A 71,357-nucleotide genomic window follows, 5' to 3' on the forward strand; every position below is an offset into this window, starting at 1 on the left:
TTCTGAGTCCACAGCAATAAAAATACTTCACAGTTTTATAGCAGTCAGTGGGTATTTCTGGTGTGCATCAGAGACGTGTGATTTTGAGATGACTTTTAATAATAAAACAAATATGTGGAGAAACAATGTGAGAACACAACTTCCTCTGCCCTGGCCTCTGAACTTCTTTCTTCCTCTTTGAAATTAAAAGCAATGCCATGGGGGATGCAGAAGGATGTTCTGGCTCATCTGTTCCCTGCCACGCTAGCTAAATGCGCAGGCAGACAGCTGCACCAATGGTATTATACTAGATTTTAAGATTACTGAATAATAAATTAAAACAAAATGGCAATGCCACTAGGTTCAAAAGTATTAAGTGTTCCAAGGAAAGATTAAGCACATCTATCTGTACTCAGCCCTTTCTCAAAGACAAATTATCTTCTGTGTGACTTGCACAGAAAGGAGTCCCACCTCTGAGAATTCTATAAATAATTCAGAAGTATGTTGCCATCTGCTGGAGAAAGTACATCTTTTATTAAACCAACCGATAAATGTGGGAAAGTGGGAGAGGTTTGAGACATCGAAAACTCTTTCTCAAAATCTGAAAAGAAACAGCAAACTTCTGGCTAAGGATAAATTGGGATACAAATGCTCCAAGCTTAATTTAATTATGCCAGTCAGTTAGACACATTAAGTGAAAACACTTAACTGGAAGAGGTGAGGGAATTAGAACGTTTCTGCCCATTTTTCCTTGTATTTGTACACTCATTTTAGCACTTAATGGGTTTCTCCCATGGAGTTTCCATGAGGGCAATTGGTGTTCTTGCTAAAGGACACCATGTTCCGCAGTGTGCGTGTAACACCAATATATTCTGGTAGTCCACTTGTGGGAAAATTCCTTCAGTTGTCAGAGAAGCTGTGGTAAGCTGGTCTGTGTTTATTTCTCTGGCATAAGACAGTTCCATCCAGCCCTTGCTGGTGCAGAAAGTTTGCTTCTGAAAATGAGCTTGGAGAGCATGGGAAGGTGATTAATAGTAGGTGGCAAGCTCCTTTCAAGCTTTGATCTTTTCCATTGCAAATTATGATTGTTTTATGGCTTCCCTTATAGGTTCCAGCCCAGGTTCTCCTAGGCAAACATTATACCCATGGGAAGACAACACTGAAACCTTCTTTTTTTACCATAGTAATAGAAGGCAATGCTGCCTGTGCTACCAGGGAAATGTCTCCATTCAAAGATCTCTTGACTGGGGGACAAAGGCATCTGCAGCATTTCCCTCAAAGCAGGTATAGGGGTGGCTGAGAGGTTGGCTGTATATTACATCTTTGTTGGTACCTTATGGATGTTGTTGCTTTGGGAGAAGTACATGTATTTGCCTATGGCTTTTATGAATAAGATTTAATTTTTCTGTTGACCACAGTTATGGAGTATTCTATAGATAGTGAGATTAAGTGATGACCAGTACCATGTCTGCAGTGAAAATCAGTAGGGAAGTCCAGGGTTTAATTAATGTCATAACTGTGTTTCTAGGTAATCTCTGGGTCAATTCAAGTCATTTAGATATCAGATGCATTTGTTGTGCCCTTCCCTCTTCCCAAAGCCACATCCTCCTGCCCTGTCTTCTGCACCAGCAGATCATGGATCATATGGTCATATGATGTGGGGCACTGAATAGCTCATTCTGCAAGCACACATGCACTAGTGCACACAGCATGGGCCGAGCAGGGCAGCCAGAAATGGCAGAGGGGATCTAATGGGAGCCCAGATTTACATGAGCTCAATCTCCTGGGAATCTGGGCCTCTCGTATAGTACACGTTTGTCCATGCCACTATCTAAAATCTGTTCCAAAAGGCAGTTGAAGAGGTTAGACGTTATACAGCATCTAAATGTTGACAGCCGTGTCCATAGCTTTGAGAAGATGTTAACCATTTAAGCTGAATCTATGGTGAGTGTGAGCACAGCCACAGAAACAAGACCAGAATTTGGTTTTCCAGTTGAAATGCATCATCAGAATTGCTCACTGAAATCTCTCCCATGGGTCATGAAGTTAATACTACTACTACACACAAAACGTAATCATTGTGATTCTTCACATACTCTTAGTGAATCAAAGAGCTGATAAATCCTCTGCCTGCAACCCATTTCCCTACTCTTTTCAGAATATCAAACCTGTGAATGCAGTGCTAGGGTACAGTTACTGCACATGTTTGTAAATTCAGTAATCACAGATGATACTGCAGACGGATGGAGCAGGTTTGTGGGCCCGAGTTAGCTTTGGGCTGAAGATTCATTTCCAAATAAGGTGAGGATCTGACTTCCAATTTAACCACACCAAACTAGGAGAAAGGTTTCTCATGAGGTATGTCGTAACTGGGGCTGGTATCTGCCAAAATGGGAAAGAAAATCTCTTCTACTTCTGGACCTGATCATGAAAAAAAGATTACAAAAATATGTCCTGATGTACACTTTGAATGGAAATACTCATTGTAGCTGAATGCTGAGAAATTTGTGCAGAAATATCAGGTTAACCTAATGTCCGGTTACATTTTGAGATGGTTTATTTTCCCCTTACCAAAAAAACCTTTCAGTTTCCTACTGCTAAAGGTGACTAAAAAGACAAAAGTAGAAGCATCATTGTTTAAGGCAATAGAGGAGACCTCACCTGAAATGGTTGCTACAGAAAAGGACGACTAGTTTGCACCAGGAAACTGGAGGAGAAAGTCAACACGATCTAGGTCTGGTAAATCTTGGGTTAGGTAAATCAGAATGAAATTAAAGCTCTGACTTAATTTTTGCAATGGAATTTAATGCCAAATGGGAGGATTATTTACTCTACATGACAGTGTTTGAGCATGAACAAATGGATTCAGACTACCCATGGCTTACGTTCGACTGGAAATCAGAGCTCAAAATCACACAGTCAGTATCTGAGGCAGGTACGGGCTGGAGCAGTTGCAGAAGAATACCCACGCTTTCAGACAAAGCTTGACAGGAATAGAGAAAGGGCTGTATGATGAGTGGGAGAATGGATCTGATAGTCCACTAAATCTCTTCCTACCTCATTTTCCTAAACCTAATGCAATTTGCGTGCACTTTCTGAGAAGCACAATGAGAACACTTGCTGTTCATGATGATAAGGATAATTGGAGAGCAAAGGAATGCGTTTTTGTTGTTTTGGCTTGGAGCTGCCACACAAAAATGGTAAGCAGCACAGGCTGGAGCTAGGTGTGGGCTCCTGCTGGTGTTTGCAAGCAGGTGGTTAGGAAGGGCCACCATATGCTCTGAACAGAGCAGGCAGAGGTGGCCCTGCAGAGGCATGCCACAGGAGTGTCTGGGAGCCCTGCAAGTGTGGGATCAGCGTGTCTGGCCCTGTAACATGGAGAAGGCCTGAGGCAGAGCACTCTGGTTAGGAGCCCTGGTTTATGGGGGCGGATTTCCAGAAGAAGGGCAGAGGAGGAGGAGACACAACTGTGTTAGTGTGTGCAAAGACCAGCCATGTGCTACTGCTGCTGCTGGTGCCAATCCCGGCCAGCTGATGTGCAAGTGGAGCTTGGATTGTTCTGCAATGGGTGTGTGCTGCAAGCTGTCCTGTACCGCGCAATAACGTTTCTGTTCCTGCCAGGGAGCATTGTGAATACTACATATATATAGTATATGATTTATGTACCATATATACACATATATGTTCTCATTTTATTTAAGATGAAGCCCAAAAGCATCGTATAAGAGATTAGTTTTTTGCTGATGCCATTACAAATGCTGCTAGCTTAAGCTACAGGGTAAATACCAATTGCTGGCATAACCAGAACAAGACGAAAACTCTTCTCTGATGCATTATTCCTTGATACAGAACTTGGGCCCGACGCGCTTCACCTGAAGAACTCACAGAGCAAACCCAGCCCAACTCAGGGACAGCCCTACCCTGGGCCTCCACATGCTTTGCTGCACTCATTGTTCGGCTAAAAGGAAAGACCGTGCTACAAAAAAGTCACAAGGTGTCTGTAAAGGAGTGTTTATGCACAGCCAGCTGCCAGCTGCAGCCATTTGATGTGTTTACAGCTGAAGGAAAGTAGGCTGGTACATTCATGTGGTGATTTACGAAACACATAGCCTGCAAACATCTCCCAGCTCCGACCACAAACCCATTAGAGACAGCAGCGACCCGCCCCGCCGCCATGTTGAGGCAGGAACACCCCGCCCCTCACGGCAGCCCCCACTCCGCGCCCGTGAGGGGCGGAGCCAAAGGCTACGGCGCAGGCGCAGAGCGCCACCGTGCAGCCACGTGACGCGGGTCAGGTGATCGTTGGCGGAAGCGGTCGGTGCCGGGTTGGGGGGTTGGGTGTTGTTGGGCGCCATGGCTTCCATTCTGGATGAGTACGAGGACTCCTTGTATCGTTCCGCCTCCGTGCAGCAGAGCCGCGCCAGCGTGGGCATCCCGCACTCCGGTAAGTGCTGGCAGTGCCTCCAGCCCTCCGGTCGGGCCGACCCCGGCTGATGGGCAGGCCCCAGCCCCGGCTGAGGACCGGGGAGCCAGAGGCCTGCTCCCACCCTTCTCTGTGTGGGGTGCTCTGGCAGGGAGAGGGGAGGCGAGGTGGCAGCCTGGGGCAGGGAGTAGGGTATGGCAGGCTGTGCTTTCAGTAAGTGTGCTTTCTGATATGTTGCTATCTTTGTGCTGCAGTGTTCAGCTGCCCCTTCTTTTGCTGTCACTTGCTGTATGAAATGTTTCAGCGCAGGGGATGCTGGCTTTCTGATGAAGCTCGAGGGTGATACAAGTAGTGTCAGCAAAATTTAGGGGCTGTTTGTCTGTGGGAGGGCTTCGTAAGGCCATACCCACGTGTGCCAGGAAGCAGTGTGTGGTAAAAACATGTGTGCGTGGAGTGCTATGCTTCTGTAGTCATGAATCATAACCGGTCCTCAGCACTGCTCAGTTCAGGGCTGTGGTAGCTGTCAGAGATCGTCTTGCTTCCTTTCTGGTCCTCAACAAGGAACCTGCCTGTTACAACCACAATATTCTGACTGTACACTTTTTGAGAGGGTGTGCAATCAACATAAGGTAAAGATGGGATGACCAATCAGTTATTTCTTTCCTATGTGAAAAAACAAGCAAATAGCAAATATTTTTCTTGATAAATCTGAGGTGAGCTCATTAGATTCAATAACAGTCTTCCATCATATGCCACCTCACAACATCACACTGAGTAGTGGGTGAGAAATGTTGGTTGTGTGAGAGGATTCTGTTCTACTTGGTATTGTCATGATGATGCCAGGTGCTGTGCAGCACTGGCATATGAGAGGTATGTGTTTAGAAACAGGCATGTTCTTTCAAGCCTTTTCCTCATACGTTGTAGCCCACTGTTAGCCTTTGGGGAAACTGGGTTGCAAGGTTTGTATATGTGTTGATAATTGATAAATTACCCTGCACTGTGTACTATAGAGAATAAATGCACAGACAGAATTATTCTGAGTCTACATGCTTAAGTAGGTACGTTCCTCTTGTTTGTTTTAATATGCGCTAAGTTACTTTGCTCTGTGTTATTACATAAAGAATGAGTGTCCTCAATAGGTGTTAAGCAAAACAGTGCTGGGACAACCTGTCAACAGAAAATACATTTCCAAGGACTCAGCTTTTCTTCTTGACTGCTGAAACACTCTCTTCAGTCATGACTGTCTCACAGTTGAGAAATCTGCCTGCTTGCTGACAAATGATTTTGGCAAAGGAAGTTGTGGAAGCTGCTAAGTTGCAAAGATGCAGTGTAGTAAGGATTTTAGTCATTCATAAATCAGACTACTGTGCTGATTTGGATCAAAACATGGACTGGTAGAAGCTATGGGCAAGCTGAAGTTTAAGTTAATTGACTTTGGAAGAAGTGTAAGTAAATAGTTAACTTCCTCAAAGCAGTCCTTAAGGTTAGGTTAGAAATTTTGGAAGAACTTACAATTTATTCCCTTGTTTCAGTTAGTTGTTCCTAGTGCTTGGGGACAGGTACTGTTTCTCAAAGCTGTACATTCTGTTGCAGACCTCAAGTACAGCTGCAGTGTAAACTTCAAGTACTCCAATTTCAGCATGGAAAGAGCTACTTCGATCTGATAGACATGACTGATGTTGGTGAACTTAAATCTTTGAACAGATTCAAAACTCTTAGGAAAAATGCAGGTTTTCCCAGAAATCGGGATGGGAAATACTGCAGTACAATTTCACCTGAACACGAAAGGGGTGTTGGGGTCAGAATGGAGGAAGGGGAATTTCTGAATGGAATATATGTTATACAACAGATATTTCTTCTGTATAGAGAATTGTAAGCTGGAGAAGTGCATCCTTGTCCTGTTATGGACACTAGTTAAAATCCTTATGTTAGTGATGGTGATGCTGTGGTTGTTGTCACTGTAATGGATATAGCCTTAAAATCAGTGCACTCTAGACTTCTTCACTATAATTGAATAAAAACCAACCAAACGGAATCCCTCAGAAGCCCTACCTCTTGCTGTCACTGTCCAACTTTTCCCTGATGCCAATCTGAAAAAAAACTCAAGACTACCTGAGTGAATGTGACTCAATGATCTTGTTTGTTTCCTGTTCCTTTCTTTATATCATAGAATGGTTTGAGTTGGAAGGGACCTTTAAGATCATCTAGTTCCAATCCCCTGCTATAGGCAGGGACACCTCCTTCTAGACCAGGTTACTCAAAGCCCCATCCAGCCTGGCCCTGAATGGTTCCAGGGAGGGGGCATTCACAGCCTCACTGGGCAACCTGTTCCAGTGTCTCACCACCCTCACAGTAAAGAATTTCTTCCTAATATATATTTCTTTCTTACTTACATATGTGTATAGGTTAGCTGTGACATGTGAATCTCAGCTTGGGAGCTTTGTCTACATGTTCTGAACCACTGTTCATAATGGCAAGTTTAAGCCATGGCATTGCAGCTTCTTAGTCTGAATTGAAGAACATGTGTTTTACATGGTGTTAGCAGGTGGCTTTCCACTAGCATGCTGACCTTTTCAACAGCAGCAAAGCTGAAATTAGAGTTTTTCAGGATAATCTGGGTGAGGCTATAGATATTGAATATGCTTTAGAGAAGTGCTGTTTGTCCTAGTCTAGAGTTTATTGGGCCTATGCTCTTCAGAATGAAAGAAGTCCGTTTCCCTGGGAGTCCTCAAACACTACTTGAGTTCCTCAAACTCAGGTTTATTTTCTCTGTTTACATCTTGCTTGGTAGCTAATTTGGCCATGAACGGCTTTAACTTGCCATAGCTCTGTTTTTTCTTTTAATCTCCCTGTCCAAACTAACTGCTGCATGGATCTGCTTGCTTTAGAAGTCCTTCACTTGCTCATGGAGCAAAGCAGATGAGTTAACCCCAATATATCAAGTCTGTCTGGCTTCCTAGCTTGAGATAGTGGGGGCAGACAGATCCTCTGCTGTTTTCTTTGTCAGGGGGTTATGTAAGACTTTTGTGTATGGGAAATGCAGTCAGTGGGAAAACTTGTCTCAAGGGACAGATATGGATGCAACTTTGTGATAAGATCTGTTTGTGAATATACAGATGTTCCAGGATTCTGCGATGATTATCTTCACTTGGCTTTAGTTTTATACGAACGCCTTTGTATTTTATGGTTCACTGCCATATCTGAGATCCTTTATAGTGTTTCACTTCATCGTAGGAGGCTCAGAAAGAGCAGTTGCACAGATCACATCATTCTATTTGTGAAGAAGGAAAAGTCCCATATTTTTGGGTTAGGAGGTCTATTAGTCTTTAGTGAGGATTGTATCTGTTGTACTAGTTCTCTGTACCCCCCTTGTCGTTATAGTTCTCCCTGTCTTTAAACATTCAGCTTGTTACCTGCTAATCTATGGCTAAGCCTTTGTTGTAGCCAGAGGAGCTAGTCTTGCCCATCTGCGCTGACGATCATGAGAATTTTTTAAAATAGCAGGTTTCTGAGCTGTTTATTAATAATTTATCTTTAACATATTTCTTCACAACTATGTAAGTTTTCTCAGGTCAGACCTTCTCCAATCTCTGCCTTTCCCAGGTAGATCTCCTCCATAAGTAATTCCTCACTCTGGATGTCGCATTTCCCAAGCTGCTGGGGACTCAGCTGACTAGCTGAATACTTAATCAGTTGCACAAGTTAACTTGTGCTGGTTGTATTCCTATTTTCAGTTCACTGATTTGGAAATTTTGCTTCGTTAGGCTGAAAATGTAATATGTGTCCCACAAAGTGGCCAGTTTGTATCAAACGCCAAGCCTCAACTCTAACCGTAACTTCATCAGACGTTTCTTAGAATTTGGACATAGTGCTCAGATCCTTTGGAAATCCAGCATAACCTGGCTGTATTGTAGGATTTGGTGTGAAAAAATAAACTGACTGAATATGTTTTGACTCAGCAAGCAGTTTATGCCAGGGCTGGAGCACTGATTTGGCAATTGCCAGGCCTTGGTTACTTTTCTAGATCTAGTAAGTATTTCACGTGCCTTCCAGCAACAGCTTGAAAATTGCTATTAGGATGATGTTGTGTCTGGAAACATACGCTGTATGGTAAAAGAGTCATTGTGAACTAGAACTATATTCCCTGCAGCAAATAATCTAGCAGGCATCTCTGTATATTGAAGCACATATACAGTGTGAGTACAAAACAAACAAGAAACCACACAGTACCACCACCACAAAAAAAAAAAACCTCAAAAAAAAGAAAACAACAAACAACAAAATAACATGACTTTGAAAATAGTTTTAGCTTATAAACAATGGATGTCAAGTGTGGTAGCTCATTCAATTCCAATATGGTAAAAGAAAGGAGATCACTATAGAATTAAAATGTATTCCCAAGTTACATGTATGGGAGCATGAAATCAGAGCCCTCTTTGTGTCCTATGTAATAGCAGCCATTCTTTTCTCTCTTGAATAAATTGCCACCCAAGAAAAACAAATTACTTGGTGATTCTGCTTTCATTTTCTGCTTTTTATGCCATTCATGTGACAGTTTTGCAGCTTCCCCTTGAATTCTTTGTGATGAGCTTGCAGTTCTGTGACAAGACAGTAAAGTGTATTACTACTTTTCAGTTACACATCCGTGTGAGTGCTGCTCTCAGTGTTGGTGTTCCATGGAGTAAACTCCATTTACAGTGAAGCCCAGAGCAGGCAATGGTCACTCTGTCTTTCTAGGCTAGATTCTGATGTTAGTTCTTATGGGGTTTTTTTGGCTTTGTTTTTTTGGTCTTGTTTAAGTACTCATATATAGATATTTTTTTTTTCCAGGATATGTAAATGCACGACTGGAGAAGGAAACACCAATATTTAACAAGCAAAGGATTGATTTTGCTCCTCCAGAGAAAATCAACAGCTTAGTGGTCTCCTCTAACCAGCTCTGTATGAGCCTTGGCAAAGACACCCTTCTCAGGTAATGCTGCTGGTGACCTGAAGTTATTGCTTGTTTTCATCTTTTTTTTTTTAAGTTGCTGGAGAACTTTTAATTAGAAAAATGATAAGCCGTGAACCTGCATATATTGAAAACAATAAGAAATGAATGTCATGTGAGCTTTGTTTGGCAGCATGCGTTCCTGTTTTGTCTTTGCAGGATTGATCTTGGGAAGCCAGATGAACCTAATCAGGTAGAGTTGGGACGCAAAGATGAAGCCAAAGTCTACAAGATGTTTTTGGATCACACAGGTGAGGTGATGGGCTGCTTGTATTTACAGATGATGGCTGGCAGCAGAGGCAACTGAATGTGCATACAAAGTACAGGCTCTGTGAATAGGGCAGACAGGTGGTTTTCATGGAATTCCTTTCTTTTGCTTTGTGGTATGTGTACACAAAAATGTTTTTTAAATGAACTGAAAAACATCTGCAGCTCATTGTAGCCTTGACTGACTGAAAAAACTAACAAACAAAACACAAACTTGAAAAGTGATTCTTATAAGTATCACTAGCTGACAGGGATAGGAGAGAGCTCTGGGAAATGTTTGTCCTTAGAACAGTTACTGAACTAGAAGAATACCTTTTCACTGAAGTATCTGAGATTAGCAGTTTTTGTTTGCAACATATGGACTACTGTTCTGATCCGTTATGGAAATCCCCTTTTCACGAATGCCTGGAAAAGCCCTGGATTAAGTATGTTGTTACCAGTGCTTATCTAATGTGAGGCTGAGAAGCCTCAGGAATTTGGCATGCTTAGGCTCAGTGTAAATTTGGTCTCTCCTTCTTGTGCCCCTCTCCTTTTGGCAGGCTCTCATCTCCTGATCGCTCTGAACACCAGTGAATGCCTTTACCTGAACAGAAGTGTTCAGAAAGTACGAGCGCTCTCCCGCTGGAAAGGCCACTTGATTGAAAGCGTGGGCTGGAACAAATTTCTTGGTACAGAGACCAACACCGGGCCTATCCTGGTGGGAACAGCCCAGGGGCAAATCTATGAAGCTGAAATATCTGTCAGCGAGGGAAGCCTCTTCAGCACTAATCCTGACCAGTACTTCCGACAGGTCTACACCCTGGAGGAGGAATCGGGATCTGCACCTGTCTGCTGTTTGGAGATTGAACGAGGGATAGAAGGGAAATTTTTTATTATAGCAACCACTCGAAAGAGACTTTTCCAGTTTGTCGGCAAAGTGCCTGAAGGTTCAGAGCAGCAAGGCTTCAGCTCCATTTTTGCCATGCATGCTGACCACTTGCCCAGCTTCAGGGAGTTTCCAGCCAACTTTGGTTTCAGTGAGATAGCCTTTTATACTCCAAAACTGCGCTCCAACCCACGCTCCTTTGCCTGGATGATGGGAAATGGTGTCTTATATGGTACATTGGATTATAGCCGTCCTGATTCAATTTTGAGTGATGAACGGGTCTGGGTTTATCCTTCTGATATTGACGTAGCTGGAAACAAGCCAATATCCATTGTGCTCACCCAGTTCCACTTTCTGTTGCTGCTGCCTGACCGGGTGATGGCTGTGTGCACACTGAATGAGCAGGTTGTTTTTCAAGATCTGTTCTTGGAGAAGTTTGGCACACTGACACGCATGATCAAAGATCCTATGGTCCAGCAGATCTGGATCCACACTGAGAAAGTAGTGTTCCGCTATCACGTCCAGCGGGAATCTAGAGATGTGTGGAAGATGTATATGAATATGAACAAATTTGATTTAGCCAAAGAATATTGTAAAGACCGTCCAGAGTGCCTAGATATTGTGCTGGCAAAGGAGGCGGAGCACTGCTTCCAGAACAAGAGGTATCTGGACAGTGCCAAGTGTTATGCACTGACCCAGAACTATTTTGAGGAAATTGCCCTTAAGTTCATTGAAGCCAAGCAAGAAGAGGCCCTGATGGAGTTTCTGATTAAGAAGTTAAATAACCTAAAGCATTCTGAGAAGACACAGACCACTCTGCTGACCACGTGGCTAACAGAGCTGTACCTGAACTGGCTAGGTATATTGGAAGGAGATCCCTCACAGCGGAATCTCTATTTGGATACCCGGGAGAAGTTTCGCACCTTCCTGAGCAGCCCTAAGAACAAAGACTGTCTGTTTAATAACCGGGCATCTATTTATGAGCTCTTGGCAAGCCATGGGGACACAGAGCACATGGTCTATTTTGCAGTCATCATGCAGGACTATGAGCGAGTAGTAGCTCACCACTGTCAGCATGATGAGTACGATGAAGCTCTGAATGTGCTGTCCCGGCACAGAGATGAGAAGCTGTTTTACAAGTTCTCTCCAGTCCTCATCCAGCATATTCCCAAGAAGGTAGTCGATGCTTGGATTTCTATGGGCTCCAGACTGGATGCCAGGAACCTTATTCCAGCCCTTGTTAACTATAGCCAGAGTGCCAGCACCCAGCAGATCAATGAAGCCATTAGATACATGGAGTTCTGTGTCTACCAGTTGGAGGAAACGCAGCAAGCTATTCACAACTACCTGTTGTCTCTCTATGCTTTGTGTCGGCCGGATTCATTGCTATCATATCTGGAACAAGCAGGAACCAACCCAAACAGGATCCACTATGACCTGAAGTATGCACTGCGCCTATGTGCAGAGCATGGGCACCATCATGCCTGTGTCCATATTTACAAAGTTATGGAATTATATGAGGAAGCTGTGGATCTTGCATTACAGGTACGTGTGTCTGTGCATGCATGCTGTGAGATATGGGAACATAGCTACTTCAAGTTATCTTGAACAACAAGGCATTGAGAAGAAATGGACACACGGTATTGGAGCTGTGCAGATAAGTATGGGAGGAAAGACTTCTAACTTACTTCTGAGCTTTCACAATTGTTTTAAGTAGACAACTTACTTTAACATCTCCCAGTTGAGAGTCGGGGCATGGGAGATAGAAATGAGAGTATGATCTGTCTTAATCCTAGTCTCTAACACAAAATAAAGTGTCTGCATTTATGCAAGGCTTGTATAGCTACTATTCAGGATTCTATTAACTTCCTATTCCTAGCTGTAGTAATTATCAGAAGAATGCCTTTGTTAGCTTAGTCTGACCTTTAGGGTGATGTTTGAGTTCTCTCCAGAGGCACTGCTATATCTTCATTGAAATGTGTGGCAAGCAAAGACAGCAGAACATAGATGTGCTCTTATTGTAGTTCTGGGCTTTATTCTCTGCTGCGTAGCAAGCAAATCTTCCATCTGGAGAAATGCTGGTTGAGAAGAGAGAAGGTGTTTGACATGTAAATAAGCAGCAGGCCAGTAGTGCAGCCCTAGTCAGTGAAATTGCAATAGGGGTTTTCTATAAACACCTCCTATTATGGAGGCATTGAATGGTGGATAAATGAAGAAGAAAGCTTAACTCAATTTCCTTGTCTGTTCACCTTCAAGGTGGATGTTGATCTTGCCAAGTCCTGTGCAGATCTCCCTGAAGATGATGAGGAACTCCGGAAGAAGCTGTGGTTGAAGATTGCTCGCCATGTCGTTCAGGAAGAGAAGGATGTCAAGAAGGCAATGGCTTGCCTTTCCAGCTGTGCCCTGCTGAAGATTGAAGATGTCCTGCCATTCTTTCCAGACTTTGTCACTATTGACCATTTTAAGGAGGCTATCTGTAACTCTCTGGAGGACTACAACAAGCACATTGAGGAGCTGAAAAGGGAGATGGAGGAAGCCACACAGAGTGCCAAGAGAATCCGAGAGGACATCCAGGAAATGAGAAATAAGTATGGCTCTGTTGAGCCTCAAGAAAAATGTGCTGCTTGTGACTTTCCTCTTCTAAACCGCCCATTTTACCTTTTCCTTTGTGGTCACATGTTTCATTATGACTGTCTTCTCCAAGCAGTTTTTCCAAACCTTCCTGCCTATAAGCAGGCAAAGCTGGAAGATCTTCAGAAGAAGCTAGCAGCTACCAGTCAGCCTTCCAAGGGCCACCATCGTCCCAAGGATGCAGATACTGCTAGTTTAGGGAAGGGGCAGCAGAGCCGGGAACAGATCAAAGCTGACATTGATGATATTGTGGCAGCTGAATGTGTGTACTGTGGTGAGCTGATGATCCGGTCCATTGACAAACCTTTTATTGATCCCCAGAAATATGAAGAGGAGATGCAAAGCTGGCTGTAGTTCTCCAAATCTGCAGCTGTTATGTACCAGAGAGGTTTTGTTCACAACTTGTAAAGCTTCTGTGGTGGAAGTAAAATCTCCAAAGATGGGAACGCAGTGGCTTCTGTGGAACTCTAAGGAAAGAGTAATGGGGTGTTGTTATCAGGATTATAGTGAACTAATCTTGAAAAAAGTGGAGATATAGCTATTGCTGTCTAAAAACTCAAAAAGTGATTAGAGCTGATCTACTGGATTTTTGTTTTAGCAGATGTTGGCTGTTTGCAGTTTTGAGGTTCTCAGAGTGAAACTAATGGAGTGCCTTGTTGCCCAGAAGGAATTGGGAACAGCCTGTGGTTTCTCTTCCCTGCTGCATGGTATCTGTTTTGGTGAAGACAAGCTTAAATTGGAGGCAGTGAGGAACACTAAACAGTGTAGTCTTCATTGATCATTTCCAATGCAAGAATTGCCTTCGGTTTCTTTTTTTGCTGAGTCTGTAGCCACATGCTGAGAGAACATGAAAGGAGAAGTGCTCTTGCATATATATTTTGTAAACATCTTGCTACACAAATACATGTTTCTGCACAATGTAGTGTAAGAATGTGTATAATTTTCAAGCAGATGTCTCGGTGTACACTTAAGTCATTTGACTGCAGTTCTCTTTCCCACAAACTTTATGGATGAGTCCATACATCTGAATTTTCTCTGGGGACTTTTCACTTTTTCTGATAATGCTTCTTTGTCTGTTTACACCTTCATCCCACTTCCACTTTGACTTCCTTTGTATAGTGGATCTTGTTTTCATCTCCACTTCAAACCGAAATTGATACATGCACTAGTAAGTTTTCAAGTGGTTCTTCAGACAAGTAGGAACACTGCCCAGTTGTATTGCTCTGCGCTGCTCCTCTTCAAACTGCCCTCTAGCACTGGAATGGAGATCTAGTCATAGATTTCCTCAAGGACAGACTACAGAAAACTCTTAACTGGTGAAAAATTTGCTTTCTTTTTTGAAGCCAGTGCTGGGTAACCAGCAGTATTCTGCCTTCTTGGCAGTATTTAGTGCTTTCTGGGAATGGCTGCAAGTCAGTGTTTCTGTCTATTGCACTAACTTGGAAAATTCTTCCCAGAATTGTCCACTGCACTGTGGGCAATGGAACAAAAAAAGTTCTCCAGTGGTTAGCCTGCGTTCCTTGTTTTACTACTGGAGAAATTGAAGTTTTAATGAAGTTCTGCTGGTTGTGGCTGAATTGCAAAATTAGCAGAATTGATCTATGTTAAAAGTGATGATTCTTGTAGTTAAGTCAAGAAAAAATATTGTTCTCTGAAAAGCTCTTTTTTCACAAGCCTATGCTTGTCTTGAGCGCTTGCCCCAGTCTGCAGGTCCCTTATCCTGTTCATAGGATTGTAGAACTAGGTCTTTCACTTCATTACAAAGGAATATAAGTTGGTTTCCTTGAGGAGCTGACTTAAGAATTTTGATAACCATCCATAGCTTCAGAAGACCATCATGCATTTGTTGGGAGCTTCAGCCTCAAATGAGTGAATTTCATCTATGTGAAGCAAGTAATAAAAAGCAGAGCTGAAGTGAGAAGACCTGAGGTGGCTATTTTTATGACTTTTCATAGAAACAGTAATAGCAGCTTATCTTGATGGAGAGAGTAACTTAAAGTTACTTATTTTCCTTGGAACGTTCTTAATATTTGTTTCACCTCTTTACTTTTTGGTGTTACAGCATGCTTTCCTGGTATATTAAAAGTATTAGCCTTACATTCCTTTCCTGTTAGTGCAGCAGATTTGTTATAGTGTTAGATAAATGCTTCTGTTTTATCTCTGACATGGAAAAATATTTTTTGCTTTCAGACCGTTCTGGGGAGGATCTGGTCTGTAAAATTAAAACTCACAAGTCTCTGCCTGAGATGGCTTAGTAGGGGGAAGTACCTCAAAAACCCACTGATTTCAGTTTTAGATATTCATACATCTCAGTTAACAAAACTAAAACTACATTATTTTTTTAATGGCCAGTATGCTGTATTCTCTGAGGGCTCTAGGCTTGTGCAGTAGATATGTATACCACAAATACTCCCTCACCACTGTTAACTGAAAATCTTTTAAGTTATTTGCTGTTGAGGCTGTGGAAATCGTTACCACCTGAAAAGACTCCAACAGTGGTTAAATGACTAGTAGAGGATGCTATATAAAGATACCTTCTGAGCTTTCCTTACATTGTCACATACTTCAAGACTTTTGGTAAATTCTCACTTGTGCTTCATGGCAACTTTGCAATACCACTCACTGAAAATAAGATGTTTTTTGGGAAGGGCAGAAGGAAGCAAAGTGTTCACTGTTCTCCAATAAATCCAGTCTGCAAGATCTCTTCCTCTGTGCTTTCAGAATAACAGTTTTATCTTTTCTCCTTGTAATTTCAGCACATTTATGGTTTTTGAAGTTCTTTGTATTTATTTATTTTTGTTAAACTGTGAATGAACTATATACAGGCTGTTACAAATGACGTGTTCTTGAGCCTTATTCTTGTCTGTGCAAATAATCTCTGCTGTTCAATACAGGCAGAGAACAGCATAACCAAAAGGGTGGATGGGAGCCTAAGACCTGTATAACCAGAATAAGCTTATGTTGCTAGACTTATGCTGAAGAAATTTAGGCCTTACCTGCACAGCTAAAGCAAACTTGTGCCTGTTATCTTGCCTCAGTATCAAGCAAGTGACTGAGGAAATGCTGCAAGTCATAGGAGACAACAGCAAATGTGTATTATGGGACAACTTGTGGAGAATTTCCGATGCACTTGCTGTTGACTTATCTGGTCAGAAACACATCAGTAAAATTCTGGGAGCTGTGTGGGTTGTCTCATTACTAAAAATAAATGACTGGGCTGGAAATTTAGTAAGGCAGGTTCTTAACAAACCACTAGATGTCATTGCTGTCCATTTAAATACTCAGGCTTGCTGCAGACAAGCTAAAGCTGGAAAACAATATTACAAAACAGTGAGGAAGTTATTCAGGTTTCCAGTGCCTTTTGTGTCAGGAAGGAGGAGACAGGCCTGTGAGGTATTTTCTGGAGGCAAAGATGCTAAAAAGAGTTATATCTAACTAAAAGAAATCTATTTCACAGATCACTTTCAGGTTTTGAGTATCACAAGCTGTTTTACTCTGTTAAATGGCATTTTTGTTATACTCTTGTTTAATTTCATTCCAGTGTAAGTTCCTCCGGAGACTATCCCACTTGGTCTCTTGAAGTGACACCTGCTGGCCTTGGATCTGGCCATTGCCTCTGCTACTTGTCCTAGCAGCAGATATGGTGGAAGGGAATGCAAGGCAGCTCCTTCATTGCTAGAGTTTGCCTATGGTATCTTTGTTAAAAGCACCAGTAGAGCTGAGTGTGCTGCAATACGACCGAGACACTGAGCTGTGTGACCAGAAATGTTAGTGTTGTTTACTTTTGTGTCTGAGTTACGGGGTCATCATCTCAATAGGGGAGTAGGAACATCCTATATGCCATCAAAATTAGATGCCATTTGATTCAGAAGTCATCTGTTAACATTTAGTTCTTTGAAAGGCACATTCTAATTAAGTATGATGCCCTGTCACTGTCAGCGTATAGACTATGTTTACAAGTGCAAATACTTACTTCTAGTGAGAGTTAATGGGAATACTTTCCATTAGGTTCTTGTATCACTTAATTCAACAATCCTGTACTGATCTGTGGGAAGATAGACTGGAAATGGGCTTCTTTCTTGCACTGGGTGTGATGAGCTGAAATTTGAGGTTTGAAATATCCAGGGCTTATGGATTTAGAGGTTTTATTCTAATGATTTTTTTTTCAGTTGGACTCAATCTTTTTCTTCAGAATAGATGGAGTACCATGCAGTTCACTGCAGGGAGTCTGGTGTTTATGACAGAACCTTAAGGCATCCTCAGAGCAGGGAGATGCTGGCTAGAATCTTCTGTTCCACCTCTTGTACACCGAGGTGGGAGGAATGTCCTGGATATTAGAGGGAATGGTGATACAGTTTGGTTCAGCTGTATTTATCTGTCTGACTTCGGAGAAATCTGATTGGAACTGCGGGAATTAATGGATCTTCATACTGAAGTCCTGAAGAAAAAGCTCATTTCCTTTTCAATAGGAGCATCAACATTTTAGTAAATTTGAAGAGCTTGTAACATTAAAAGGAAATATTACAGGAATACTTTTTATTTGCAGTGGGTTTGGGTCTCTGATCATGCCCCAGACAGACTTCATACTTCAGGAGCCTTTGTATCCTTACTGTGATGTTGGAGACTCATAATGTTCCCCCCATGAGCAACCTGACCTGCAGCTGCTTTCAGGTGGAGGAAAGGGTAAGAGTTGAAACAAATTTTAGATCTACCAGTTGAAACTGGTTGGGTTGGAGAGAAAGAAGGACTGAGCTGAGTGTTTCTTTGTAATGCCTGGAGGTGTTGGGAGAAAGCTTGTTTGGATAACGTTGGTTGCTTAGGAACAAGGAAGGTACCAGAGCACTGTAACATTGCTCATATAGCTGACTAGAAATCCTCCTCCTCTTCCTCCTGAAGAGGATTTGATACAGCCTTTTGTTTGTTAAACAGTTTGTTTGCTTCATTTATAATACAATAGTACTGGTAGAGGCATCTGCAATAAAAAATGCCCAGAGAATGTGAATCGCAGCCTACCCCTCATCTTGTGTTTTATATTGAATTGTTCTTTGTAGGTAGCAGCTAATATGAAAAGGATTGACAACTGGTTTGGTATCCAAAAGCAGGAGTTCTCCACTTAGTGCATTTGAAGTCCATGTGCTGGTCACTTGAAATGGGATGTGCTCTTTGGATCACAGCCTGAACTTGAAGGCTGTTGGACTCTGCTTAAGCAGACATCTCTGTTTTCCAATTAGTTACTCAACAGTCTTTTCTCATCTCTTTGCATGTACATACTGAATAGGTTTTCTAATAAATAAATAAATGTTTGCTGTAGAACTGGGATCAAAAACATTTTCTTATCTATAGGTTTTCTGTTGTTTTTGTTTCTTCTTTTATGGCATACAAAGTGCACAATGTGGTTTTCTTTGAGAGTGGATCTAGCGTTTTTCAATCTCTAATGTTTCACCTTTGTCCCTTTTTTCACACAGAGGTGTGCGTATATTGGGCCAGTACCTGTGGATTAATTAGGAATGTTACAAAGAGGAACGTGAAGGTTGCTGTATTAGTTTTTTAGGACTTCTCCCTACAGACAAGGTTGTGACAATTATTAGAATCTGCTGTTTTTTGATACCTGCTGTTTTTCATCCATACAAACATTTCTGTTAAGAGCCAGCAAAAGCCTATGAAGATATGGGTAGTCAGAATTTTTTGGTGTTTGGCTAATTAACACAGGCCTAGCAAAATATTCTTCCAGTTTTCCTCATAGTGGCTATCATTCAGCTCTGCATTAATATGTATAGCCTATCTGTCGGTAAAATTAAATAATCCTCCAAGCATAGCTGAACAGTATGTTGCCATCCTTGGTAATGGGGCCACTAACAGCTCATGCTGTTTCGGAAGACAGCACGGGATGTTGCTGGGGCAGGAGGAAACTGGTACTCATGGCTTACACTCCTCAGTGTCCCAATTCTTTGTTTAATGCTTGCCTGTGTGACACAGCATGACTGTCTCATAGTGACATCTGCATTTGTGTTGCGGTGGTACATTCTGCTGAGCAGCCCTTTTTGGGAGAAAAGCACTTCCTTATGTTCTACAGTCTGTTTCAAACACTTGCCTGCTTTCCCAGTTAATGAGACTGCAGTGACTAGAACCGTGTCATCTTTCTGCTGTTCCTCTGGAAGGCAGTTTATGGTAATCCTGCATATGTGCTTCAAGGACTTGCAGTGGTAGGGATTCCAAAGCAAAATAAAAAATAGTGTCACAGGAAATGTCTAATGACAGTGGAAAATTCGGAAACCTATTCCATAATAAGCAGAGTTTGTTTTCATTCTGTTATAAATTCTTAGCAAGAAAGTAAGAATAAACTGTAAAGTAACTTTTCTTTCATCTCAGACTTCTCTAAGATGATGACAGTGCCCCATGTATTCTTACAGAGGAGGGACCTGGAAGGTGGTAAATTCATGGAATTGAGGGAATTCGGTATTATGTTTCTGCAGCTTAGAGTTACAGGGAGTTGCTCAGTTAATGCTGTGGTACCTGAGCCAAAAAGTAAAGGCGTGGATTATTTGCCTGCCAGGCATCATGTCCTGCCTGGGTTGTGCTCCTAAGAAAACCAACCACTTGGGAATTTCATGCTGAACTTAAGGTGAAATGAGGAAGAGGGAAGAGTTTCTGCACACAACACAGGTTTTATTGTCAGTCTTCCTTCGACACATCTGCATAATGCCAGGCCAGAACAAGCTTTCTAGATGTTCTCCATAAGTCAAAAACTATTTGTAGGTAGGGCTTTGGGCAGAATTTCAAAGTGCTTCCTCCTAATGTCATTCTTCAACAGCTGGAATGCTTCTGGAGCTGGCTGCCTTCTTATAAGGCCCTAAATCAGCAGCGATGGCAGAGCCATTTCTTCACAGTGCCTACGTGATGTGCGTTTTTTATTCATTCTTCTGGGCAGACACCAGCTCAGAGCCACCTCTTTCTCCAGCTTGCTTCTTTGACCTCTGCTCTAGCAGAGTACTTTTTGATTCTGACATAAATACAGGATGGGCTAACAGGAACTGGACAGTAAAAACTCCCTGATATACAGGTTGAAAAATAAAGGAAGGGAGTTGCACTGAGAGGGTAACCAGTGCCCTGCTGGCTTTCAGGCTTCAGAAGGATGAAATGTGCAAGATGGGTCAAAACTGTGCCAGAGTAGTAGTTACTGCCTAACTGTTGTCAGCCGGACAATTAAGCATCATGTCTTTAGTGCCACTTCTCTCTTGCCCCGGGTGCCTGTTCAGAGCTAAGCAGTGCAGTAAGAGGATGGACATTTAAATAAAGTTTGAGACTAAAATCTAAAGATGGCTCATGGTAGCGTCATAATGTTGAGGAGCTGAGTTAGGATTTCTGCATTTCCTTAGTCCATTTCCAGTACCACAAATGAGAGCTGAAAAAGATTTGGCTTTTCACCATTACCCCGTCTTTCTGACTAATACCGTTTAATGAGTATGGGAGGTTCAAGGTGGCCGGAGAAAGTAATCCTTCCATTGACAAACAGCTATCTGATCTTATACTGGAGGGACTGAGTTCTGCTTCCCCCTTTACAGATGGGACTACACAATATCCCAACCTCAAAACAAACTGCAGACAAACGCACATACAAAAAAAGCAGCACGCCAAGTCTGTCTCTTTACCAGCTCTGTTTCCGTTAACTCTCGGAAGTTTTTAAGGCATAAAAGCTGGTTTATAATATATACTGAATTCTTGGTTTTTGATGGCAGTTCAGATAAGTAGCCTAGAAGGTTATTGTGTATGAATCCCCACTCTCTGTGGCAATGTAAATGCAAATGAACCAGCATGTTGCAGGCTGCATCTGTTACACGGAGGCTGCACAACATCCTCGGAGTGCTGAATTGATATTGGAAAAGCAAAAAGAAAAAGTTGTTGGATTTGACTAAGTGGGGATGTTGCTCTCTGCCATGATATGTAATTCAATATAAATCAAGGCACCCCTTTCCTTTAATAGCTGGTAGACAATAAGATCTATGTATCCTGGGAGTATGTATTTAAAATCAGCTTTCTTTTGCAGTCCTCCCTCTTTTTAGTTGCTTTGGATAGTAAAGTTTCACTTTTTAGTCACAGCAGCCTGGGTATTGGATTGCTGTAGGATGATGTTTTTCTGTCATAGCCTAGTTAACATCTTAGCTTGGGTGTTGGTGCTCCTCTCCCATGTTCAGGTGCTTAATACAGTCCTTATCGCCCCAACACAGTTACTTTGGATCCTAGCCCAGCATGCATGGGCACTGGCAACATTTGGATATTTATAGGGATTTCGACTTCCTTCTTTTCTTTGGGCCACTTTCTTACTATAAGAATTTGTTGTTCCTTCCATGCTGCAATGGATGTGACACTCCCAGGGTGGTGTCTGGGCAATAGATGTTGCGTATGCGCCTTCCCAGCTGCTGGGGCCAGTGCAAGCAGGAGGGTAGGACACAGCAGTGGCACGCAAGGCATAGTTGAAAAAACAATAAAAAAAATCATTGCCTCTTTTGCCTCCTTCCATCTATTTTGGCAGATGACTTAGGCTTATCCATTTATTGTATCACTGTTGGACTGGAACATCTTGAAACCTTGAGAACTGTTACAATGTGATTAGAGACAGCCAAATGCTGACAGTTTTTCCAGTTGAAATTGTTCTCTCTGTCTATATGGAGTGGTAGAAGAGCTGATGCTATGGAACAGATCTTTCAAATAGTACAGTGCTGTTTTTATATTGATTCATTCTTTGAAAAGTGAATTGATAAAGTCTAATTCTTGTGGAAGTCTTTACATTTATTGCTGAAACTTTCATCTCATACTCTCTGGGTGCTCCCAGTGGAGAAGGGGCAGCAGCTGTGATATTTCTTGACAGCTCCTATATGTGCAGACTTGCTCAAAGTGTTTGCTGATGGACCGGCTGGTTGATGAAGGGAAAGCAAGCAGCAAATTCCCCTTTGCTCTCCTTTGGTGGAGGTGCTGGCTGTGTTCCTCTGTTCCACTCAGCAGTTGTTTCCCTCAGAATTTTCAGGAATCTGGTAAATTTGAAGCTTTGTCTCTTTTTGAAATTCAGTTCAGATCTGTCAACTTGTCTCTGTTGAGAGCTCAGTATCAGTAAGTGTGACTTTAAAAAGCTTAATTTATTTTGGAAGCTGGATAATAATGAGAATATTGTGTCTAAGTTGCCGTGATCAAGACTAGGAAGGACCACATGAAATGGAGCAGCACCCTGAATGCCTGACTGGGGAAGACAGCCTGCAGAAGCTATATTTTGAGCAATTCTTCTCAGAGGGCACTAAGAGATGGAACTGGGAACCATTACTTGAAAGCATCTGTAGCATCCTCTGCTTCTCATTAACAGATGGTTCCAAGGGGTGAGCGTGGCAATGCAAACTCATGCATGTTTGTGCTTGCTCTGCTCTGTGCCTCTCCTGGCAGTGCTCACTGGCGTAATCTGTTGGAAATTAACCTTTTGCTTAAGGTATCGTTACAGAGGCTGCTGTAATTTGTCCTGCTGCCTGTGATAAATCTTTCTCCCTCCTTGTTCTTCCAAAGGAAGGAATTCTGTCAGAGTGGCAGAGAAATGCTGGGTGTAGGGTGTCACACTTGTGACAGGCAAACTTTCTTCTCATGCTATAAGTTTGTATGTGCTTTCATTGCCAGGATTGTCCCCACAATCCTCTACCCCAATTACCCATTGATTAGGGCTCCTCTGGTAATCTGCCAGATGCAGGTTTGTTACCAACAGATGGCAGAAAGCATTTGAGGTAATGAGAGAAAGGATAACGATTGCTGATCTGCATAATAATCAGCTTGTGAACAGGTTTCATAGTTTTTTCTGAATTTCCACTGGCTTAAAGATCACACTGATGGACAACCAGGCACCTTCTCTTCAGTTAAAGAAATAGTAATGAAAGAATCTGTTTCTTCTGGCTGGTCACAGTTAATATTTCCGAAGATGCACATACTCGCCACCAAAGACAGACTGAGGTTTTACCCAGAGAGTGAGATTGTACCCAGAGTGCTAGGAATGAACTTCTATGATCAAGACCTCTTACCAACTGATGTGGCCAAAAATACTTTTCATTCAGCTCTTTGCTTTTTTTTTTTTAAACTTCCCCACGAGCTAGAGACCAGTTTCACCTTTGCACTGTCCATTGCTTAGTCTGAATAACGACTTTCCATTTCCATATGTTTTGAGGTTCCTCAATGCAGTTCTGCTGCTTTGCACATTGAGAGAGGCACCATTACCTCTTACAGTCTAAATCTGAACAATTCTGGAATCCTTGCAGGAAGAAGTCTTCTCTGATGAAATCCAGAGTAGTGTTACTGGAGCTGTCTACCTCACAACTCACTGATTTCCTTTGCTACACAAAACATGTGGTATGAATTTCTACTCTTTATCTGAAAACTGCGTGCATTTGGACTCCATCTCTTAGTAATTCGCCAGATATGAAACAAGCTATCTTGTCTTTGTGCCATTCACTGTGAATTTTGGTGTAGGATTTGAGGTAATGAATTCAGAGCTGTGCCGTCCTCCATTTATTCCCCAACTAGGCTGGTAGACACAAGTTTCGATCCAGCTCTCTTACTTTCATGAAGTCCCTTCCATGGCTCAAGATCTAGATGGATTTTTTTGAAATTTGGTGATTTGGACGTGATTCCACTGAATGGTAAATGCAGACAATCTCCCTGAGAATCCTTTTTACCCTGCGTGCTGCCAGTACATCAGCCAGTTCTCTGGAACAATGTTGTTTATCACAGGCTCAACTGTATGATGTGCAGCCGTGCGCTTGTGGCTAGTAACTTGAGTGTCTAAACCTTGCAAGGCAATTGCTGTTTACTCCTGTGTAGTTGCAACTGTATAATGTGTTGGAAAGGGAGAAGTTTTATTTTTGAGCTTATCCAGTGAGAAATATGCACAAGGATTTGCTATTCAGTCTTGATGCTGTGCTACAGACATTGCTGTTGGTTGTAGGATTTTCTCGTCCTTAGCCTGGTTTCTAAGGAAACAGGGCCTGGGCATCTGAGCTTGAGAATGTTTGTTGTAACAAGTTCCTTGTATTTTTCAGAGAAGGTCTAGGTCTGTTCTCCTAACTTAGTATCAGTACAGCATTATAGGCTTCCCTTTCAGATGCTGAGATACTCACGTTGTGTTTATTTTCTGATGAGAGAATGGCTTAACCATTTTCTACATTAGATGGATGTTTTCTAAGGAAAGCTGGGAGTGTTTAGCCATTCTGTTGAACAGGTGAGCCCTGATTAAGTTGGGTCTTGCCCAGAAGCCTTGCAAGGAAGGAGAGTGTGAGGCAGAGATTTCAGGTGCATCTGAGTGAGTTGGCATTCATTTCTTCTTGCTTATGGACAGTACCAGTGGGCGACAGAGCTGAGAAAGAATGTGTAAGGAGAGAAGAGATGGGGAGGGGAAAGGAGGATGAATTCCATCTCTTGGTGGTGGTGAGCTTTTAGTTTGCTGTATCTCAGGCTACTGACAGTTTGGATATGTAAAGATGATCTGTATTCCTAAAGCACGATCTCTTTTGGTGGAAACAAAAATAATGACAAAGGGGAGTCAACTGTGAGACTGTGTGTATCCTGACAGCAGCATGCTGGGTGGAGAACAGACTTCTTGGAACTGATAGAAGTGTAAGTAAAAACAAGTGGGTTTTTTTTTTTTTTTCAGTTTTAATTTTTCCTAAGGAGCACTGTCTGTTACTATTTATTTCTTTGCTGCTACCCAGAGACTTGCCTGGTGTTAAGTGAAAAAGCAGACTTCAAGGTGCAGTATTACTGTGGGGCTTATGATCCTTTGCAATGGGGATTTGAGCATAGGTGGCTGCCATTTCTACATGTTTGCATGTCTGTCTGACCCTTATCTGCACATGGAATGCTGCTAAACTCTTGTTTGCTGCTGATATTGTGGCAAGGCATTGGTGCTCGGCACTCTGCAGAAATAAGTCCCTTGATGTTTGGGTTTGTCTGTTTGTCCAGTACACCTGCTTCTACTTTCTTCTTTTCCTTCTTCTGTGGAATCCCTCAGCAATGCCACTTTCAAGGCTTCAGAGAGTCAAACTGCAGCAAAGCATTGCCAGTGACTTCACAGAAAACACTGGCTGGCACATGGCATCTCTCTTTCCTGGTAACACTTATCAGAGAGCGCTCAGCCTATTCATTAGCACACACAACACCAGCACTGTGTGGTACTTCAAAGAGGGAATTGAAACTCTGACAGTCCTACTGAGATACTTCATTGCCTTCGGCTTGAGGCCCTTTCTTTCTGGTGAAGATGCCTGGCTTCATAGGGGCAGGTTGCTTTATTTACAGATGGCACACTTTTAATTTATCTTCAGAGAGACTCTTTCATAGCAACCTCAGCTCTAGAGTGCATCTGATTGTTTTCTGTGTAACATGTGGATAATTCTGAGGGGACTGGGTACTTCTGTAGGCTTATCTTTCCCTACTGTAGAGTCATTTTGAGTTGGAAGGGACTCTTAAAGGCCATCTGGTCCAACTGCCCTGCAATGAACAGGGATGCCCATAGATAGATCAGGTGCTCAGAGCCCCATCCAGCCTGATCTTGGGTGTCTCCAGGGATGGGGCACCTGCCACCTCTCTGGGCAACCTGTTCCGGTGCCTCACCACCATTACTGTAGAAAACTTCTTCCTTATATCCAGTCTCGGTTTAATAAGAGAGCAATGCAAGGGAGTACCGCAGCCTCAAGCGGTGTGAGTTGTTGGGTCTCCTACAAAGCATTCCTCCCCCTGTACATGAGCCCTGTGTGGGCAGTGGTGAAGCAGGACACATCACAAGCCTTGCTGTGCTTGGGAGCTCTAGATAAGTGCTAAGAGCTGCAGAACAGGATGATTCTTGTGCACAGGCAGCAGATTAAGCTGAGGTGCCTGAACAGATTACTGTCCCCAGCTGTTCTTTCCCTGCCCAAAGTTGTTGCCCTGCAGCTGTGTTGGCTGGGAGGATCTGAGGAGATGAGAAAATCAATGTTCGGACTCTTAGAGGTCCATTTTTAATCTCTTCTTGAGTCTGCCTGATCTGTGCTAAGTAGGGAAAGAGGATCTGGTAGTGAGCAACACCTTGATAGTTTACAGGAGATACCCCACCACACACTGTGAAGTTAACTTTGATACATGAGGGTGGTGGAGGAGCTGCCCTGCCACTTCACCAGCTAATCCCACAGTGGGGTTGTTGCTCCCCACTCACTGCTTAATAATTAGCGCAGTCTGATCTGCATAGGAGAAATGCCACAATTCCAGTTCTTGTTCAGTGATGCCCTGCTTCCTCCTTCCAGTTACAGGTCTGACCAAAGGAAAGTCTAGGAGTATATTTTAACTGAGCATTAATGTTTGTTTGTTTCCTCCTCATTGTTTCTTAGAAGGACTGCATGTAGCCAACACCCTTTTCTCAAAACTGATGAAAACCAAACCCAAATAAATTATCCCATGATTAGTTGATCTTTACTTAATGCTTTTTTCTACATATTCGAAGAATATGTAGTACATCTTCCTCGTTCTGATGGTTGCCTACTCTGTGACCTCAGAGTCACAAAACGCACTGACAAAATGGGAAGTGGGATACCTGTGGCAGATGGCTGTGTGGCTATTTCAGGCACTCAGAGGAAATGCGAATGAAAGACTTGCTTATTTCTGATTCAGAAAAAGCTCTATCACTGTGCGTAGGAAGGGAAAAGGGAAAGGAAGTCTCCAAAAAGAGCGTGTTGGAGGTTTTCTGTCCTCTGCCTGGATTGATGCCAGAGCCTGTGATGGAATGAGTGCTCTGACAGATTGAAGTTCATAAAATCATGGAACCACCAAGGTTGGAAAGGACCTCCAAGGTCATCTAGTCCAACCATAAAGTTAGGTAATGCAGATACATGAGACCCCCAGTTGTGCATGAGGAAGCCAGGAAATCAGACTGTTGCCACTCTAGGGACGAAAGTGCTCTTTCCTGAATGTTCCACTGATACTATCGTATTCCAGTCCTTCTACCTTGCTGTGAGCAGCTGTGCCCTTGGTGGTTTCCTGCTGCCTGCTGCCCTCATTTCCAGGAACTGAGGAATGCTTTAAAGGCTGCAATCTGGGGGCAGCTCACCTGTTCGGTTTTTAATAGATTAATGTTACTGCTGCACTATTAGATCTATGTCATTCTTGCACCGTGATCAAGATGTACTGCGCTCTCTGAAACTTGTTACTTATGAAAGTAGTGCTGCAGTGGCTACCTAGAGCTGTGAGAGATGGTAGCAGTGAAAACACATCTTGCTTTGTCTGTACAGCCACAGTGTGAGGAGATGCAGTTGTGACCCAAGCATGGAGGGATGCTGCACAGTCACAGCTCAGCCATGTGACAGCACATGCAGCACGTGGAGATGCCATGGGGCTCTCTCACTGAGTTGGTATGTGGGGTCCACTGTCCTCCTAAACTCATGCCTGTCTCTGTGTAACTGATGTTCTCTGCCTTCTGCAAGAGGAAAAGTTAATGCTGTTCCTTAATGAAAGCAGTGCCATTTTTTTCCTGACGTGTTCTTGCCAAATGCTGTATCTGAAAAGAATCTTTATTGTGTGCAAATTTTCTTCTGCAGCTTGCGAGCTAATTGGTCCCCTGTGGGTCAAGGGGAGAGTGCCAGGAAAGGGAAGAATTAAGTTCTGCCTCCTCAAGACCAATCCTGAAACACAAGTGATTGCATGCTGGAAAGCGTTTCTGTACATTTCTGAGAATTATGAATGTAATCCAATGCAGCTGTTGTGCTAGCATGCCCATTCCACTCCTCAGGCACTGGATTTGGCCTCTGTTTGGGCTGTTGTGCATTTTGAAGACCTGTAGAGGAAACCTCCGCACTTGATTGCACGAAATGTTTTGGCTTGCAGTGAGATCCCACATAGCCCAGCACTCAGCAGTAGTAGTCATTGCCTCTTGTGCTGTAGGGGACTATGTTAAAATGGGCCAAGGTGGAGGCACTTGGGCTTGGGTGCTTGGCCAGGCTCAGGGGCTAGTCACCACACCACCACAGCATCACCCTGTCTCACTGGGGACAGTCTGGAGCCAAGTGGTGCTCTGCCTGCTGTAGGCTTTGCCCTGAATGAGATTGATTTGCAAAAAGCAATAAGAGTGTAGGAAGAGAGGACAAAAAACAATCTGGTGCAAGCAGAAATAATCTGTGTGTTATTGGGCTAGGATGCATTTGCCACAGTTCTTTGGGAATTTATTTTTCCCTTTCTTAAAAGAGAGGAAAGGGGAGAAATTTCAACTGTTTAATTTAGTCGTGTTTTTAAAATTAAGGTTTTCTCTCTTTTAACTGCTTTTCCAACCCCCACTGTAACAATTCAAGCTGCTCACAAAGCTTACAGGCTCCTCTACCTCTCCAGCCCTGATTTTTCAGCAATGGAGAAATCTATAGTTCTGGCCCCGTGGCACTTTTATAGGCAGTGGGGATGTTAATGCCAGAATCTTGGCGCCTTTCCAACCAGAGTAATTGCATTCTGCCGACCTGAAATTCTTCCTGCTTCCACACAAGGTCATTTTAGGCCCTGACAGAGCAGGGGCTGCAGCCTTGCGCCCTGCTCTGCTATCCCCTCCAGGCTCCGTGCTCGCTGCAAGGTGCCCAGTGCTCTGTAAAAACAGAGCAAAGGAAATGGATCTGAGCAAATCCCCTGAACTGCTGTCGTCAGGTTTTGAAGTGTGACCCGCTATCCCACATCCTTTGATAACTCAAGGCTGGTGTATTTTTAGCAGACAGTGGCTCTTTTCTTGTTCTCCCTCCGATCTCTTTTGGAGCCACTGTGGCACAGCTAATTCATGGAGGAAATTACATTTATTACTTTTCTTAGCAAATGCACCCTCTCTACAGTGCCGTTTTGTGCAGTGTAGGGCAGATGCAAGTCAGGCAGCCCATTTTCCTAATTTCATTTGGAAGGATCAAGAGACACCATGCTGGTCTCGCAGGCTGGGGGCTCGTTGAGAAAGAAAAGGCGCAGCAGGCTCCCGCATCGATGGAATCTATGGCATTGCCCCAAATGTTGGTTGTCCAAAAAAAAACCTCAAGGACAAAGTGTATCCTTCCAAAAACAAAACAAACTACCCCAACAAAACCAACCCAGCCTTTGTGACAGCCATGGCTGGGAGAAAGGGAGCTGGAGTTGGGAATGTAACGCAGCCGTTCTGAGGTAGGTCTGCTTGTGCTGCCTTTGCCTTCCTGTGCTGTGGGGCAGAGCTGACAAACTCTTGACCAGGGAGCCCTGATACTCAAGCAGCTCTTTTTGCATGTGGTGTCTGCTCAGCCTCTGCGACCGTGTGTGGACCTACACTTCCATGCCCTTAAGCCCCAGGTCTTTGAGCATTCATTCTTTACAGTGCCTCTGTACTATAGCCTTCCTCTTATGCTCAATCTCTCTTTGATGTCCCAGCTTGTAGGTTTTTTAAAATGACACAACCTAGAGAGGATTTGGGGGAATAAAATATGTAGGAGAGACCTGCCAGTTCTGAAACTGTTTTTCTCGTCAAAGCTGGAGTTGCCCTCAGCTAAGCTTTCTGTTTTCCTTTTGCCGTCTTCCTCCTTTCATTTTTGTTTGATTGTTTTTCTTAGCAAAGAGGTGCTAGGCAGAGGCACAGCAATCACGCCTGACATATTATACCTTACAAACCAAGGTGATTTAGGCATCCATCAGCGCAGTCTTTCAAGCTCTCTGAATCCAGCCGTGCTATCCAAACAAATGTTACAGGACTTGGGCTCAGACTTGTCATTCTCTTTTGAAAGCGATAGAAAGTGAACCCTCGTTTGGAACAAACAGTTCCTTCCCTGCACCCCATCTCTGCCCCAGGTGAATTCAGTGCTTACACGTGGAGAGTCAGGAAAAGAAAGTGCAATTAAGTTTCTAGTTTAACCAGACCTTTTCACAACTCTGTGAAGATTTAGTCTTGGCAGAGGATGAGGTTAGGCTGAGCGCTGTCTCTTGAAATGTAGAAGTGCTGGGACACAGTCAGGTCTGTGAGTGGCAGTGGAACTGCATGCAGAAGGAAGCATGTGTGTTCTGGATGCATGTAGCCACGTCCATGTGCCTAGACGTGCTGTGTGTTTCTGCAGCACTCTGTGTACTGGCACATGAGGGAAAGGCCTGCTGTTTCCAAAGCGGTTTGCCATTTGGGGTGCGCTTCCACGCAGAGTGCCTCATCAGAAAGAGCCCTGGGGGCACCAAATGGCAGTCACCTTGCAGACGGTGTGTGGGGCACCCGTGGGCAGGCCCAGCACCGCTTGCTGAAGGGCCTCCGGCTTCTGGGAGCTGCCGTGCCAGTGCTGACGCCAGTGCTGCACCCATGCTGAATGTTAAGAGCAGCCTCCAGGCTGGGCCTGAGGCCAGATCTGCCTCCGGTCCGCGCTCGGGCCTGGGCTGAGGGTGAAGTATGAGCACATTCAGGAGAGTGCCTTGAATGAGCTCTGTGTGTTTGCTCGCTCTCAGGCAGATCGCTGCATGCCGGCCTGCCCATCTGCTCTCGTGGCAGTGGCACATGACTGACAGGCTCACAGAGCACCCCAGGCTCCTGTCTCACTTGTCACCTGCCACAGGGCAGCTGGGATTTGAGCTGCATCATGCCAGGGGATCAGCCCAGCTCCCCTCCTCCCCTGGTTCGCTCTGCTCAGGTGTGCGGTTTGGCAGCCGTGCCCTGTTGGGAAATGCCTTTACTGCTTCCCGAGGCAGGTTCCTCCTCATCACCTCAGAGGGCCTGGGTGGGACCGGCCCCGTTGTACTGAGCTGCATCCAGGCATGCAATAGTGTAGCACAAGGAAGGCTGCGTGTTCTGCGCATGCAGAGAAACCTTCTTCAGACCCCGTGTAAAGTTTCTCAGCTACCCAGCAGAAAGTTTTCTTGTGCAGAGCTCAGCAGAGAAGTATAAGTAACAGAAAATTTACCAATAAGATGCATGAACTGGAAAATCTGTCTGTCAGCCAATTGTGCTCTGGCATGATCTTGAGGTACTGCATCAGCAAATTGTGAAATGAGGGTTTGTTTTTTTCTGTAAAATTCAGTTTACTCCAAAGAAATAGGCAAATGTGCATCTGGCCACAATTAGATTGTTGAGACAGCAACAAAGTAGAGACTTGGGATTTTTTTTTTTTTAATTGTTTAGGCTCAGGCATGATCACTTGTTTAGATTCCTAGCCTCTCTTTAATTATTATTATTATTTTATTTTGAACTTTTAATGCAGTAGAAGCAGCCCAAACTTGCAGAGTTATCAGTGTTCACAGTAAACTGGCATGGCACAGCATCGCACTGGAGCAGGATGGGTCCAGAAGCAGTTGCTGTGCTATGATTTAAAGCCCCCCTCCAACACAAGCACATTGGTGCTTGGGGCTGAGTTTGGTTTTAAGACCCTGTCCTGCAGATATCCCCAGGCTTTTCTTAGTGATGGATTTGCTGTGAGAAAAGGGAAACCATGGAGGCTGCAGTGAGAGCATGTGAAATTCAGACCTGAGCAACATAGGGCTTAAAGGAATTCTCAGGGCAGTTAATCCCTCCTGCAAAGCAAATAGCACCAGGCAGGTTGGCAGGGGCTAGCGTATGACTGCCTGAAATAGTCCCCTGCAACCCTGGGGTGCACCTTCACCCCTGTCTCATGCCTAAGCTGAAGATTTGTCCCTCGCAGATGAGGATCCAAGGAACTCCTGTGCCCTGCAGGGATTTTCTGAAGGACTGCAAATGAGGGGATACAACAGAAAGAACTGCAGATGTTAGGATACATCTCCTGTAATACTACATGAGGTAAATAGCATCATTTGAAAAAAAAACATCATTACAGCTTTTCTATTTTCTATGCCATGCTCGGATAAAATTCACTGGGAAGACCCTCTGCTTTCTGGATCACTCTGGTGCAAAGGACAGAAGGTGTTAAAGCAGCATCAGAATGACTCACAGGATCTGGGTGATACAACAGATTCGGGGGAAGTTCCATGGAACTGGGAGTGCTGCAGAAGCTGTGAGGAAGATTGCCACCCGCCCGGCAGTGGTGAGGCCAGCAGTGCTCCTGCACCTGGTACAACCAGACAGATGCTTTGGATGGGCTGCTTCCTTCTCCCCAGACATCTCTCGGGCTGCCGGCACTCCCTGGCAGGCAGCTCTGCAGACTCATTGCATTTTTGGCAGGCCTGCTTCCCAGAAAAGTGTGGATTAGGGGATCAGAGCCAAGAAGGTGTACCAAATGGTGCTGCTGTAGATTGGGCAAATTCTTCATGTGAAAAAGTGATTTATAAGAAAAAAAAAGTGAATATCTTAAACTGTTAAAAAGCAATGAGCAAAAAACATCTTGGCTATATTTAAGCAGAGAAAAGAGGCCAGAAGCCTGGCCTGGCCTGGCAAGGGAAGGTACCAAACTTGCAGGGAGGAACCAGACACTTAAACTCCAGCGGGCTGCAATCCCTGTTACAACAGACAACCACAAGCTGGTGGACAGGGCTCAGACATAGTTCCTCCCACAACAGCTGCTGCTTGAGCTGGCCACCAGTGAAGGATGGGCCAAGAGCTTCCACACACACCAAAAAACTAGGCACTTCCACTCTGTGCAATTCATCTTGTGCCAAACCAGAGGAATGAAGGGAAATTTTAATGCATATGCCAAAACACAGTAAGCCCACAATTCTGCATGACACCCTTCTGCCACAATATGTTTGTAAACTGTTTCCAGATTACAAACAGAGCTGCTTAGTGGTGTTCATTAATAGTTTAGCCTAAGGAGTTGGGTGTCTGCACAGGGAGTTCGGCAGAATTCAGGAAGCTGAATTCAGGGTGCAAACCTAGAAATTCCCGAATGTCCACATCTGGAACAGGCTGCGTTGGCCCCCAGCTGCATTGCCAGAAGAGCCCAGGTACAGGTCTGCCCACCTATCTGCTTTCCCTGGGCCAATGTGCCTCATCTTGGCCTATTAGCTGCGGCCTGAGCAATTTTGCTGGAGCCTTCTCTCACTCTTGGCCTATATATAATCTATAATTCAGACTATACTGTGCTCATGTGGCATGGGGGCATCACTGTGCACATACCTGTTGAGTCTGTCATTGTGTTTGAGGGTGCAGACCAGCATTTCACAGCACCTGGATGAGAACTCAAGACCACTTGGGAAGTAAATACGGCAGTGGTGACATAGGAGAAGTGATTTTAAATTCTTGCAAACAAAGGTACCTTTTGTGACCATGACCCTTCCTTCTGCTATACCAGCACCGTGGCAGTAACAACCTGGGAGTCTGAAATCAGTTTTCAAACCCTTGACCTCTTAGTGTGAAAAAGCAGCAGCAGCAGGAGGAGGTGGCTTCGCTGGGGATAAAGCTCTTATCCACAAACTCTTTTTATATCACACTAGGGACAAAGATTGCCATAAATCCATGGGAAGTACCTATATTCTGTGACCATTCAACTACCAAGTGGGATGCATGCCAAGAAGGTGGACATGTGAGGTAACTGGGCTCTGAGAAGTTTGCCGTAAATTCACATGTATTACAACTAGACAGAAACTATTCAAGCAGGCACTATTACATTCATGTTTATCTGGATCAAAATGGTCCAGAGAGCAGGGAAGTCTCACTTCTGGGTAGGAAGTGGTGTAATTATGGTATTGCAACACTATCATATTGCTGCTCTGAGACCCTGCTTTCCTTAAGGGGTTTTGAGAGTCAGAAGAACAAAGTAAATATTTTTAAATGTCAGTAGTTGACAGCTGATCGTAGCAAGGGCTCCAGGAATCACCTTCTTCAATGCATGAAAGAGACAAGCTCAGTAACAGCCTCTGGCATCTTCCCTGTCTGCAGCTCTGTGGCAGTGAACATGCTGGGTTTGGTTGGAAGACATCAGAGCCTTGGGAGCTCCTTGCAGTCTGCCCTTCCCTTCCTCACTCTTTTTTTTTTTTTTCCCATTTCTCCCCCCTCTGTTCCCCAGTTAAATATTTCAGTGTATGACAGGGAAATCTGCTAAACAAGGTAGGCCTCAGTGATCTGCACTAGGACAGGGTCATTTCTGCCTCTGATGACTTTGGTGCTGGGCTGGATGATGCCATGGCAGCACAGATGTCTGCTTTGACCTGGCATCTCCTAGCACTTCTCCCTCGGCCTCCATGAAGTATGTGGAGGCAGAGAGCTGTCTGTTTTATTGTGCCCTAGCTGCTGTAGATTGTGGAGAAGGACACGCTGACCATCCAAGGAGAGGTCATGGCTTCCATCCACTACATCCTGCCTCCTTGAGTGCCAGAAGCCCTTCAGCTCTTCCATGACACTACAGCAGCATGGTCACCTGCCAGCCTGCCTGCAGTCCCTGCTGCCAGACCTTACATGTCCCCAGCCTGCTGTACTTGCTGCCAAATACATCCCATCACCAAATACACCATGAGAACTGTCATCTGCATCCAGCTGTTTGCATCTAGCTTTCCATGGGGTCCACGGGCTCTTCTCTCACTTTGGCTTCTCCTAGCAGCAGCAAGGGTTCTTCAAACTTAAACTGCCCCAGCTGTTGTTCTTTCTTGTCCTTTCCCTCCAGGTCTTCAAATGACCCCAAACATCTGGAGCACCCGGCACACTCAGCTCAGTGAAGGAGCACTGCGCTGGCTGGTCTGTCCCTGGCTTCGTGCTGCTTGCGGAGCACAGGGCCAGGCTGCTGAATGGCTTGGGCCTGCCACGCAGGCGGTATCTCCCCCTCCCTACCCCCAGGCAGCCCCAGATGCCAGGGTCGGCAAGTGAGGGCACCACGAGGGGACCCGCCAGCTCTGCCACTGCAGCTGCTCCCTCTGTTGCTGGCAGCTGGGCTTGAATATTCATGGCAACAAAAGATTAGCACTGTGTGCGCTTGGCACTGGAGGCAGATAAACTTTCTTGAGGTGCCGGTGGCTCTGTTCTCATCCCATTCAAAGAGTTCACTCCCTCTCCCTCGCTCCTCTTGTCTGCTTCATTGACCAGCTGATTCCCTCGCTGTATAAATGGCCTCTGTTGGGAGAGAGGAGTGAGCAGCTTGATTAAGCATTCAGCAAAGTGGTTCAGACTCCAGACAAACTAACACAGATCTTGCCAACACTTGCACGCGGTTGGCACAGAGGAAAGCAAGGAAAAAAGCTCATTTATAAGTGGGTGAAATTTAGTAAGGCATCATATGGACTTATGAGCTGCTGTCCCCAGCACAAGTGATTTAGGCATTTAAGAGCATCGTCACTCTGACTTCAGTGAGATTTAAGTTGCTGAATGTCTAAAGAACTTTTGAGAAGGAGACTTAGACCTTTCAGTTACTTAGAAACTTTTCAGTTTCACCTCACACCATTGCTGACTGGTTTAAAATACTGTCTGGCACTTCTCCCCCCCCCTGCTCCAAACTGGCCTTAAAATCCCAGAATCAAAATGAAAAAGTGGAATTGAGGATTGTTATCTAAGTATTGCTGCTGGTCAGAAGTGGAAGAGTAGAAGTCAGTTGCTCTCCTACTTTTGCCACTGTCATTTTTGGGGGAAATAGCCTGGAGTCATGGTGCATTTCTAATGCTGACACAGTGGCAGCATGGGATGGCTGATAGTAGTGAAAACTGCCTTAGATGAAGGGATGGCAGTAGACAAATAAAGTGCCTGAAGTGCATCCTCCCAGAGCAGCCAGGATACAACACCCCAAGGAGCATCTCCAGCAGGACGCTGAGGAGTGGCTCCAACACTGAAGTCAGAGGGCTCCGGTGGATGAGCCGTGTTCGTGCTCTGAAGAACTGGCTTGGCACCACAAAACGCAGCCTTGTGCTGTTAGTGAGGGCAGAGGAGTTTTCTAGATCTTCCCCAGGACTACACATAATGAGTCTTTGGGGACTCAGCAGTAAATGAATGCCACAAAAGGCTGCCTGACAGGTTCTGCTCAGAGTAGCCAAATAATTATCTTGCTTTGGCAAACCACACAGGTCTTCAAGTCAGGATAGTATTAATAGTTTATTATTTGCTGCTGTGTGGGAAATAGGAATAATTTTGAGTTTTCAATAATTTGCTAGTAAATTACCTTCTGATGCCAAAAGCAAGGCTGCTGCATTGCTAACCATTCTCCAAGGATGACACTGTGGAAAGAAAAGAGCTTAGGGGCATGGCCACCTGCTCCTTCTCCATCTGACACTGCTGCAGTCGCAGGCTGCCCGGATTTGGCTTGACAGGTCTCTTGTGAGGACAACTGAAACAACCTCATTAGAAAAGTAAAACTGTTCAGAAATGAAAGGTAAAATTTGCTTCTGCCATATTCATGAGTCTGTTGGGAAAATGGATCCCCACTGCGCATGAAGCTGTGTCATGAGGCTGGTGCCACCCAGGAGCCCCCAGTGTCTTGCTGTGATGTAAAATGGCCAGCTGCCTAAGGGAAGAATTGGCCACTTAACACTAACATTTTCCTTTGAAGCCCTGGCAAAGGAAGCCCTGGCAGTGCTGGGCACCCCCTGGGCTGCTCTGTGGCTGCCATAGGCTGGGAGGATGGATCAGGCGTCTCAGCTACATGTCACTCTCTTGCTTTGAGAGCTCACTTGAGAAGATGACTCAACATTGTACTGTTGTCATCACTCGTTCACCATCTGGGTGTGCATTGGGGTTTACCCTCTGCCAGTTTCCCTGGAAGAATGGAAGCAAGAAGAAACATTCCCTTGGCAGCACAGGGCAGCTGCAGCTTTTCCCCAGAGAGCAGCCCCTGGGGCAGCCCTGTCTCGTTCCTAGACATAATGGCAATGTGAGGGAGTGATTCATGCCGAGAGCAAGGACAGCTCAGCCTGACTCACCCTGCAGGAAGAACTGGCGCAGGATGTTAGGCCTTCACCTGCTGTTCTTACTTAAAACAATCTAGCAGGTAAATCCTTTCCTAATCTGGACCGAGTGTCTGGGAAGGTCCCTAACTATTTATTCATCAGCATGAGAAGTGCCTATATAGTAGCCAGGTGCAAGCCTTCACCCTGCGCTGTGAAAGATATGTGATGGCCACAGGGACATGGTCACAGGGCAGAGCCAAGATTTGGGACTGCTGGACCCTGAGCAGCTCATTCCTCAGAACCAGGCCTGCTGCTGGACCCTTTACACAGTGGCCACCATTTACAATCAAGATGCTCCAAAGGATTGATGGCTAGCAGATGCTACAATCAGTGTAACATTTAGTAGGACCCAAACCCAGGTCTCATAGTGTTACTACCTTCTTTTCTCTACATATAGCGCCTAGAGGCTGAGCCAGGGACCCTGAAGGTGCCTTCTGGCCAAGAGCCGTGCTGGCAGCCACAGCCAGCACCCTGACCCCACTGCTGCCAGCTGCCTGGACTGCAGCTGGAGAAGTTCCAGCACATCCTTGTGACATGGGGATCCTCACACAGCAGGACAGACACAGCAAAAATGTCTTTATTCAGCATTGGAGTAGAATTTTCCAAGAAAATGCACCACCTAAGTCAGCAACAGAGAAACCAGCTAGTCCACAGAAATGGTCTGGGTTGTAAAATAAATAAATGAATCAAAACAAATCTTCTTGTTATGTGCATGAAGATTGCAGAGATAAGAGTCTCTGAGTACAACAGGAAACTCTGAGCTGGCAACAAACCTTCTATAAGGAATCTTGGAAGAGCTTTAAAGAGTCAGAGTGTTGGGACAGGGAGGGGAAATGAGTAACAAACAGGAACCCTGCACACAAACAACTGCCTTCTGCAGGCCTGTGACACTGGCTTTTCTCATGCAGCGCAGGGGGGCAAGGATGCTTCATTCTTAAACTTTCACCTTTGACAACAAGCAGGCCAAGCAGCAGTGCTATGTACCAAACCTTGGAGTTTTACAGATGTTCTCCCATCATCCTTCCTGTTTCTCTTCCACAAATCAATTGCTATCTATCTGTTGGCACACCAGCATACACACATACATCCATACTTGTGGATTTTGGGACTCAGCTTTCTCAGGGGCAGGCACAGAGCTTTCCTGGTGACACTGATTGGCACAAGCACTTCTGTCCTTTTGGGACAGAGACTCCAAGGAACGTGTATAGAGAATGTGACAGGATTGCGGTGTAAGGTTAGATGTTGTCTCTTCGGTTGGAACATAGCTGGGGGAGGGAGAGAGGAGCTCTGGTGCTGTGCACTGGGGTCCACAGTGCAGGAACAGGTTGGCAGAACTAAAGCCTCCCTTGGCTGCAACTCCATGCCATGTGCCAGCCCCCATCATAAAACACATGTTTACTCCTGAAGCTGAAGTTTAAGGAGAGGAAAATCCAGATGTAGCTGTCTTTCCTGGCTTTCTAATGACAACGGCAATGATTAAGTCCGAAAGAATTTCTAAAAATATAGAGAAGTAATGAGTTTACATGTTGCAGTTTAGTGCTGTGCATGCTTTTGGCTGAATTTTTTTATAAAAGAAAAGAATTCAAAAAGAGAAGCCAGGTGCTATTGTCAGTCTTGTTGCACACCAGTTTTAAGCCTTAACATGAAGACTCTCAGGGCTGGAGCTGCAGAACACAGGCAGCAGACCTTGCGAAGGAAAATGTGGGGATCCAACCGACAGATGCCACCCCACATTTTTCCAGGCTTTTTAAAATACATATCCAAAATATAGATGGACTCTTTCCAGTGAAGAAGTAAGATTTCCTCCAAGCGATGAGGGGAGCCAGTGAACACAAGCGAAGTTTTTACTTTATGGTTTGTCACAGAAGTGTACGTGCACATCTCCCACCAGCAGCACCTTGGGATGATGCGTCACCCCAGCCAGTCATCCGGGCTGCCGGGGCTGTGGGATGGGGTCAGGAACTGACATCTTCATAGTGCTGAGAATGCTTTGCAGCCACAGGAACATTTCCGAGTTGGTAAGTGACTAAAGACCAAAAGAACGGAAGCAGGCTGGGACAAATGAAGTCTTCATTAGTATCTCAGAGGAGAGCCTGTCATTGTAGGACCTCCGAGGAGCAGAACATGGGACATCTGTGTGTGTACCGCTTGGCGAGCTGTCAGCGCAACATGTTAACACATTTGTAAGGGCTGCCCTCAGATGAACCATCAGGAGGTCAAGTGATTAATAGGTTGATCCATCAAAACTGTTAAGTTTCCTAAAAGTGTGACAGAGAGGACTCATTGCTTACGGTACGAGGAGCATTCCAATAGCTGTTTTTCGTTAAAGACATCTGTGACTTAGAACTGTTTGGTTTTGCAGTTGTGCCTTAAATAAACGAAACACTGCATTTGTATACCCAACACATGTTTCCTTGACGGGGGTCGCTTGCAAAGCAAAACACGTTGCCCTGTGCCAGATGCAGCTGATAGGTACCACTTCGCAGCCTGGAGCTTTCATCTCCACTGAGGACATTGTGACCTGCAGAGACTTTGGGTTCCTTCATACGGTGTTGCTTTTCCATGCCAAGGTGCTACGTTGCTTTTACAGCACATGTGGACCCCAGGCATTTGGGAAATTGCCTTTTGGCAGCCATATTTATAATGTACAAATACTGCGGAAGAATTTCTCCCTCCCTATCCACAGTGTCACATACATGCTTTGGGGTTGCACCTCTTTCTCCAGCTGTTGGGCGAATCAAATCAAATCAAAAGAGTAATTACCTGTAAATTCTCCGTCAGCAAAAGAATCAATTTTTTGAAACTTGTCAGCAGCGTAGGAGTGATCGTGGAATTACAACTGTGGCAAGGAAGTGAGATGGGGCAGTGGTTAAAGACCAATTTACCCTGAGCAACTTGAATTCAGCAGCCTGCTGAGTGGCCTAGAGGTCATCGGACATGAGAGCTGCCTTCCACATGGGCTGACTGAACAAAACCTGTTCAGCATCCCCACAGAGAGGCCCTTGCAGCCTGATTCCTGCTGAAGGAGAGCAGGAGAGTTGTGGAGCCCTGTTTGTGGTTCAGAAAGGGCTGGCACTTACAAGAAGTTGTGTCACGCTCTGCTGCGTTCAGGGAAACTCTTGTTTAGGGTAGGAGGTTGGGACCCTCCAGGCTTTGTTATAGCAGGGCCTCTATGTACACGCTTCAGGAGTATACAGACTGCACAGAAGAATGTTGATCCATTGCTCAGGTCAAAAGGGGAGCAGTAGTAGCAGACAGAATAAATTACTTGTAGAACTGGGGCAGGACATGGATGGGAAGCTGTTCTCCAATATGGGAAGATGTTTTTACTGAAATAGATGACGCTGCCTTGGATTTTCAATTACCAGCAAGCTAGTCAATTTCCTCAGCAGATGGGATGTCTCAATTCATGATCATTTTTGTTACACCAATATTCAAACCCCACTTAGTGCTCTTTTGGTGAATCATGTTTGTAAACTGTACAGTGCAGCTATTCAGATATTGGGCAAGGTCCCCTTGGTTTTTTTATGCTGGGAGTCTGGAATCTATTTAAACAATCTGAAATGTTCAAGAAGAGACTATTTTATAACATGCAGATCCTGATAATATCTTTCTGGGTCATCTGCCATCATTTGTACCTCCCTGGAAGTGCCCTTAGGGCACGGAGTAAAAAGTTCCTGGTGACAAGCACAGATGGAGAGGTACCACGTGTGCTAGTTGCAGCATGTTTTCGTGTTGTTATTCTGAGTCAGAAGGTGTTTATGCAGCTCTCTCCAAACACATGTGAGCAGTCCCTTTCTGTGTTTTCGGCTGACTGAAAACAATGTAAATAGGATAGTCATGACATCAGGACTGCTTGAGAGGAGGAGAGCCTCTGTGATGGTTTGGCAATCCTATCCCACAATCACTGCTGTGCTAACCAGGTTCTTGCTCTCTGCAACCTCATCAGGGGGTAAATAAAGTGAGTTTATGGCTGCTCATAAAGGGCCCCGTCGTGATGCTCTCACCCAGCGTCCTTCCCATGGATCTGCTCTGGCCCAACAGCTAGTTACTAAGCACGCACCTCACAAACAGAGCGGTGACTGTTTAAAATATAAGGGTCTGATTCACAGCAGACAGAGGAGAAAACCCACCAGTCAGGGGCTCAAAGTAAACCAAGCAGGCTGTGCTTTCCTGAGTCGGCAGACAGCTTGGAACAATGGCTCTGAGAAGTGCGTCCTGCCTTCATTCATCGCACCAGGAGCCTTGCCACCCAGTTCCACAGAAACAATGTGAACAGCCATTTTCAGGGTCTCACTGCTGATTATTTTAGCAGACAGGATGGGGACAGGGTAGGAATGAGACCCGTATGGGAAGTGGGAATTGCATGGTAGGAAGTAGGGAGACAACATAGAAAAAAATCAGGGAAGGGGGAAAGAAACAAAGACAGGAGGGGGTGAAAGAATAAACCCTCAAGGGCAGACATGATGGTGATAATAAGGTACTCGCTCTTTATCTCCGAGTGTCACTGGGCGCAGCGTGGCAGGAACAGAGCTAACAGGATGAAGATAACTGCACCATTTCTTCCTCACTGCATATCTCAGTTGTCTGCTGTGTAGCATTTGGGGGAATTGTTCTCTGGCTGGAGGAGTCAAGCTGTCCCTTTGGCAAATCGCAGTCTGTGGGCTGTGAGAAGATGGCTCCTTTCAACCAGGCCAACTCCAGCCACCAGCGTGGCCCTGGATTCTGCCACAGACCAGCACTGACAGAGGGGTTTACCCATTGCTGTTCTTTTGGGATGGAGGAACCACCTCCTGGAGGTATCCCTCCACAGGGAGCCAGACTCCCCGCCAGTCTGTGGGGAGGCCAGTCTCATCCAATGGATGGGTAGGAAGGAGTGGTGTGCTCCACGCTGGATGTGCCTGCACCACTCAGGACCAGCAGGGTTTTCTCACCAGGCCCTCGGCTGTGTCACCTGAGCGTGGAATACAGGAGAGATGACTGATCTCTGCAGAGTGAGCTCCAGCTGTTCCTGTGGATAGAAGGCCAGGCTGTGTCAGAAGCGGTGGGGCTGACAGCCCACCGCTATTACACAATGGGGAAGCGTCCTTGGCACCACCAACAGCAGGATGTTTACTACCAGGGATTTGCAGAAACTATCAGAAAGGGTTGCGATAAGTGGATCTGATACATTTTACAACCCTTGAGGGCCTTTTCCTTAATTGGCCATGTGACTTATCAACCTGTTATTGTCCTCTACTGCTTTCCACATATTGATGGCACTGACCTTCAAAAGCCCATGGCCTAACATGTTGAATTACATTATTATTGTGTGTGGAAAGGTAGCAGAATTCTAGGTCAGAGATGGGGAGTACGTGTGAATGCGGCAGGAGCACAGGCTGCAGACCATGCCCAGGTACCAGTTGGTGTAGACCAGGTTTGCAGGGGGATCCATGAGGCACTGCTGCTGCAGCTGCTGCATGCCCAGAGAAACAGCTGCTTTGCATTCCTCTGAACCACATGAGGACGAGCTCCTGCTGAACCCTACAGCACAACAAAAGCCGTACCTCATTCGGTCACACTGCACTCTTGCAAAATGCAATACTATCATCTCTGCTTTAGAGTGGGAAATGGGAAAGATGCTTAATAAATAAGATTGCAGATAATCTTAATGGATAAGTTTGCAGAGTATACCAATGGCAGAAGAAAACACAGCAGTCTCCTAAAGCCCTGCTCTTTCTGTTTGAGGTGAGGCATCATCCTGGGATCTTCTTCCTTACAGAGTTTTCCTTTGGTTTCTCACCACCACTGCAATAAACACTGACCTCAGAGGCTCTTCCCCTCCCACTCACAATCATATACAGCTGAGGATGCTTCATTGTATGGGAAAATGGGACATGGAAGTGGTTAATGTGCCAGTCCTGCTGCAGCTGCTGCATGAAATGCAAACAAGGGTCAGGTCAGCAGCCGCTCTCCATGCACTTCCAGCAAGACATCCAGTTTCCACTCAAACTCAAATGATTCTGTGATTCTATTCTCTGTTCATTGCAGGGGAGTTGGACTAGATGACATATTAGGGTCCCTTCCAACTTAACTGGTTCTATGATTCTATGTACCCTTCATATTAAGGCTAAATGTGGACTGGATTCATCAAACCCAGAAGATGCTGGCTAGAAGTACAAGGTAGAGAGGCATTCACCCTGGGATCCCACAGCTAGAGAAGTTCCCTCTGGAATCGAGGAGCCAGGAGCTGGTTTGTATTGCCTGTGCACGAGGCATTGCAAATTCTAGATACTGAGATTTCTAACAGGTCAGAAATTGAAACAAGACAGAGCACTGGTCTTTACTCCGGATAGAATGCAAGGTAAGTATTGACACCAATCTCCTTCAGACAAGCTCGGTTCCGCCCAGCTGCACAGCCCAACTCTCTCCTTTCGATTTCCTTGGTGGCGATGCCACGCGGGGCGGGAGACCCCACCGTTGTGCTGGAGACGATGCTTGCTGGCTGGCAGCAAAACACAGCGACCGAAGGCAAGCAGAACCGCGCAGCAGAGGAAGGCGGCCCGGCTCTCGCCCGCTTCCCCCGGCAGCCCCGGGCCGCTCCCGTTCCCCTCCGCTAGGTGGGGGCCGAGGGCCGAGGCCGGGGCCAGGCGGTCCCTCCTGCCGCTGCGGGGCGGGGAGGCTGCGGGGCCGGGGAGATGCGGGGGTGCGCCGGGGCAGTGGCGAAGCCCGGCGGGACGGTGGGTGCCGGGCGTCCCCGAGGAGGCACCGGCTGACCTGGTGCGGAGTCAGCGCGGGGCCAAACGTGACTGAGCGCCTCCTCAGGAAGCGGTGGGAGCCTGCGGACGGCCGGCGGCCAGCACCGTCCCCAGGTTTCAGCCTTTCCCTAGGAAATGGAGCCTGGGATTCCCAGGCCCTTCCCCAGGGAGTGCAGCTGGGGCTGGTGGAGGCACCGGGGCTGTTGGTGCCCGGAGCCCGGCTGCCCGCAGAGGCCTCCAGGACCAGGGCAGGGCTCTGCTCCTCACTGCTTCCCAGTTGGGTTATTGCATTGCTGTGAGCTCGGCAGTCCCGTGACATCCACAAGAGGATGAGAGCACCTGAAGAGAGTAGGTTTGGCCAAAGCATCTGGGCAGATATGACCCTAAGCCATTGCCCCCCGAAAAGCAGCCCTTCTGCCTCTGCCGTTAGCGGGTGACACGGAGCGGAAGGATCCTCCCTAAATGAAAACGAATGGGATGGCATCCAAAGGCAGTGCGGTCAGTGATGTCTTGCAAAACTTTGACCGCTGAGACATGCAATTCCTCAGCTTTTGCCAAAGAGATCAAAGCTGATAAATCAGGAAGTGTCAGTTTTGGAAAAGGCGGCTTTGCAAAAGTTGTGTACAACCTGATAGTCCAGCTCTGCTCAGCAGACAGCACACGTATCCCTTGCAGCATCCAGAGGCGTGCGCTTGGTGGGGGCTGGCCTAGGGCACGTGAAGCAGGCCTCAGGCAGGAGCCCCAAACATACGTCTTGCAAGGCTGAGTGCCAGCACACCGCCTGTGAACTCTGCACAGAGCAATGCTCATTCCGCTTCTACCAGATGCCCACAGGCTCGCAAGGACCAGCCTGAAGCAGCAGTCCCACTGAGAAAGCTCTATTTTTACAGCAGTGATGTGACAGTGCCACTTCTTCTGGAAGTGCCGGAGAAATTCCTCTCGCCAGCCTCATCCACCTGTGTGTGACAATAATAGCCGATGAGTCAGGTCAGCGGGGCTTTGCAACACTTCCATCCCTCGCATTGAGTCACCGGCCGGGATGGGATGGGCCCAGCTGGGAAAGTAACGTGCAGGATGTGTCTCAAGCACAGAGCCAAAGCAGCAGGTCCTTTGGTACACCTGCCTGTGCAACCAAAGGCTAACGGGGATGGCTACATGCAATCCAGGCTGGCTGCAGGGCCTCAGGCCATGTCTGAACCATCACACTGCCCTATGCAGGCTCAGGGTGCTGAGTAAATGGATTCCTTGATCTGAAACTGAGTTTTCAGGAAAACTCTTAGGGTGAATTTGTGTTTGCTCACAGACTTCTTGTTTTCCCCTGTACAAGCATTGTCTTAGGGCAGTAGTGGGGGTGTACGTGTCCTAAGGGTGCGTTTCTTTATCATAATGCATTTGGAGCACATTAATGCTTTTTTAACTTGCACTTACATTGTGTAACTTCACTTTAACTTTTTCCTCTAGAAATTTTACAGTGGAAAAATGCACTTCAGCATCATGTGATGTAAGTGTAACAATTAATTCAGACATCCACTCTGCAAAGGAAAGCAGAAATTCTTCCTAGCATGTAGAAATTACGTGCTCAAGTCTGTTTTCACTTACTCTGAAGTCAGTCAGGAATGGCACCAATGAGTTTCATCTGGGGGGAATTAGTGATGGAGAACGCGTCCTGAATGTCCATGTGCATAAGCTGCTGTCTCAGAATGTCCTCAGATAACCCATCCTCTTGGACAATGACAGCGTGGTCAATGAAGAGCTGGGAGAGACTGTGGGGTGCTGCCGCAGCCTGCTTGCTCTGGGTACCCACACTTTTCTGATGAACCTGAGCAGAGCCATGGCCATCACCGCAGTGACTTCGTTGTAGCCATCCCCATAGGCAGCACAGTGTGGTGTGTTACACTGACACGGGCTCCGGGGAGCATTTTGATTGTGTAAGGCTTCTCTGACTGTTACCTCACTTCCCACTCTGAGTCCTGAATCGAGGAACTGGAGTTCAAGACTTGGCACTTCTGTCTTGCTCATCCAGCCTCCTGGAAAAGGCGTCACTGGGGATGCAACAGGAAGAGCTGCAACAGCTGAGCCAAGGGTGGCATTTACGAGCCCCTCTCACACGAAGCCCCATCTGCCTCGCTGCACGGGGAATAAAAACCATCTCCATCTTTAAGAGACAGGAAGTGGTCAGGGACCTCTTACAGTTCCTCGAGCAAATATGTGCTTTTTCTGCCTTTTTTTGTTTTTGTGGTTGTCCTTTGTTTATGTGATTACTTTTTTAAAACAAATGGTTTCTATTCTGGATTAATTTGCATTTTAGGCTGCATTTTGGGATTGATTGTTATTTTGTTTGGATCTGACACAGACCTTCCATTCCAAGTGCCTCTGGGGTTAACAACTTGAGGCAGCTCCCATTTAGTCTGAATTGGGCTGAACTGCAATGTAAACTTTGGGCAGGCCAGCTTGCTTCCCAGATGTTTCTGACCATGGTTTTTCAGACGATCCCACTTCCCAAAATCATCTGGGGGATATTCTCAGTGTGGCAACATGGCCAGGAACTTGGATGTAATCCCCTTACATCTCAAAGGGCAGCAGATGCCCTCCCGGCATTTTTTATCAGCCATAACCCAATCTCTGTGCACTATCTATCCTAATTGCTCATAACTAGCATACCACAAGCAAGGATCAGCTCTTTGCTTATAGGAGCAGCATGTCTCATTTCATGGCAGCAGCAGGAGAGGCTGGCTGCCTATGCTACATTTGCTATCTCCATGTTGGCAAATAGCCGCCCTTGCTTCTCAGAGCAAGCCAAGGAAAAAAAACCCTTTTCCCCAGCTTCTCCCAGAATTTTCCTTGAAATTATGAGGGACAGATTTTGGGTTTCCCTCTTGGCAGGGTTGTGCTTCAGCACTGATGAGTCTCAAGTAGCAGTTAGAGGTTAGCTTTACAATGGCTATTCCTAAGCAGATTTATTATCTTTTTTCCCCTGCCACAGCCCCCCAACACAGGCAGTCTTGCAGATGCCTTGTGCCTAGGGCCAGTGCAGCCTGCCATGCCCTTTGCAGGAGCCAATTACAGCCCACGTCTCTGGGATTGGAGAGGAGTTCATAGTTACAAACTGAAGGTAAGATGGATTTGGGGAGAAAGGTTCTCAAATTCTGCACCATTACCATAGACAGAATAAAGGATACAATTTAGATCATGAGCTGAAGGTACCTCAGTAGCCTGTTTTGCTGGAGGCATCTTTGTGTCATCTCCCTCTGAACAGAGGAGACCAGGCATCAGGTCTGCTGGGAGCCTTGTCCAGCTTCTTCCTCAGGATGGGACTCTGGGCTTGTCTCTGCTGTCTCCCAAAACACAGAGGAAGGGAGGTGATGCTTTCCTTCCCCACCACTGTCACACAGAGCAGAGATATCAAAGGAACTTTTTCCAGACCCTACGGCTATTCTTCCTCCCTAGCCTGTGTCACTCCCACCTAACCTTGCAGTAAGTCCTCTGAGCCCTTCCATGATGTGTTAGATTTTCTTCCTGGCAGCTCCTCACGGGAGCTCTCTGGCTCAGCACGGCCCCATGCTACGTCCCCAGCATGGGCAGTGGGGCCAGGGCAGGTTCACTTTCAAGCTCTGACTACTTTACAGGACGAGCAGATGCAAAACATTGCCATTGCTTTTGCAGCCACTTTGCATCGCTAGAGATGTGGAGCTGTGGGATTAGGCTGCAGAAGTAAAAGCCTTGGTATTAGGTGTGTTTTCATGCCCAAACCTTGCTTTCTCCAAATAAACAAACCATGAATTTGCTTCAAATTAATGTTTCTTATCTCTTAGTTTGCTTCAGCTTGCTCTAGCTTATTCACATATTTCAGTGTCCTGCTGCCTCTCTGAGCCCAAGGCAAAGGAGCAGAATGATCTGACAGGAGCTGCTTTAATAGCCCCAGCCTGACTTGGAAGTATCAGAAATCTTGCAAAAGAGTTGTGATATTTCCAGTTCATTAACAAACCAGAGTGGCTTGGAGACCTTCCATTGGGCACTTTGAACAAACACGACCAGGCTCAGCGGCTCTCCATGGCCAAATCACAGTTTGGCATGCTGCCAGTGTACACTGCTTGGGAGCCCAGCCAGCATCATCAATGTTCAGGTGTTGCAAGCAGAAACAAAGTTCACAGGCACACAGTGAAGGAACCAGAGAGCTCATTAGAAACCTCAGCATAACGTCAGCTGATTTCATGATGATGGGCACAAAGGTCACAACCTGTCGGTCACCAGAAAGATGCCTGTTCTGCCTTTTGAAGGGTGGCACAGGTCCTGTCTCTTCCCACCAGCAGCTGTACCTGAGGCTAAAGTGCACCAGGGAGATACAGGCAGCAGAGGAGCAGCCTCCACTGGCCAAGCCTCCTTCCAGGAAGCAAGTGCTTTTCCTTCAAATGCTCAGGCCATTTTTTTTTCCTTCCTTTTTTATAGTAATGGTGTTAAAGTGCAGCCATCCTCAGCAAAGTTCTTTTGTGTGTAAATAGGCCTTGCCTGATTCAATCCCTGCATGCGTTCAGAGCCAGATCTGCTACCTGCAGTGGCAAAAACACAAACTGCTCTCTTGCTCCTCTGGTCTTTGCATGCACAACCACATGGAGCCTCGGCTCTTTTTTCCCCTGAGCTTCACCAGCAAGAACCAGGCATGGCATGAACTTGGCAGATACCGTCTCACATGAGAAGTGGATGGTCCCTGCCTCCCTTTAGCCAACATGCTGGATGTCTTTAGACTGGGACCTTGTCTAAACATCAGGACTGCAGCTCTGGAGCTGAGCACCGTAAAGATGCCCCACAGTGCAGCACTGAGGTGCTTGGCCAGCTGATGGCTGGTGCCCTTCAAAATTCCAACCACTCAAATTGGAGATTCACTTATTCAAAACTGGGGAGTGGGGAAAGAAGAAGAAATGGGACGCTTGTAGCGCTGCACTCATAGCAGAGGTGCTGCCTTGAGGAGCACGGCCTCCCACACTTCTCTGCGGGCTGGAAGAGCAGCGGGTGCTTCCCATTGTCTGTGTGGACAGGCATGTTTGTGTTTGTCCCCTCCATGTCAGGATGGGCCGGAGGCACGCTCCGCTCCCCACCCCCTCCACTCATATCCTGTTTTCCCCGTGAAGGAAATCTGGGCAAGCAGGACGGAAGAGCAGCAGGGTTCCCAGCCATGGTGGCAGAGCTGGGGAGTGCAGGCAGGGCACTGGGACGCACACCTGCACCACCAGGCAGGTGCCATCCCTGCAGCGCACAATGCCCTGACACCACTGCACCAAGTACCCTATGGTTTCACCACCAGGCTTCACATGTGTGGAGAGTGTTGGGATACCAGTGGTGGCCATGGGACATGGGAAATGACACAGACAGGAGAAAGTCCAAAGAGTGGGCTTTGCCCCAGTTAGATGGACTTTCCTCAACCCTATCCTCCACACGGCTGATCTCTTCCCAACACCACTTGGCCATAAAAGTGATAAATGCTGGGGCAGAAATCACAGAAATCTTATTACTGTGTGACAGGAATTAGTGGAGAAGAGCATTGTTGTGAATCGGGAGAAGATAGCACACTCATCATTGTGTCGTCATGTGGGCTGGGAAGCAAACCCCTCGCAGGGTGCAAAGCAGGGGACAGAGGCAACACTGCCTTCCAGGGGAGAGTTTAGAGTTCAGAACAAAGCAAATCAGGCGGGGTCAGGCCACGCCTTTCAGTGAGCCTTCCCAGTTCTCCATGTCCCCTGTGGCCATGCCTGTTTGGGGTGAGCTTCCCTCAAGCCACAAAAACTGACCCGTGAGCCTGGTGCTGCCGCTCCTTGCAGGAAGCACAAGGCTGAGGCAACCCTCCTGTGCGCTGCCCAGGTCTCTGCACAGCAGAGAGGCTCGGAGCTTGCAGCCACCACAGGTTGTAATCAGATACTGTGGGAACCCTCTGGAAATAGGAATTTAGGGGCATGTGCTGGGGATGTTGTGAGGTAGCCTGGCATTTGAGCTTACGGACTGGGAGGTTAGCAGAAGCTGACAAAGGAGACAGATTTAAATAACCCCCTTCTCCGTAAACATGTCCTCCTTTAGAAGGACACTGATTGTTGTATGGTACATGCTGGTAACCTTGCACTTGACTAGGAGTGTAATGGAGAAGCCCAGAGAAAACAGTAGGGGGATAAGCATAGAACAGGCAATGTGAAAATCTGCTGCGGGAATCTAGAGGAAGCATGATGTGAGTGATAATTGGGCATGGGATGAGGCAGCAGGACATGTCAGCTAGGTGGTGACAGCAAATGTTGACTTCCAACATGGAACAGAACAAAAATGACCCATCCAAGAGGGAAAGCAAAGCAGAACTGTGAGCCCGGGAGGAGCTGTTGCCCTCACTCAGCTCTCAGCACAGGCATCAGAGGCCTCAGGAAGAGGGAAAGTTTTTGAGGTGGAAAATGGAGACAATGAAACTATGGGGGGAAGGTGAGATGGTGGCTGGAGTCTTTCACAAGATGGTTATTAAAGAAGCCTGTCTGATGATCGCTGGAGTCTCGTGGGATCTAGGGATGCTGCAGTCATGGCAGAAGGAGGATCTGGTCCGCTCACCACTGAGCTGTGCATGGGTGTGAGATGAGAGAGTGCCTGAGGGGAGAGTGGATCAACCCATCAGGCCTGATGATCTCAGCCAGGTCAGAAGAAAGAGCAGGAAAACCCACATTGAGGAAAATGAATGGAAACATCCAGTTCACTGCCTTTTGAGACTGGATTTTTTTTTAGCTTTACCACTTCATGTGCACAGCTCAAATCCTCAGCTGCTGTGAACGTGTGAACCATGAGCCACAATTAAACAAGAGAGCCGGAAGCACTGTCTATAAGTTAGCTAAATAAGTTCATGGCAATGAGACACCGGTTGTGGAAATTCACAGATAGGTTTAGCTGTAAGCCAAGGAGACAAAGCTCTTCATTTCAAAAGGATGACATCTTGGTCACAGTTTGGGGATGCTTGGGGTTCAAATGGTTTGATTTCCAAAGGTTTATTTTACTCTTCAGTATGATGAAATGTCCCTAATCACCATATCCCCACCCCCAGCCACTCTGCCTGTCTGCATAGAAAAAGGTCTGGGATGCTGCACCAGACGAGTGTGCAGGAAGAGGGCTCTTCCACTCAGGAAGGGTATTTTTATAAACAGGAAGTGTATTCTCCTATCAGATTTACTTCTACATCAAGTCCTGGTTTAGGTGGAACTGTCTGATCAAGGAGAAGAAAACAAGAAGCTCATTCACAGGATGGCCAAACAAGTCAGCACATGAAAAACACACATTGGCCCATTTCTCTTCTCAGTCCTGATTTCAGAGGGGCAGTTGTTTCACCAAGTGAATTGAGTTGAGCTGAGCACAGTAACAAAAATCAGAAAAACCCTACAGTTTGTAAAGGATATGGCAGTAATAATAGTAACAGCATAATGATCCACTGACTTCTATGAGATTGTTCCTGGTAAGTATCCGAAGGAATTTGCAGGACTGTGGCCTGATGAGCTAACAACCAATGCACGAGTATGTCCATCCCTGGCCATGAGATTGTCTCCTCTAATCTCTTGCTCTGTCCTCCCCTTGACAACTTCTGCCTTATTCAGCCGATAGACTGTGGCTTAACCTGTTCTTGATTTTGTTTTCAACTTCTGTTTTGGAAAAGTGACTTGTTGAATGCACAATGCAATGGAAGTAAGTATCTAAATGAGGCGTAACTCTACCCCTGATACAGATGCATATTGCATCAGCCAGTTGTATATGGATGGCTCCTATGTGTTGCAGATTGGTGGTGGCTGCCACGGCTGTGGCCATGCTGTAGCCGGCTCTTTTAGCCGGGGGTGAGTGCTAGCTTGTCAGCGCACTTCCAAGCCATACATTGGATGAAATTCCATGTGTGTTTAGGCCATATCCTCACCCATCTCAGAACCAGTGAAGTCCATGGAGCTGTGCTGGATAACACTTGTCAGAAATGCAGGGACTTTAATTTGCGCCTATCAGCAGAGCTGCAGGGGAGTCTGACATTCTGGGACTCATGCATTTTGAAAAGCATCTACATGTCTTACAAAACAATGTGAAAGTACCCTCACTGAAACAAAATTCACATATTTACATACTTAAACCCCAGCTTTGCATACCCATCCCCAACTTCGCATACCCATGTTCCTTTCTACTACAGCAATGGTGTCTTGCTTGTCCCAAACTTCAAATTTAAGGTCTTCATCTCAAAGACAGAGCATTTTACTCAGCACTGCAACACCCAGGAGAGACAGTATTAAGAGATTAGGGGAGCAGCTCAGAGCACCATCAAGCGAATTTTTGCCATACAATTATTTTTTCCTCAGTCTGGAGTGCATCACTGGCAGGGCTGAACGTGCTCAGCACAAGATCAGCAGTCAGAGACCGAAGTCATGGCTTGAAGCAGTGATTGAGCACCTGGTGAGAAGGCAGGGCCAACCCAGGGGAGATCAGGTGCAAGCAATGCCCCTAAGTGACCAGCAGGGTGGAGCCGGGATCCAACCCTTCCCAGACCTCATTTAAGGGTTGGCAGTAGAGGCGAGGGTTTTTTGCTGGTGGTCTCTGTGTATCTGAGATGTTTTGAAGGTAAGCAGCTTCTTTCCTTTATTTCTGTGCCCACAGCTGTTGCATTTGAGAAAATCCTTGCTTGCTGTAGCCTGGGACCTTGCTGTTCTGCTGTCGTTGCTGTGCTTTCCATCCCATTACACAGGGGAAATAACATCCTGATTCTGCAGCCTGCTCCTGGATGAGGTGACATTTCTTCAAGCCAGATCACCTAGAAAACACAACCTATCTTCTTCCAATCCTTGGACTTCACTCTCCTAGTTGCAGCTCTTGTGTCACACCAGCATTCAAGGGCTCTAATCCCTGGGTCTGATGCAGAAGAGGGACCAGCTGCATCTCCCTGCTCTTTTACTTTCCCTTTCCCGCCTGCTCCCTCCCTCACCATGTCAGGGCAATATGCACGGAGCCTGATATCCTATTGCACCAGTGGATCTGGGAATAGATAGCTGGAGGAGCTTACACCCACAATACATCTCAGGGACCAGCTTTCACTGAAGAAGCAGATTGCATTTAAAGGTGAGATGTTCTCTCCTGGTCTGCAACATGCATAATGCATAGCACAGCCTCCATGAGCTGTTATCAGAGGTTAGGCCATTTACAGCACTGATGCTGCTATGAAATGCTCTTCTGCAGGGATATTTCCCACATCCAAGGCTTTTATCTGCATAGCATTTGAAGACTTGTAGTTTGTGGTTGAAATCTTCTCTGTGAGAGTTGGTAGTCTCTGGTAGTTCAACCTCCTCTTCTTCAGCTGGCATTTGTCATTAAATAAACAGTGTGCTTCCTCTTTCAGCTAGATTAGTACAAATCGAGAACAATTCCGGCTCAGTGTCAGCTTAAAACAGAAACTGAAGGTCTGGGATACTCTTTATTTGTGAGGAGAAGCTCATAGAAGAGCAAGGTGCCAGATTAGTGACCCAGGGGACCACAAGTTTTATTCAAAGATGGCCTAATTCCCAGCAAAGTGCTAGTGCCCAGTTTCCTCCTCAGCAGCCCTGCTTCTCCAAGAGGCTCCCTGCCAGGAGGAAACACTCATCTCCTGCACGTAGGTAGGACAGCAGGCACAAGCAGTGCTGCAAAGCTTTCCAGAGCAGGTGCAACAGGAGCTGGGCACTCAGGAAGCTCACAGCCTTGACAAGGGGAGAGCTCAGAGATCCCTAGCCCATGGGTACCTGTGACCTCTGCCACCATCTGCAGCCAAGAAACTGGTTCCTGCCCTGTGGCCACCCCTCCAGCAGGAGGTGGACAGAGGTCACTGTGTGCCTTTCACAGCTCTCCCCAAAAAGGGACATGAAAAGGGGAAATAATAACAACAAAGGATGTTGCTGGTTCTACACGCTTATTATTAGCAGAGGAAGGACTGGGATTAATCACTCCTGCTGAAGCAGCTGTAAAGGATGGAAGTAGCTGATCAAAGTGGACTTTGTTATTCCCAGTGTATCATTCTGCTGAGCAATGAGAACTAGCACGGGGCACTGGAGCTTCAAAAGGGCTTTAATGACTCCAAGGCTTAACCAAGGACGCTGCTGGAGCTAATCGAGAAGGAAATCCAGGGCAAGGTGGAAATGATGGAAATGAGTGCTTTGGTCCGAGGAATTTTTCCACATCTTTCATTTCCTAATTCCATACCTTTGAGGTAATAAAATTTACAGCGATGGAAAAAAAAAGTGGGACAATGGGAAATGTTCCTCTATGGACTGGGCTACGTGTGGCTGGGCTGCACCTGATTGCTGCGCTTGTGGCAGGGGGGACAGAGGGCACAAGGAGCCACTCCATCCAGCCCTGTTGAGATCTGACAAAACCATGGTCCCTCCACCTCCTCCTGTCCCAGGATGCCCCCTCCTATTGCTGGGCAGTTGACGAGTACCATGGAGGCTGGGACAGGCCCCCTTTCCTCCTTGCTGACTGAATGGATGTACAGCAACTGCCTTCTGCATCCTTGAGTGTACAGCCCTAGAATGGCCCTTTTGTCAATGGCAGGGACAAGAAGCCGCCCTGTGCTGCTGCTGGAGTGAGCCATGAATGAGTACAGAGAACCTCTGAGCAACGGCTGGGAATTAGCCATGGGGAGCATGACTTGCCTGCACTGCAGCCGGTGGAGCTCTGCCTTACAAAAGAACAGCCACATGTCTGCAGGAGAGCTCTCACCCTAATTTGGAAAAGAAATACACACTTTAAGGGGCAGCTTTGTTAGCAACACATCCACCATGTCACTCTCTTCTCACTTCCTTCGTTTCTTCCTTCCTTGTTTCTGTTTATAGAGCAAATAGATCCAAAAGAGCATTTCCTACTCAGCAGCACTAGCATCTCTGAGACAGTCAAGGACGTGTTGTCCACAAACAGGTCTTTTTCCTGCCTGTGAAATGTTGGTCCTCTCTTGAAAGAAAGACTCTGAGAGCATTCATATCCATACAGACTGTGAGCCCATCTTGCTTGGTGTCTCTCATAAGCCCTGCCTGCCCATGGCCCGTCACACAAGGGTGAAGGAGCATCTTCAGTGCTTTCTCCCTCTGCATCCCGAGAAGATCTATGGGTCTGTTTCTTTTCACTTCTGTCCAGAAGAATCCAGCGTACATTTTGTGGTTAAAAGTCAAAACTGGGGAAGGAAAGCTCTCAAACGCAGCAGCTGCAGCGTCATCTATTTTGCTTTCTCAGCCTAAACATGCAGTAGCACGTTCTGCTGAGGGGCAAACCAAGCAAGCTGCTGGAACAGACAGGATGAGAAATGGAGGCCAAGCAGCAGTGCCTCACAAGGGAACCCAATGCCCCGTACCAGCCGCAGTACAGTTGGCAGCCCTCCTGCAGCAGCAGTGCACCGTGGCTTAGTGAGTGTGTACAGATTCCTGCTTCCTCCTTTCCCAGCCCAGTGTTTTTACTCCTCTGCAATGGACAAGGTGGACCTGGCCTGCATGCAGCTGTCTGTATCCCCAGGGATGTGACATTAACTGAGGCTGGGAACTGCCCTGGCTGCATCCCTTTCCTCCTGCTGTGGAGATATTCCCTGGGGGAGCATATGAGTACTTGTCATAAGAGCATCGTGTCGGGCTTCTCCTCTACTCCTGTGTCCTGCAAAGGGCTGAGAAATGCAGGAGTCTGCAGCCTCAGTGAGTAAAGAAACCCAGCTCCCTTTTCCTGACCACAGGAAGGCTGTGGGGAAGGAGGATCCCAGCTGATCCCACCCCACAGCTTTTCCTTTGGAATCTAAAATGCAGTCTTTCACAGGCAGGAGGGCAACCAAGCTGAGCTCCATGTTTTCCAGCAGCAGGGTCTGTTAGAAAGCAGCCTGTGTTGGTGGGGCAGTGTCTTCCTCTGCAAAGCCCTTTGACATACCCTGTATTCCTCGTCCCCAGCAGGATGGGGAAAGCTGTGCTTCCAGAGCTGAGTTGGAGGCAGCAGAGCCCTGCAGCCACAGTGAGCACAGCTGAGTGGGTGGAGTGTGGCACGCTGAGGGAATTGCCCTTGTTATTCCAACACAAGTGAAGGCAGAAATTCAGTTTCTGGTGATGTCCTGAACTCTGCCTCCGGTGTCACCAGCACTCTAGTGCTGCCAAAACAAACACGGGCGCCTGACCAAAGAAAGTAAACCAAAGCCCTCCCAGCAGCAGCCACAGGCACACACTCAGCTTCACACTAGCACCTTCCTTTAGACCTTGGTATCCTGATATCTGCTTTATTTAGGCAAGAAACACAGATAAACAGTTGTACGGCAGAGCAGCCAGCTAGCGCTGCCACTCAGCACAAATGGAGGTGAGGCAGTGCAGACAGCATTGCTGGGTACTCAGCAGGGCTGGCCTTGATTCCCAAGCGAACACCTGGACAGACTGCATTGAGGGAGGCAGCAATGTCTCTATCCTGTGGCTAAATTGTGAAGCAGCAGCTTTCACGTGTGCACTGCCTGGCCAGCATCCACCTGGGCTCCTGTGCTCTTGGCAGATGTGTTAAGCAGATAGAGCTGATGTCTTCCCAAAATGACTCCATGGGCAGCAGAGCTGCATGAAAAGAGATGCTTATCTGGACTTTGGAAACATCTTCCTATGAGGTCATCTTCTTTTCTCTTTCTTCTCTTTTTAACTTTTCCTTCATGGGGGTAAGGCCACAGCATGATCTGCTTGAAACTGCCAGCAGATCCCAGACAGAAGATGGAGGAAAAGGGAAGAACAGGCAGTGAAGTGTATTTGATGGAGCAGGTCTTTTTGAAGAGCCCGGGTGTCCCTCCTCCGCAGTCCTTTCCCACGAGTGAGGCTGAGAACAGTCGTGAGCATGGTGGTAGAGAAGGAAAAAGGGCTGTGGAGGCAGTACACCTCCAGGGAGTGGTTTCTGCCTGTCTCCTCACAGGGGTGCTCAGCTTTGGGTGTTCAGTGCAGGAACAGCTTCTCTGAGTTTAGCTGCAGACCAAGCCAGTAGGGATGGGATTCTTCAGGTATCATTTTGCAGAGTTGGTTTTGCAGACACCTTTCACACCTACTGCCTCTTCTGGTATGCTAGAACAGAAATGAGAGTTGGACATGGCCCCTTGGTACCAGCAGCCATACCAACAGCCTGACAGTTAGCTGTGGGACTGCATGCTCTCTTCTCTGTGCCAGCAGAAGGTATCCCCAGGGCTACTAACACTCTTCCTACCCCAACCTTTGCTCTGGTCTGCCCCGAACTCAGTGACCCTTCAGCCCTTCCAGCTTTCCTTTAATATTCATCTCTTGCAGGGCAGTTGCTGAGTGACTCCCACAACATGCCACGCTGTGAAAGCTCAGGTCAGGGAAGCTTTGACCCTGTCCCCAGCCATCAGGAGCACAGCAGGCAGAGGAGGACCAAGCCTCTGTGACTGTGCAGGTGGCAGATTTTGAGCCTTCAGAGCAGGGTGCTTGAGGAGCTAAATTCAAATATACCTCCAAGACTATGTCAGTCCTGTTCCTTGAGTGGTCTCCTCGAACAAGGCTGGTGCCGTCTCAGCCCCGGCACAAGAGGATCCCTGTCTAGGGAGCAGGGACACTCAGCACCCCTGGTGAAAAAGACATCCCAGCGATCCCTGGACACAACGTGCTTGGTTCAGTGATGCTGCTCGGCTGACAGCTCACCTGGCTGCTCTGCCTAGAAGCAGAGAGGGAGCCTGTCACTGTCACAGCCCCAGCAGTGTATCTAAGGCAGGGTTTATCTGCAGGGAGAGGGTCACCTGCTGGGTTGTGTTTCAGCATCACACTACATTTTGGTCTCTCTTTCCCTTTCTCTGTAGCACACTCCTGGTAGAAAGGATTTGACACCAGGCGATAATCTGAAACTGGAGACACAAGGTGCCGGTGCAGCTCTAGTTACAGATATTATGCCAAAGCCTTCACTCTTACTGATCATGAGCATGTCACCCCGCGGTATTTCTTTCTTTATTTGTTTTTTTGTTTGCTTACATAATTAATGCAGTGAAATGAAAACACTGTCCATATAACTGTGAGGATGTCAGATGTTCAAACATGACTATCCCATTCTAAGGTGACAGATATGTGAGGTAGTCTTCATTTTTAAGTATTCGAGTCTTGAAAATGATGTAGTTACACTCATCTATTTGGGGTTACTGTGATTACTGGCCATCATCTCTTTCTGAACCCGAGGCTTCCCTGAGGTCAAAGTAGAAATATTCAGCAACGGCCTGAACCACACAGATGTTGCAGATCTGCTTGACAGTGTTTACTATTTGCAGGATTGCTTTAAATAAATAATGCTTTCAAACTGAGAGTGGGTCGCCTCCATAAAGATGGCCTCATATAGCAAGAGAAGGAAAGAAGCAAAGGAGAAGAAAGGAAGAGAAATGCAGTCAGGCAAGAAATAAGGAAAGAGAGAGATGGGAGCCAAACTGAGCTGCATGCTGTCCCGTAGTTTATTAACATTTGATTAGCATAATGAATATTCAGCCTCTTTATTATCTTATTGTTCCTCTTCACATAGTATGTTAAGTATGGAAAGTTTCTTCTGTGTTTTTTTTTCATTGCAAATTTTGCCCCTGGAGAAATGAGTTCTCTTTATCAAAAGAGTCAAAGACTAAGGATTAGGCACGAAAGAAAAGGAAAATATGTTGTAAGGAACATCTCATGTCTCATAAAATCCAAAGCCAAACGATTTCTATCATGTATCTATAACTTTCATGGGACTGTTGACCAGAGTACACTTTTAAAATACGTGTGTGCTATGATTGTTGTTATCTTTATATGGCGGTAGCATTACATTTCAATGCGTCGATATCTAACCCACTGATTAAATTTGTTTTGAAGATTGTTTAAGAGGTGATTATCAAACCAAAATGGCATCACCTTGGCGTTAGGCCAGCATCTGTGGCTGAAATGCAGATCAGCACAGGAGAACAAGCTCATCACCAGCTCCTGATCTGCCCCTGAGGCAGAGCTGGAAGGAGATACGGGGAATTGGTCCTGAAGGCTCCAGGCTCCCAGGATGGCCCAGAGACACCTCGGGGCAGCCAGGTGGGCTCTGCCCAGCTGCTGCCTGGGGGAGGCCCCGGGCACGGCCCTGCGGCCAGGCCCAGCCATTCTCAGTCAATCACTCAGACTGCGGGAGGGAGGCTGGGGAGAAGGAGAAACCACAAGCGTGGATCTTGTTCTTTGTAAAGCCTGAGCACTCTGGCTTGGGGCAGCCGCAGTCCCACTCCGCAGCCTTTGGTCTGGGTAAGGCCATGTGCTTGTACTCTTGGGTACCGCTTTTCCCCAGTGCAGGGGGACAACCGGGGTGGCTTAAGTGTGTGGCCAAGGCATGGGAAGCAGAGGCTGTGTGCTGGGAGAGTCTCCAGGCAGTTTTCAGATCAATGAACACACGTGGAAAAAGGAGCAGAGGATCTCGCCAGTGTGGCTGGAGGGGGCCACGGGGGCTGCCAGCCAAGGCAAACAAGGAAGCCACCTGATGTGACGGGGGTCAGATAAGAGAGTCGTCGCTTCGGGAGCAGGTGCTTCCTGCGCCGTGCACTCGCCTGGCCCCAGCCCCACTGCCTGCAGAGCAGCCTGTGGCTTACAGCTCCCTGAGGCAGCCCCCTGGCACCTGAATCACGGGTCAGAGTGCTTGTCAGCTGGTGCCCACCTGGAGGAGCAATGCCTCTCCTCAGCCCTGGGCTAGCACTGGCTTCAGGGCTCCTTTGTGGTGCTGGCCGGTGAACACTTGCTTTGAGTTGGCTGTGAGTGGCTGGGAGCACCCACAAATGATTAAAGAAACCATGCTGAATGAATAATGGAGGGCTGGTGTGGCAGGGAGAAATGGGGGGTTTGTCCAGGAGCATTGGCCACCCTGAGCTTGAAGTAAGCTCTGTAGGATGCTGACCTGGGCTGTGAGTGCCTAGACTTTGTTTTTGTACCTGCAGTGTTCAGACAAAACCAGTGTAGGCCTTCAGGAACTGATATCTCTTCAGCTGCGCAAGGTAGTGCTAGATCAGGGGCTGCATGCTCCAGTGCCCTACGTATGATATACACACAACAGAAAATGTATGGGGAGAGAGGAATGTATCTTACATAGTACAACCCCTCAAGGACATAGATATGTGATGGTCTCCTGAAAGACATTGAAGAGAAGCAGGCCACAATGAACAGCAAGTGACACGTACTTAAAAGCACGTGAATTTTTCTTCTAAACTGGGCATAGAGTGACTGATGCCTTTTGTTTAACAAGCTAGCATTTTACCATATGCTTTCTAGTAATAAGACCTGTAGTCTCCTAAGAATAAGCTGAAGGGCCATCAGGAGGCAAATCTGGTCCTACCCAGGGTTCAAGGTGGGCTCCAGTCTGTGTAGGTTATGCTTGGATTTGTATGAAGAGGGGTGAGAAAGCATTTTCAAAAGGAATGCTTTCCAGTGGCTACAGGACAACTCAAGGTTTGGACGCCATATTGCTTCTCCATCTCTGACACTGGTTTCCCTTGTGAATTTAGATAAATAAGCTTTGCAGAAGAAGGAGAATAAGATAACTTCCTACTGTAATGTGGCTTCACTAATCACCTTACTCTCTGGCAGATAAATATGAAACTCATTATGAATGTGAGAAGAATATTTTTGAGAGGTGAATGGGTTAAGACTCTGAGGCTCTCTGGGAGTCCTGGGTGATTAATTAATACAAGATGAAGCTGAAGAAGCAGAATAGTGTAGAGCTGCGAGGAAATTTATACCTGAGGGCTCTCCATTGGCTGATGAGCCGGCAGATCAGAAAGGTCAGATGGAAGCATTATATGTGTGATTGTACTTAGAATGTCAGAAAATTCCAAAACAGGCAGAAAGCCCATTGTATTCTAAACAGTGCTTAAATGCCGTGTCACTTGGGAAGCCCTGCATGTATTCCTCTGATCACACAGCCACATCAATGGCATCTCTGCTGGACTGTGTTTCCTAAGGGGTCTTCAGCTCCAGAACATGTTATTTGCCCTGGAGAGCCTTAGGGGACAGCAGTTTGCTCTATCAACCCATCAGTAATATACACTGTATGCATCTCTTGGAGTGGGATAGATAGTTGTGTGTCTGAATGTACTTTTCGGTATCAAGTTCTGGTTAAAAGACTTTCCCTCTAAATGCATGCAAGTTTAGTTTTCTCTCTGCAGCCAGCTTTAGGAGCATGACAGCACACACTGTGCAGAAGAGAACTTCCAGATGGCACACTGTATAATGTACAGCAGGCAGAGCCACCTAAGAAAGCTCCAAATGTATGAAATTTGGTCAAAATCCAGTCGGAATGGTCTGGGGGTTGACTCTGAGCAAATGGACTCACCTAAGATGAGGTGAAAAACCTGTCCTTTGGACGGTTAGTGGTAGCCCTGGTGCTACGCTGTCTGTCTTGCTCCTTGGCTGCTGAATCTTGGGTTGCTTGATGTTCCTCCTGCTCCCATCCTCAAAGCCAACAGCACAAGAGCCTAAGCACATCTGCTCTGGTATCATGCCCCAGATTCCTCATCCTGGGGCTGAGGAGAGCCTGTGCCTCAGCCCTCTCTGGCCTAGGTTCCCCTGCCTGTTTCTTTCTCTAAATCTCTGGTGCTTTGGTACCTGATACCCCTGGATATGCTAACTTCCCCTCACAGTCTCTCCTTTAAAGAGTTGCTCCTGTGTATTATCTGTGGTTGCTTCCTTTTTGCTCCGTTCCCAAACACCAGGTCTATTCTTGGAACGTCCGGCTACAGCACTCGTATTGACGTCAAAATTACTCAATAGTTATTGTCAGGAAGGACTTGATTTGCATTTGAATAGAGTGGCTTCTTAATGTCTCAGAAATAAGATGCTGTTGGGGACAATGTCTGGAAAGATTCCTCAAGGTAAATGTAAGGAGGCAAATTGCAAGCACGTCTCTTCTTCTTGAGACTTCTTGAATGCCCCGGGTGTGGTGAGAATAGGGAGAAAACCACCTGTGTGAGGTGAAGGAGTATAGCTGCTTTCTCCAGACACCACTTTCAGGCACTCTGTCCTCAGGGCCTGGTTGGAAAAGCGCAGCACTACTCCAGTTTCCTGCCAGGAACTGCAAAGCCCCTCTTGAAAATACTCTGTTAAATCTGAGCCAATCACTCATGGCTGTTCCTGAGGAGGAGGGGGAAAGGCACAGGTGGGATTCTGTGACCTCAGCTGATTTTCCCATTAAACCAATGACCATCAGCTTTCTGTATTTTTCCACAAAGAGCTTGGTTTGGATACACCTGGGTCAGTTCAGCCTCTAGAATGCTCTCCCAAATAAAGGGTAGGCTGGGGGGCTGTGGGTCTTGGTTGTAGGATCTGTTTATCAACACTCCAAACTGAGACCGTGAGGTCTCCTCAGGTGAGCTCTTACCACTACTATATTGTCTGCGCATGAGTGTTATGAGAGCCAATTTTTGACACATTCCATGAATTTAAGGAATGCAGATAATAACTAGTTGGATGCCCTGTGCTTTTGTCCACGTACTTGACTGCGAACAGATAGTTTCTCACCAGCTATAAGCTGAAATACCCCTTCTCTATCAGCAGTAAGGAAGTGGATATAGTTTTGTTCCTACCAGTCCCTGTGAAGCAGATTGCCCTTTAATGCAGATGGTGAAAGGGAGCATGGGGACATACAGGGCTACATGAATGAGCCGCCTGACTGATAACCTGGGCTGTATCTCATGGATTGGATATTAGGAAAATCTTCTCAGAAAGAGCACTGAGGCACTGGCATAGGCTGCCTGGGGAGATGGTGGAGTCACCAGCCCTGGAGGTGTTCAGCAAAAGGGTAGATGTGGCACTGAGGGACATGGTTGATGGGCTGATGGTTAGACTAGACGGTCTTAGTGGTCTTTTCCAACCTTAATGATTCTATTATTCTAAGCAATGAAAGTTCTTGGCATGCAGCACTGGAGTGGGTGAAACTGCTTTTCTGGAGGGGAAGATACATCCTGGGACTCACCCAGATAGCTCTAGTGCACAGTATGCTCATTTTTAAGCTGTTACACCACTAAAGGTTGGGCCTTCAGATCTTGCACAATTGCTTGACCTTGTTGTGCCTTGTGTCCCTACCTTTGAAATAGAGATGACATTTCTTCCCAACTTTATGAGAAGAGAGGAGCCTGTCAGGATCCTTGATAGGAATAGGTGCTTTGTAAGCACCTATAGCCAACAGAAAACAGCTTCAGGCAGTACCTGAGTGCAGGCTGAGGTGTTGAAGCTTACTATCCCTGGAGAGCAAGCTGTGACTACGAATGGAGCAGCACCTCAGAGCTGTCCCAGGGCTCTGTACCCTCTCCAGACACCCAGCTCTCAGCTGGGTTGGTCTGGGTTGTGTTGTTGGGGCAACTGGACTTGAAAATCAAAGCACAGTGTTTCTGCTCCAGCTCTTCCCCGCTCCTCGCTCAGCCCACTTCAGCAAGGCACTCAGGGCAAGGAGCCAGGGCCTTATTTTCAATCACGCTGTTACCAAGAAGGACGTGAAGCCTTCCAAGCTCAGGCTGACTGTATGTTTGTGCTGAACAGTGCCACTGTTTACAGATAAACAGAGCACGGTTCTATCCGTGTGCTGTGTGCAGAGCGGCGTGGGTTGGGCTGACCTCCTGCTGCACCTCCCAGGCCTTCCGCTCACCCCACTTTCCAACCCTGGAGGTATTGCTGTGGCTGTTTTCCCTTCTGAGCCTCTCTGGGGAGGTGAACTTTAAGGCTTGTCTAAATCTTGCAGGACCCCGAGGTAACTGCTACTTGTCTAGATGCCCTCAAGGCAGCACAATGGAGAAAACCCCTGTGGCAGAGGAAGAGCGTGTTCCCAGCTGAAAGCTTCGTGCTCAGCCTGGCTTGTGGGGCGGTGGCCCAGGCTGCTAGTATAGAATGTATCTGACTGACTAGAGTCAGTTCCAGCTTGTGGTATCCCTACAGTCACATGGAAAGTGCACACAGCTTGCTATCCCATCCTTAACGTCTGTTTTGCTAATCCTTGCTGTGTCAGCAGCTGCAAACACTGAGAAATGAGATGTTGCACAGCTTAGTATATGCTGTGTAGTTGGGAAATATTCATCGCTTGCTAAATATGAGCCTCTCAGCTTATTGCAGGCCAGATAGCTTCTCAACTGTAACCTCCTCCTGTCCTCTCCTTGGGTGCCATGTATGCTCAGCACAGTGCTGTCAGACTGACCACAAGCAGAACATAGTGAGGGAGCTTCACTTTAGCTTAGCCTCTTGAATACCTGTATGCACCCCTACTCAGCTTGTAACATAGGAGGTGAGCACAGCCCGTACCAGAGACAGAACAAGGCACACTTCACCCCTCTGCTACGATCAGTGAAGCACTGGGACAAGTTGCCCAGAGATGTGGTGGATCTGGAGACATTCAAGGCCAGGCTGGACTGGGCTCTGAGCACCCTGATCTAGCTGTAGGTGTCCCTGTTCATTGCAGTGGAGTTGGACTAGATGGCCTTTAAGGGTCCCTTCCAACTCAAACAATTCTATGATCAGTCAGCCTTGGGCAGATGATGTGAGCACCCTGATAAGAGTTTGCAAGTTGTGAATGGGAACTGAGCCTAATTTTGGTTTAGTTCATGCAGGTGGGACGCAGTATATCTGATACTGCTGCAAGGATGCTGAGGCTGTCAGCTCTGCCCTGGCCCAGATGCAGCAGGATGGGGAGGAAGGTCACGATGCTGGGACAGAGAGGCACTGCTGGGGAAGTCCTGCCGGTTGGCAGTGGGAAGTTCAGCCAGCCAAAATTCCCACTGCAGACTGGGAGAGCCAAGGGTGAGGAACCAGCTGGGTGCTGCTGGCGCAGGGGCTGACCTTCATCCATCTTCTGTTAGCTAGCCAGTGTCTTGGATGGTATTCGTTACTTAGCTTTCCAAATCTGTGAGGAAGGCTAGAAAAGGATTTCTTAAGAGCAATAACAATGAGTGATTTCCTTCATCCTGTGCTCTCTTTTAAAGTTTTTAAAACTGTGGTCAACGAGGGATCTTCCAGGTCAAAATTCAGCCTGCTTTTCCTTTAACTTTGCCCCAATCACTCCTTCACCACCCATGAGAAACTCACTCTGCAAAACTCCAGCAGCAGCTTCGTACATATTGAATTTGGCTTACTCACCTTTCTCAGTAACGCTGACTACAGGGGCAGCCAGGGTTTGTGAGCTTTTCTGCAGTGCGCTGAATGGTAAAATGGGCTTACTGGTGAATCTGCCATCACAAGATTTTAGGCAGGCCCTCAACTGGTGTGTTACGCTTTTAAATCTCATCTCCTACTTCACTTACCATGCAAGACACTTCATAGTCTTTAGCATTTGCATTCTCAGTGTCTCTTGTGCGTGCTCTCCATACATCTTTTTCTGACCTGATTCTATCACTAGTGTCTCTCCTTGTTCATATGTAAACATTCCATCTAGAAATAAAACTAGCTGGAAATATTCTGAGAAAGCATTTGTGTGTGTGTGTGGAAATCATGATTCATTGGAAGGACAGTTCTGCAGAACTGTTTGAGTTCCTAGGTATACTATCAGTAACAATTCTTTAGTCTCTGACATGAATAGCCTAGAAAAGCTACATTTGTGGTACCTGACTGGAAGTGCTTTTTAAGTTGTGAAGTCCGTGCAGCCCAGTTGCTCTGGATTGTGCCTATCTGCTCCCTGCTGCCACGGTCTGCTCTCAGCAGGAAAGCAATCCAGAGTGCCTCCAGCTCTGCTCCTAGCTGTCCTGCATCTGGGGGTGAGGAGTGCAGGGTGTGCTTTAACCCACTCGCACACTTCAGCCTCTCCAGCTGCACTTAGATTTCTGTCAGATGAATAAATGAGCTAGAGATAAATGCGAGCCGCAGGGATAACCTCATGCACGGATCTTAACCCGAATCCCAGACCTACATACATACCTCATTTTTGTGATGAGGGAGGCAGGGAGAGGAAAGAAGGAACTTAATTCTTTCTCGCTATGTTCCTCCTGATATCTTAACTTTGGTCTCCAGTTTTGCCATACATGAACTGCAGACGCTTCTGAAGCCAAGTGGATTTGATGTCCTGATGTCCTGGCAAGCGCATGTAAATTAGGTCAGTACATGAATGGCCTGTCTGGGTCCTGTCCACTCTATCTGGAGAACCCAGTGTGACCCAACTTTAAGGGCATATATGAGGAAAATAGTGTTTGACAAATTATGATGCTCCTTCCAGATATACTCGTTCCATCTCCTAACATCTGCTGTACCAGGTTACTTTTTCCACGCCTCCGTCAATACTATGAGCCTTGTCTTTCGTGTCCCTATTACAGAGCAGGTGTCCTCTTAGGAATACAGTCATTCAGGTTGTGCATTGGGCTGTAGGCACAGTTTCTGATCTTGTTCTCAGAGCAGACTTCGTGTACCACATTCATGGTCATTTTCTTGAAACTTCTTTGAAACCTAGCTCAGAGTAACCAATACGAGTTGGCTCCCTATCCATATTCAGCTTAGTGCCTTGGAAGTCTAAATCAAGGCTGACCTTAGGCACAGTGACCGTCTCACGTCCCAGTAAGTTACAACTTTTTTCATAATTATCACACTGACATGTATTTTCTTATATGACACCATACAAGGCCTGCTACTTTCCCTTCTTATTCTGCTGAGTGAGAAAGGGCTGAATGGGAGTGGAGACCCCAAAGCCCTCTCCATCCCTGGGGAGGTTGTTGCAGATCAGGGCTGAGCCCCTAATGATCCTCCTCCTCCTCCTCTGGGAGGCAGCACAAGAGCCCCCTTGAGTGCATGACATGCCCAAAGGCATGTGTGGGAAGAGAAAGCCCCTGTGTGGTTGTCATGGTTTTGTGATTTTTGGTTATTGGTATTCCACGTCATAACATCATGTAGTGGATATACCTGGTTCTCAGAAGAGAAGGACTACTACAGTCCCCACGGCACTTTGCTCCTTTGTTACCATTTTCCAGCTGGAGGGAAAAGATAAAAGCTCACAGTATAAAAACTTGCAGATCACGAGACCTCGTCCCTTTTTCCGCCATCTCTCATCTTGGCAGCACCTCGCTCTCCAGCCATCTTATCGTCGGTAGTAGAGTAAGGCCTACCTTGATTTTGGGACATTCTCTCTCTCTGTATTGGATTTATCAGCTTAAATTGTAATTGTAATATTGTACTATAGTGTGTTGTTTTGCATTCCGATATCTTATTTAGTAAATTAGTTTGTTTCTCCTCAGATTGTTGCCACTGTTCTTTGCTCTCAGGGCCATCTCCTTACCCTTTTCCCCTTTTCCCTTTTCCCGGGGCGTGGACCCGTGGATCCCCCGTCCCCTTTGTCACGGAATCGGGCCTAACGCCCGTAAACCGTTGACAATGGTGCTGCAAGTGCAATGCTCAGGAGAGTTCAGCACCTCGACAGTTAATAGCACGTACAGTTCTCAGCCCTCTGGTGTCTCCCAAGTGTGGCTAATCACTTACAACCAGGCACCCCCTCCTTGGCCCTCGCCACTGACGTGGCCCTTCTCTTTACAGCTCTACTAGAGCGTGTTCAAGTTTCTGTCAGAACCAGAAACATGCCACAAGCTGCTCTAATCCCTTTAGCAGTGCACAGACTCAAGCAGCTCTCCAATAAAGGAGTGAGTGGTACCCTGAACTTCCCTAATTCGTCACAGTCAACAGGATTTTTTTCCCTCTCTTTCACAACGCAGCAGTAACTTAACACGCCTTTGATGCACCGGCTGATCCCTGTCGCATCCACGGGCTGATGGAAGCACTAAGGGCAGCAGTGGGCAAGGGATGCTCAACTACAGGGACCTGGGAAAAAAGCTTCGCCTGTAGCCATCTCCATCAGCCCACAGCAGAGGGAGAAGGAGGATATCTTTCCCAAGCCAATCACCTCTCCGTGCTCCCCGAAATGTAGGTCAAGACTGTCTGCATGGCACAAGGCACCCCCGCTCTGTGCTCTGGCGCACAGTGGGGCATAGGCGAGTGCTGCCATCCCAGCAGAGCAGCAGAGGCTGGGACTCCCCAGGTTTACAATTTGTACATGCTCAGACAGATGGGGCTGCCTGGTTGCGCAGCAGTGCCATACAGGATGCAGCGGCCCTGCTGAGCAGTGTATTTTTTCCTATATGCCTTGCAAATTACAGCCAGCAGCAGGAACAAGAAGACTTTTTTTCCCTCCTGTATTTAGGAAATCTCTCTGCCATAGCTCTTCTTCTCTTCTTCATAGCTCTTCTTCTTCTTCTTTCTTTACCAGCCAAGTGTGCTCTGGGATATTTGATGCTCCCTGAAAATGGCAGTGGCAATGGAGGCTGCCGTCTCCTCCACACCTCGTGTGTGTTGATACACACAGGTGCATCCGAGTGTCCCAGCAGCTGTGAGTCTATGGGTGGCACTGAGACACAGGATTCTCAGAAGCAGCACTGGAAGTCCCACTCTTGAGCACAGTCTCATTGTTTTTTAAGGGTCTAGAGAGGGTTGTGTGTGCACATACACGCGATGTGCATTAAATACACACTCAGTGTAACACCAGCCAGGACGGCTCTTTTCCTTTCAGGATGGTGACCCTGTCTGAGGGAAGCTGATGAAGCCCTACAGGAGGGAGATCTGAGTCATGAGAGCCTTCTCATGGAAACTTACTTCCTGGCCTCCTTTTTGCTGCACACTGAGAACAGAAGATGAACTAGGACGTGGTGGAGGGAAACTGCAATGGTATGAGCTCTCTGGAGCATGATAAGCAGTTTTTGTTCCTATAAAACATGCAGTCCTTCAGTATCTTTGCTCTTTCCTGCTTCTTGTTCCTCCCCTTTGCCCTCCTTGCTCCTGGCCCAGCTCCGGGAGCAGCCCGTGGTGGCTGGTCACACATCCATTCAGCAACTCGCTAGGTCCCATCATTTATAATTCTTAGACACACAAGCTGCCACTTTCACATACGGAAATTCCCAAAGGTCAGAGAAGGGAAATGGTTAATTCCTTTTATTCAATACCTAACCTCCCCCCTCATCCCCCACTTCCCCCCCCCACCCTGTGTGAACAGGAAGCTTGAAAAGGAAAAGCTTTCTGCATCCAGCAGCTGGGAATGGAGGAATCCTGGAACTTTATGCTGCAGAAGCTCAGAGACAACAATAAAGGTTCTCCCCCCTCCCCCCCTCCAAAGAGCAAGTATATATATATAAAGTAGTTATCTCTTCAAACAAACACGTGGGGGATGGGAGGGTCAAAATCCCAGGAGGCAAGTGCTGAATTGGCTGAAGCTCCAGCAAGAAGAAGGAGACGCCTGGGTATGCAGACCTGGCTGTACCACCAGCTTGGTAAGCTGGAAGCAGTGGGAAGAAGCCTAACCAGGTGGTGTTCACACAGGTGTGGTTTGTGACTTGGCCTTGTTTGCATTGCTCTCTGAAACACTACATGACATGGCATGGACCTGAATGCAGCACATAGGGTCATTGCTCCCCATAGGACTGGCCATAGACACCAGCTTTCAGCCCTTTCAGATGTGGAAATGACTGAAACTTGAGCAATTTTTGGATTTTGCCTATCAGAGCAGGAAGACAAGGTTGATTTGCTTAGAAATTACCAGAGCGGCTGCCAGGACTGATGGTTTCTTCAGCAAAATGTGTCAGTGCTGCAGCTGCATGGGGGTGTTAGGAGCTATGGTCTCCTTGGAGGAAAAAGGTGCCTTGAGCGATGCTGTGTAGATGCCTTGGGTTCAGTTTGTGGCCCAGTCTCAGTTTGCCCTCTTGAAGCCTACAGTAGCAAGTAGATGCAAACAAGCATAGCCAACTGTTGCACATCCATGTAGTGATGGCTTTGTCCTCTGAACCCTAGTGTACTGCCAGCCCCACGAAGGGCTTCCACAACTGGAGATGGCAACATCAACAAAGAGAACAATCCAGTGGCCAAGTTGCACCATTCCTCTGCATTTGTAACCCTAAATCTCTTTCTCCAAGACCCAAAGCCGTGCCTGCATTTGGCTTGTAATACAATTAATTGTGTTCTTTATATATTTCCCCTTTTGAATTTTGGCCAGCATCTCATCACAGACCAGGAACACGTTAATGAACTACCTGAATGCAGCCACTACTCCATCGCAGGGCTTTTTCTCCCACCACTGCCATAATGATGCTTGCTGTTTCCTCGCACCCAGCCCTGATGGACTGATGGCTGGTGGGTCTGTGTCTCCCTGTCCCCCCACCCATTCATTGCTTTCCTGCACCCAGGGCCAAGTCTGTGCATGGGGTTGTGAGCTGCAGCCCTTGGAGGGCAGGCAGAACTGTGCTGTGCTGGAAGGGGAAGTAGCAACTGCTGCCTGAGTCACAGCTGATGTAAATACCACATAATATTTGACAACTGCTCTAAGGCAAGTCTTCATTAGTAGTATTTTGTTCTACTTCAGGGACTGCTTTCTGAAGTTTTCCTTTTTTTCCTGCTCTCTTGTTTGTAACACCCCCTTTGAACTTGCGACAATAAAATTTCCTTCCCCACTGATTTAGTCCTTTTCCACTTGGCACGCATGGACATTTTCCCTGCTGTTTCTATGGAACCGAAGTCCCCATGAGCCCCTTTTGTTTACTTCCTTGTAAGTAGTCGAGCATCGTTGGTGAGGTCAGGGGAAGGTGTGTGGCTTTGGGAATAGCGAGAGCAATGCCGGCAGAACCAGTAGGCAGTAAAATAACCCAGCCTCGACACCTATCCCATCTGCAGGCTCACGCTGTAAGGATGCCAAGGTATTTGCAAAATACAATTCAGAAAGCTAAATAGAAGATTTCCTTCTGAAAACATTTATGTTCACATTCTTCCTCAGCTCTGGCTCTCTTGTCCCTCAGTTCTCATTTTTGAGTGGAGGGAAAGATAAATAACCTGAGAGAAAACAGGACATCCACCTCCATTCTGACTGCAGTTCTGATAGGCAGTTTCCATTAAAAATTACCTTAGAAATAGACAGTGGTTTCAAAAATACTTTAAAAAAATCCTTATTGTCATGCATTGTGCAGCTGCTCCCTAGCACTGCTCTACCTGCAGTCTCTTAACCCAGGCAATCTCTCTCTGAGCAGAGAGGCTGCATATTGGATATAAGAAAGAATTTCTTATATTGGATATAAGAAAGAAGTTTTTTACAGTAATGGTGGTGAGGCACTGGAGCAGGTTGGCCAGAGAGGAGGTGCATGCCCCATGCCTGGATGCACTCAAGGTCAGGCTGGACGGGGCTCTGAGCATGCTGATCTAGCTGTAGGTGTCCCTATTCACTACAGGAGATTTGGACTGGATGGACTTTAAAGTCCCATCCAGCTCAGACAATTCTGTGAGTCTATGATTCCTTCTCTTTGGAGCAGCCTTGGAGCCTAGACCCATCGCTGTCACCAGCCAGATATGTCATCACAGTGCTGCCACCACTGATCTCCTCTGCTGGGGACAACCACAGTATCTCTCCCAGCTGGCATGGGCAACTTGGGTCATTAGGCAAGGGACAGGAGAAATAACGGCTCCACCAACACACACTGTGGCTGAGGGTTAAAGAAAAGAGAAGGGAGCATGGTGGGGAAGTGGAGGATATAGCTGAAATCTAACCTTCATCACATCTTCCGTATTTCACCTGTGCACAGTGACCCTGTTGGACGCAAAAGCCCTTCCACATTAACCTCAGAAAAAAACACAATGTTCAGTATCTTAAAGATTAAAGCAGTTTGGTGATGGAAATAGGAAGCTGCTGAAGAACCGACTAATCATGTTTCTTTGTACTGGCTCT

General features: G+C 46.5%; 1 protein-coding gene and 1 long non-coding RNA gene across 3 annotated transcripts; both read left to right on the forward strand.

Annotated features, from left to right (window-relative positions):
- On the forward strand, positions 4,251-15,991 carry VPS18 (VPS18, CORVET/HOPS core subunit). The gene is made up of 5 exons (XM_021402230.1): positions 4,251-4,423; positions 9,233-9,374; positions 9,552-9,643; positions 10,199-12,069; positions 12,781-15,991. Exons 1-5 carry the CDS (start codon positions 4,333-4,335, stop codon positions 13,507-13,509), a joined length of 2,925 nt encoding a protein of 974 aa, XP_021257905.1. The 5' UTR covers positions 4,251-4,332; the 3' UTR covers positions 13,510-15,991.
- LOC110401916 lies at positions 52,128-58,505 on the forward strand. Of its 2 annotated transcripts, none has more exons than XR_002440684.1 (2): positions 52,128-52,268; positions 52,393-58,505. It is a non-coding gene; the product is annotated as an uncharacterized LOC110401916 (long non-coding RNA). The 2 variants fall into 2 exon arrangements; XR_002440685.1 differs by having other exon boundaries at positions 53,041-58,505.

This window comes from Numida meleagris, chromosome 6 (assembly GCF_002078875.1).
Source record: "Numida meleagris isolate 19003 breed g44 Domestic line chromosome 6, NumMel1.0, whole genome shotgun sequence".
NCBI classification, from domain to species: Eukaryota; Metazoa; Chordata; class Aves; order Galliformes; family Numididae; genus Numida; species Numida meleagris.

Bases quoted from the DNA above. Each gene is read 5' to 3' on its own strand.
- VPS18 (XM_021402230.1), top strand. From the start codon at position 4,333: ATGGCTTCCATTCTGGATGAGTACGAGGACTCCTTGTATCGTTCCGCC. The intron at 4,424-9,232 runs GTAAGTGCTGGC...TTTTTTTTCCAG, and splicing joins CGTGGGCATCCCGCACTCCG to GATATGTAAATGCACGACTG. The intron at 12,070-12,780 runs GTACGTGTGTCT...TTCACCTTCAAG, and splicing joins CTGTGGATCTTGCATTACAG to GTGGATGTTGATCTTGCCAA.